Raw genomic sequence first — 72,089 nt, 5'->3', positions numbered from 1 at the left:
TTATTAAAAATGAAATAAAAGATGTGGAGTCATAAGATGTAGACAGGAAAAAGAGGTCTAACGTGAAATTAAATGTATTTCAGTACGAATTTCTGCCAATATTTGGAAGTGGCCATCCTGAAGAGTTGTCTTGAAACTCTGTATTTCAAAATTAGTCATTGAGTGTTAAAGGGATTAAAACATCGTGTAAAACTAAAAAGGAAGTTCATATAACAACCGGGAATAGTAAAGATCGCTTTTTTCATCAAAACATTGTTAGAGCACTGGGTTGTTATATTACGAATGCCTGACAATAAATAAGATGATGATTTTAAAAAAAGGGGTTTTAGCTTTCTCTGTGGACGACGTATTTGACCAGAATGAAGACGCTTTCAGTGTGCTATGTGTAAAAACAGCATAACTTTTTGAAACAGCTGTGTTTCGTATCACACTAACTAATGTAAACAGTATACAAATACATAAACTTATATTGTAACTGTCCCTTAGCATAAAATGACAAAATGATGTTTCTCTGAAAATTCATGAGATTTTTATAGTAGTTATTGCTTTTAAGTCAATTTGTTGATTTGAGTACAGCTGCCAGCGTAGCCTCTTCGCTTTGCTCGTATCCCTTGAGACATTAAGAGACAACGATCACATATCTAAATAGTTCAAAGTATTTATTGTAAATAAAATAAATTTGTTTGTTCCGTACCATTTTATGAATCCTCCAATATACACCGACCGACAAAAAAGTGAAACACCAAGAAGACGTGATCGGATGCTAGTATTACAACGTCGGCGAATATGTAAATGATTAGAGTTGCAAGTCTCTGTGACAGGTAGACCGACCACTAGATCACATTAGTGCTGTTCGTATTTAATGTTGTTCCCAGTCCTGATAGGGTATATAAGGGAAGAGAACACCGTCAGATACTGAGTGATCTCTATGAAGGACACGGAGATGCTGCGTACTCGTGAGAAACAAGATTATGAGTAGTTGGTGCAATGTGGCACGGGCTCATTGTCGCTCTATTTCGTCAGCCGGATGAATCGTGCAATATCCATGTTCTTGCCACGTTCAGATGTGGCAGTAGCCCGATGTTAAACTGCATGGAAACTTGAGAATAGGCATACATGTCGTCAAGGTGCCAGTACATCACGTTCATCGAAAGGAAGGATCGCCGTGTTGGGCACGAACCACATCGTAACCCCGTCTCACCTGCGCCTACCATCGCAGAACAAGGAATGGACGCTATGTAACGTTCTGCGTCATTCCGCATCATCAGAAACTAGCAGCAGCATACATAGGTAAATACCTCCCCATGCCTATACTGTTAACACCACGACACAAACGGCAGCGATTGGAATGGTACAAATAATCTTATACGTCTCGCAACCACAACTAAAGAACTTGTACGTAATGTGATGGACAGTCAAACAATTTAAAATCAAAGATGATAAAACAGTCTACATTAAACTGAGTGAAAGTCCAGATCCGCACTAGCTGTTTATTGTGGTTTTCTCTGTATGACGACCCGTTTCATACCCTGGAAGTACATCCTCGAGTCATATAAAACTAATATTACATGTGCCTAGACTCCAAGGTGCAAGTCCATTTAGAAACGTGTCACTCTTTGGTAAAACCACGGATGAACCGGCAGAGGGCATCCGATCCGTACAGTGCACAATCAGTAAAATAGCTCCAAAACACTGTCAAAAGACAATCCCGGGCAGCACATGACAATCCACGTCAGATAGGATAAAACCATCGTCAGAAACCGCGGACGAAACAAAGAATTAGAAGACACACAATCCTTAGGAGTCGTCAACATACTAAAACATATTGGCAGGCGTGAAATAGAACTGATGCTACAGGGCTGGCCTCACACTGAATATTAACTGAACACTAAAATATATATGGAAGGTGTCAAACAGAACTGCACTTTACAGAGCTGGCCTCACACTGAATACTTACTTAGTATTGAGTGTGTGGCCAGCGCTGTAATATGCAGTTCTATTTGACGCCTCCAATATATTTTAGTGTATTGACGGCTCCCAAGGATTGTGTGTCTTTTAAATCTTTGTTTCCCCCGTGGTTTTTGACTATGCTTTTACCCTATCAGAAGTGGATTGTCATGTGCTGTCTGGGATCGTCTTTTAATGGAATTTTGGAGTTGTTTTACTGATCATGCACATTTGAAATAGGATGCCCAGCTGCCGGTTCATCCATGGTTTTACCAAGGAATGACATGCTCGAACAGTCCACGGGTGTACTGCCGGTCCATAGTGCCCAACGGGCACAATATTTCGGCGATCAGACATGTCGTCATCGTCAGGTGCGCTGACGACCTGAGTTCCTGAGGGCACGCGGTCGTCTTAAATCCCCTCCCCTCGCGAGGCTTTCTCTCCACGGTCCACGCCCGGGCGCCAGTAGTCGCTGAGACGCTGACGTCGGCGTCTGTGGTGGCGTCGGTATAATTGCCTCGTCCGCCCTAGTCGCCTGTTCGTTTACTTTGCCCAGCGTCTTTTTAATTAGCCGCAAACTCGGTTGGTGAGTCCGTCCCTGGTACGAATTTCGGTAGGCTCTCTAACGAAACTGTCCCAGTATTTAGATGTCTGTGCCATGACCCTCCATTTGGTGATTTACAGGCAAACAGTGCTCTGCGACCGCCGACTTGTTGGGGTACCTAAGTCGAATGTGCCTCTGATGTTCTCGGCAACGATCTCCGATGGTGCGAACTGTCTGTCCAATATAAGTCTTCCCACATTGACAAGGAATATAGTATATGCTGGCCTTCCGCAAACCGAGATCGTCTTTGACACTTCCCAAAAATGCTCGCGTTTTATTCGGTGGGCAAAAGACAATTCCTACTCGGTGCTTCCTCAATATTCGTCCTATTTTCCCCGATAGTGCGCCAGTATACGGTATATAGGCAGTGGCTATCTCTTTCTCCGTGACTTCTTCCGTCTCCAATCGCTGTACTTTAGAGGTGAGGCGGGGAGCGCGTCTGATCTGCCATTCTGAATACCAGTTTTTCTGGAATACAGTTTTGAGGTGTTCCAGCTCTTGGGGCAGACTCTCTTCGTCATATATGGTGCGCGTCCTGTGCAACAGTGTTTTTAGCACCCCATACATCTGCACAGGGTGTTGGCAGCTATCCGCATGCAAATACAGGTCGGTGTACGTTTTCTTCTTCTATACCCAGGCCCAGGGTGCCATCCGCTCTTCTTTTGACCATGACGTCCAGAAATGGTAATCGTCCTTCTGCTTCGGTCTCCATAGTGAATTTGATGTTCGGATGTATGGAGTTCAGGTGTGTAAGGAAGTCTAGGACCTTGTCCCTAACATGGGGCCAGATCATGAACGTGTCATCCACATCACGTAGAAAACTAGTACGTTTCCATTTGGATGCCGCTAAAGCTTCCTCCTCGAAGTACTCCACACAGAAATTCGCTTCCACAGGCGAGAGTGGGCTCCCCATTGCGACTCCTCCTGTATTCTCCCTCAAAGACAAAATACGTGTCGGTCAGGACGTGCTTGAAAAGGTCGGTCGTCTTCTCGTCAAATTTCTGTGCAATAAGCTCAGCTGACTCTCAAAGAGGCACCCTGGTGGATAATGAACAACGTCAGAACTCACCAGGATATCTGAGTCTTTCAGCTTGAAGTTGTCGAGGCGTTTTACGAAATCCACAGAATTACGAACCTGATGAGGGGATTTACCCACGTAAGAGCTTAGTAATGCTGCCAGGTATTTCGCCAGCAAATATGTAGGTGCCATAATGTTGCTGACAATTGAGCGCAACGTCACCCCTTCTTTGTGGGCTTTAGGGAGTCCATAAAGTCTTGGCGGTACAGTTCCTTGAGGTGTCAATTTCTTGGCGACACCCTCTGCTAAATCTGCGTACTTGAGAACAGCTCTAGTCTCGTCCTCCGCCTTCTTTATGGTGTCAGAGTTGATCTTCCTGTAAGATTCGCCATTTAGCAGGCTATGCATCACCTCAATGTAGTCCTTATGAGAAAGAACAGCCGTAGCATTGCCTTTGTCAGCCGGTAAGACAACAATCTCAGGGCTCTGTTTCAGGTCTCGAAAGGCTGCTCTCTCCCTGCTGGTAATATTCGACTGGATGCTGGTAATATTCGACTGGATCGGTTTAGTTCTCGTCAGAGCACGGCAAGTTTGCAGGCGTACTTCTTCAGCTGCTTCAGGCGGTATTCGTGCAGTAAACCTGTTCAGCTGCACTCACAATGTCCGCTACCGGTGTCACTTCTGGCGTCTGGAGCCATCGGATACGACTTCGGGTCACAGCTGCTAATGACTGAGGGAACTCTGAAGGCACAACTCTTTGTAAGGGGTATCCTATGTCCTTATGAGTTACTTCTCTTGTGACAGTATCGTGGTGTTAGTTTTCAACGGGGAAATACTCTCTATGAACTGTCTACGTCATACTGAGATATTCCTGTGGCTAGCAAGATCGCCAGATCTGTCCCCAGTAGAATGCGTTGGATCGGCTCGGGCTACAACTCGTCCCACTGTCAGTATCATGCATCGGTTACGCTAGTTGTGGGCCAGAGTGTGTCAGGAGAGGATACAACGGCTTCACGACACCCTTCCCAACCGACTCAGCACATGTCCACTACTGGCCATTAAAATTGTTACACCACGAAAATGACGTGCTACGGACGTGAAATTTAACGGACAGGAAGAAGATGCTGTGATATACAAATGATTAGCTTTTCAGAGCATTCACACAAGGTTGGCGCCGGCGGCGACACCTACAACATGCTGACATGAGGAAAGTTTCCAACCGATTTCTCATACACAAACAGCAGTTGACCAGCATTGCCAGGTGAAACGTTGTGATGCCTCGTGTAAGGAGGAGATATGCGTACCATCACGTTTCCGACTTTGATAACCGCGATTGCGGTTTATCGTATCGTGACATTGCTGCTCGCGTTGGTCGAGACCCAATGACTGTTAGCAGATATGGAATCGGTGGGTTCAGGAGGATAATACGGAACGCCGTGCTGGATCCAACGGCCTCGTAACACTAGCAGTCGAGATGACAGACATCTTATTCGCATGGCTGTAACGGATGGTGCAGCCACGTCTCGATCCCTGAGTCAACAGATGGGGACATTTGCAAGACAACAACCATCTGCACGAACAGTTCCACGACGTTTGCAGCAGCATGGACTATCAGCTCGGAGACTGTGGCTGCGGCTACCCTTGACGCTGTATCACAGACAGGAGCGTCTGCGATGGTGTACTCAACGACGAATCTGGGTGCACGAATGGCAAAACGTCATTTTTTCGGTTGAATCCAGGTTCTGTTTACAGCATCATGATGGTCACATCCGTGTTTGGCAACATCGCGGTGAACGCACTTTGGAAGCGAGTATTCGTCATCGCCATACTGGCGTATCACCCGGCGTGATGGTAAGGGGTGCCATTGGTTACACGTCTGTCACCTCTTGTTGGCATTGACGCACTTTGAACAGTGGACGTTACTTTGGTAGACGTATTACGACCCGTGGGTCTACCCTTCATTCGATCCCTGCGTTGCCCTACATTTCAGCACGATAATGCACGACCGCATGTTGCAGGTCCTGTACGGGCATTTATGGATACAGAAAATGTTCGACTGCTGCCCTGGCCAGCACATTCTCCAGATCTCTCACTAACTGAAAATTTCTGGTCAATGGTGGCTGAGCAACTGGCTCGTCACAATATGCCAGTCACTACTCTTGATGAACTGTAGTATCGTGTTGGAGCTGCATGGGCAGATGTACCTGTTTACGCCGTCCGAGCTCTGTTTGACTCAATGCCCGCTATTAAGGCCAGGGGTGGTTCTTCTGGGTACTGATTTCTCAGGATCTATTGCGTGAAAATGTAATCACATGTCAGTTCTAGTATAATATATTTGTTCAAGGAATACCCGTTTATCATCTGCATTTCTTCTTGGTGTAGCAATTGTAATGGCCAGTAGTGTATTCAGCCCAGAGGGGTGCACCGTCATACTAATAAATAAGTTAATTTTTTCAGGCTATTTATAAACTTGACCCGATTTCGTAACCGCTCCATCAATATTATATACCCTGTTAATATATGAAGTTTCCTTTCGCTTCCTTCTCCCCTTTTGTGTAATGCACTTTTTCTTGTAACGCAGTGTACTTAGCATACGACGTTCGGTAGCACAGTGTTCAATTTTTGTACTCTGTTCTATGTTCTGATGAATGGACACTGTTTTCACAATTCCGAAGATGCTCACCGAGTGCTAATGTGCTGTTAAGCCATACATACTTCTTTTAACGTGTTGCAAAATTGCTGTAGGTTTGTCTCATATAGTACATGCCAGAACTGGCGCACTTACTCACGTACACTCCTGATGCTGGAAATAGTTTATTAACACTTATATTTCATGTTTCAATCTATGTTGTAACAGTCCCCCAAAATAAAATAATACAATGAGGTCTTAAACAAAACATCTCGCGATTTTTTTGTTATTGTTATTCTTTTTAAGTCGGCTTTCTTAATTAACCTCTCTACTTAAATTTCTGTAAGTCTTTGTACCCGTTAGCTATTGTCTCGTTATTTCAATTGTGTGCTTTTTTCTCATCACCTTCTATCGAAACTTTCAACAGCCGAGATAACACGGAGTAAAAACACATTTTCTTTTACTGTTGCGAACGGCGTTTAAGCCTAACTGCAGAACAATTCTGCTAACATGAATTTTCGCACAAGGTTCACGAGCATAACAGTAATCAGCGTTCGTTCGTAGGTATAATGCAGTTATTTCTCTGCCTTTATTTGCTGGTGGAACAGGAAAGCAAATGACTAGTAGTGGTGCAAGGTACCCTCGGCCACACAGCAGACGCTGGCTCGCGGAGTATACATGTGAATGTAGATGCAATCTTGCCTTCTAAGTGTGGGTTCCAGATTTCGAAGGTACACTTTATTTTTGGATGCTACTGATCGAGTAAAATGAGTGGTGATTTCTTATTTCCCTTCAGTGTCGTGGAATTATTGCAGCGTATCGTCTACAAAGTAATATTTTTCAACGTAACCCGTAACAAACACTAAAAATTATTTTCAGTTTCTTAAACAAAATATCAGGCAGACATTTTCCCATACATAGTCCATTTTACTGGTACGTCTCCCATTAAACGCAAAATAAGTAACGATGAGGCTAAATTCCTCTAGATCAATTAATTCAAATGTTTCACCTGCACTGATTATGCACATACATATTAAGCTCTTCCGAGTGATAACTAAAGCGCTAAATATATCATTTGCTTTGATGACCAACGAATTTCATTATAATGCCACCTTAAAAACGTTTCATACTATTTTGATCATCAAAGCCATCTACATATATACTCTGCTGGCCACTAAGCAGTGTGTGGCTGACGGCGCTATTCGCGCCAAGTCATATCCTCTCTCCCCCCCCCCCCCCCCTTTTCTGTTCCACTCGCGGATCGCGCGAAGGAAAAGCGATTGTCTGATTTCCCTTACCTTAGAATGCTGATCATTGCGCGATTTGAAAGTTGGTGGTAATAATATAAGCTCTACATCCTCGGCAAAGATCGTATTTGGGAATTTAGAGAGCAGCTTCTTCCGTTTAGTGCGCCATCTATCTGCAAGTGTGTCCCACTTCAAACTTTCTATGAGATTTGTAACGCTCTCGCGATGGATAAATGTACCAGTCACGAATTTTGCCGCTCTTCTTTGGACCTTCTCAGTCTCTTGAATCAGACCCAACTGGTAAGGGTCCACTACAGACGAACAATACTCTAATACTGGGCGAACTAACTACTGTAAGCAATTTCCTTTGTTGAAGGACTGCATAGCTTCAGGGTTATAGCAGTGAACTGCAATCTAGAGTTCGCCTTACTCGTTATTTGTGTAATCCGATTGTTCCATTCGAGATCATTTCGAGTAGTCACACCCAGATACTTGACGGATTTTATCGTTTCCAAAGACTGGGCATTTATTTTATGCTCGTGCATTAATGGGGATTTTCGCCTTGTTATACGCAGTAGGTTACATTTACTAATATTGAGAGATAATTACCACTCATTACCCCATCCATTTATTTTCTGCAAAGCCTCATTGATTTGTTCACAACTTTCGTGTGATGCTACTTTCCTGTAGACTACAGCATTATCGGCAAACAGTCTGATGCCGCTGTTAATACCATCAACCAGATCGTTTATGTTAATCGTAAAAAGCAGCGGACCTATTACGCTGCCCTGGGGCACACATGATGTTACGCTTGTTTCTGTTGTAGTCTCCCCATTCAGGACGACATACTGCTATCTGTCTGTCAGAAAACTTTCTATCCAACCGCATATATCATCGGATAGACCGTAAGCACGCACTTTTTGCAGCAAGCGACAGTGCGGGACTGAATAGAACGCCTTTCGGAAGTCGAGAATATGGCATCAACCTGGGAGCCGGTGTCTAGAGCCTGTTGTATATCATGCACAAAGAGGGCCAGCTGCGTCTCGCATGACCGCTGTTTCCTAAAACCGGGCTGGTATCTGCAGATGACCTTCTCAGAGACTAGAAAGGTAATTATGTCAACACAAAATATGCTCCATGATTCTACAACAAATCGATGTCAGTGAAACTGGCCGGTAATTATGTACATCCGATTTTCTACCCTTTTTATAGATTGCTATGACCTGGGCCTTCTTCCAATTCCGTGGAACTTTCCGCTGTTCCACTGATCTCTAATAGATGATGGATAAGAATGGTGCTATATTTGTAGCATAATCAACATAAAATCTTACGGAGATACCGTCTGGGCCAGATGCCTTCCTGGCGTCTAAGGATCTTAACTGTTTTACAATCCCAGATACACTAAACACTATGTCAGCCATCCTTGCGTTTGTTCGATAATTGAAACGGCGAATGGTGCTGCAGTCCTCTACCGTAAACGAGTTTTTTAAAGCTAGATTTAAAATTTAGGCCTGTTACGTTACCCGTCTGTCAGCAAGAGAAGGTATTGAATTATTTGTAGCGTTCATAGATTTTACGTTAGACAAGAATTTTTTCAGCTTATTTTTAGAAACTGCAGATGAAATATTGCTTTCAAATTCGTTATCCATGGTACAACAAAGTGTTGTTTAACGTAGGAGCGAGAGAAATTGCCTCCAGAATAGATACATAGGTATGTCGCAAGGTCAGTTTATGTCATCAACACTAGGTTCTTTCCCAAACGACAAGCTTTCTTCCACAATCTGTCTAAGTTCCTCATAAGTAGCTTCTAATTTATTATCTTAATTTTTGTAGAAACCAGTATTGTTATCCTTATATGTGAAAGACTTCTCGTCTGTTCTGTTTCCCGTGAGCGTCATTTCTACGCTGGCGACCGTCAGCTTTACCTAAGCGTCACACCTGAAGACACCATTACTGTCATCTTCCAAATAGATAACGACATGTCTTCAATGTTCAGATAGGCGCTAACCTGAACTTCAGTTAAGTGCAGTAAAGCACTAAGTAATTTTAGTACTCTTTCAGTAAGTAATTAGTTCCGAAGAATATAAACAGTTGGCTCCTATTCATCTCGACTGTATCTCAGTACCCTAAGAGAACACTGAATAACATGTTCAAAGTACTTACGGGCATTCAGCCAGGTTGAATTTTCGACAACTGCCGATATTTCGGCGGATGCACACTCCGCCATTTTCAAGGCTTGAAAATGGCGGAGTGTGCATCCGCCGAAATATCGGCAGTTGTCGAAAATTCAACCTGGCTGAATGCCCGTAAGTACTTTGAACATAGTTTACGCCAGGAGAAGCTCAGGTCTCACTGAATAACATGGCTGCAACTTTGTATGAATATCTCAAGTGAGCGGAAGAGACCGTCGTCACACGCAGAGAGACTTCTGCTTGTTTCTATGCCCTCCATAAATTTCGGAACATATTTCCACAGTGTGATAAACGTAAACTTTTTCAATCACTCGTTCTACCGAATCTCCACAATTACGATGTAAACCAACGACGGCTAGAACTACCCACGAATCCTTGTGTGCGTCACATCTTTAAGATCTGTATATTTGTCCATGTGATCCTACATGCAGTTAGAATGCCTGTTGCCAAGTAACCTACATGACTACCATACAATACGGCTACTTCCTCAAGTTCTCAGTGTTGCTGCACACCAGAAGCTCGCATAAGAGATCAAGCACCTGTCATCCCGTCACAACTGTAACACAAGATATCCCTTATCTGTTATCTTAGCTGCGCCCATCCACAAAACAAAAACAGTCGCAGACACCTTCTCTGTTGTCCGTTGCCTGTTTCCCGCATCTGGAACAAACCACTCTGCAATTTGAGTACAATTCGATGTACTGTTGCATTTTTAAAAATTATCCAAGCACTTCCTTGTATCAACTTCATAAGTTTCCCTGAAAAAACATAACGTATATGCCCATGTTCCTCTGTCATATTGAAAAGAAAATGCTCCAATCTTATCACAGTTACGGTTATTTCTGTATTCATTTCTCAATCAGTTACGCCATTTTCTTTTCCCATGTCTACCTTCTTTGAAGTACACTACGTTCGCCTTTTCTTCTCCCATCCAACCCTCCTTCCATACCCCTAGCTGCTAGCATTTCCCTTGTAGCATATTTAAATCTACTTGCCTGTAATTTATCTTTAGTGTTCTACTCTTCATGAACGAATAGAAATTGTTGGTTGTTTCCTCTAATTATTTAAGTTTTAACGACTTCTAAATGTTATGTGTTCTATATTAGATGTACCCTTTAACATGGTTGTCTAATGAAGGTAATGAAAATTCACAAATTATTTTTCAAACATCGCTGGAGACAGTCAGCGATCAAAATAGTATGTTTGAATTAATTATATAACAAGGGTGATTGGTTTCGATAATGAGATGATCACCTTCAGACCTTCAAAACCAAATTTGATGGACAATGGATGTACATGGAGCCGGAACCGTTCAATGACGATTGTCAACTGCTGAGCACCGAGCAGGTGAGCAGCTGATTATCCTTATTCACCGGTTGCTGCTCCATGTACAGCCATTGTCCATCAGTATGGTTTTTAAGGTCTTATGGCAATCTAGAATGTTTTATACTTAATTTGGAAAAATGCGCTGCCTGACAAAAAGCTGAAGCACCCGGAAGGGAAATGAAACTGGGCTGAAGGCACGTGAGATGTGTTTTCAGTATCTCGTCATATTTAAAAAGATCACGGCACTTTGAGCCCACTTATGGGTATGACGTTGCGTGCCGTGATTCTAGTGGAAAGGGTGGCATAAATCTGGTCTACAACTGTTGTCCTCTCTGTTGATCCATCATGAACAGAGGACATTAGCTGGTTAAATAATTATCAGTATCAAATTTTCCAACAGCCATGTAACTAATATGTTATTTTATTTTATTTTTACGACAACCAGTTTCGGCATTCCACTATGCCATCTTCAGGCCCCGTTTGCATCTCTCAAAATAAACAACAGATGCCATACAGTGCCATACGTCCTGGATTTTTTAAATGTAAACAGTTACACAAGTGCTTCGTTCGAAGACTTGATAGCAAACAAGTCTTCGAATGAAGCACTTGTGTAACGGTTTGAATTTAACAAACCCAGGAATGGCACTGTATGGCATTATCGTTAATTTTGAGGGATGCGTATGTGGTCTGAAGATGGCATAGTGGAATGCCGAAACCGGTTGTCGTCAAAACAAAATAAAATAATATCTTAGTTACACAGCTGTTCCGTCGGGGGCATCTGAGCATGGCATACCTCAGCATCACGCAGACAATTCACAGGAACTCATTCCATCTATAGATAGGCATTGTCCTGTTGAAAAATGGCACCACGATACTGTTGCATGGGAGGTAACATCTGAGAATGTAGAATGTCTGTGAAGTGACGTTGTGCCCTGAGAGTCTATAGCACTACTACTCGTTTGCTATGACACAAATTAGTTTACCCTCTCAGAGGATTTTTATGTTTTGACCACATGTTTGTCTAATGGATAAAGGGTATCTGACAGTAATTCTGTATGTGTATCCATTAATAGAAAACTAAACAGGCTTTACTTTGTGGTTAATGAAAGTAGAAAAGTTCATACAAATGAAAGAATAAAATGTCGCCAGCCTAATTGAGCATATTAACTTGAAACATTATGTTTAAGAAAATTGAATATGAGTTGTTGAAGATTCCCTTTGAATAGCACTTTGGATGCACACAAATACAGGGCATTTTAAGTTGTGGGTAGCAGTAGTTACCATTAATGCACCAACCAGTTGTCATTGAAAGCAAGATTGTATCCCACTCATAATAATAACAATTACAGTTACTATCATCACTTGATTCAGTACTGAGATGTTACTGCAGGCAATACTGAACTAAAGTTGCGCATGTTAAGATTTCTGACTTAACTGACATATAAATAACACAAATTACATTGAATAATACTACATATACACTTTTCATACTCCCGTTTACAGAAACGTATCAGATTTATTTAGTAGCGATTATATTCCAAATATCTTTCTAACATGAAAAGAATATGGTGGGGACCCATAAATTGATACTGTCTCAATAGGTAACTCTATGATTATTTCAGAAGCAAAGTTAAATTCAACCAAAATGCTTAGCCCCACTTACAATAATTTATGTTTTCATCCTTTAAAGCAATTTACTCAACACTGAGATCGATTAACCTCAAAAAATAATAGTTCATGATAGCAATAAAGACTAAACTACATTTCAAATAAGTTTAAGTGTGTTTTTCATCACCCATGAAGCAGCTATTGTAGACAGTAACATTTACACTTTCTGGCACTGAATTTTTGCACATTTAATACACAGAAACAAAGCACTAGTTAGTTAGAAACACGATACTGGGTTTTCTGCACACCTAGGAGGGGATCCTACTTCGGTTCATGATTACGATAAAGTTATGGTTCAAAGCATGGGTTTTCAGCACTATTGTTGAAAACACTCACACAAATTTACTGGTCCGTGCTATAATACGAGGACTATTCAGAAAGTAGGGAACGTTTTGACATTTAAAAAAAACTAAGTACAAGAAATACATTTTAATATATACATCTGAAAGAGCGACTGAAATACTTTTCCACATAGTCACGTAACACATTGAGGCACTAAAAATACCGGTGGACAAGCTTTGAAAGACCGTCGTAAAATTCTGCTGCCTGAGACTTCAGCCAGTGAGTCACGTCCGCTTGGAGTTCCGCGTCGTCACCAGACCGCTGCGCTGCAAGCCAGTTCTTCATCTCGGGAAACAGGTGTAAGTCGCTTGGTGCAAGATCAGGGCTGTAGAGCGGATGAGGGAAAATTTTCCATTTGAATGAATTAAGGAGTGCTTCAGCGCAGTTTGCAGTGTGAGGTTAGGCTTGTCGAGCAAAAACAAAATTTCTGCTAGCCTAGATTTTGAGTGACAATTTCAAACAGCTAAATCCATGAAACTTGTGGAAAAGAAGGCGAAAGCTCAATTATTGTGAAGCGACGGTTTTCACGAATCGTTTCATCAACTTTAGTGAGAAGATCGTCAGTGACAATGCTCGGGCGTCCACTCTTCTCTTCATCATGAACGTTGTTTCGACCATTTTTAAACCGAATGCACCATTTCCGGACGGAATATTCACTCATTACGTTGTTTCCGTACACTTCGCACACTTCACGATAAATTTCTATAGGTTTTTTGCCAACAATAAACGTATCACAGACCGCACCCCACCACTGGTGGGATTTTCGGTTGCAGCGCACATTCCAAATTGGAATATCGAAAAAACCAGACGCACAGAAACGTTCCCGCTGTCACGGATGACTGAGCTCCCGAGCACGCACATACCAAAATACACGCGATCGGCGCGAGCCTAGCGGCGTCAGACGGAAACATTTCGTACTTCCTGAATAGCGCTCGTACATATCTGTGTGCCTGAAGTTGGTAGAGCAGTGGCGAAGTAGTGGTGGCAAGCGACGTGGCGGATAACTGTACTCACGGCTCTTGATGTTGAATGCTCTTTGCAGTTTCTTCTTGTCGCCGGATTTTTATCGTATCAGAGCCATTCCGTATTGCCGAAAGTACTATGCATCAGCCAAATCCACATCCATGCAAAACGGCTTCCCGTGGCACCCTCGATGTTTACCGTGCAATGGCCAGCCAGCCACTGACTGCTACCGTCCCCTCCAAGTAGCCGCCCAGCTCGACCGCCAAAACCACCTTTTACCTCGCGCCAAGCCACTTCCGCTGAGGAGGGGCTTCCCTACAGCTTTTACATCTCACAATACAAGTTCCCTAAGCATGAACCAGTTTCCAATATACAAATTTTTCTTTATGAGCATACATATATTATAAAATTTCATTATTATATACAAGAGCGTACCCAGGATCTGAACTGGGGGGGGGGGAGGGGGGCGGGCAGGTCATACTAGTCTCAGGAAACAAGGACTCGAGACAACACACAGCACTTCTCATTAAATAAAACAGTAAACTAGTGAAAAGCTGCGAATATCTTCTGGGGGGGGGGGGGGGGGAGGAGGGGGCAGCTGCCCCTGCTGGGTACGCCCATGATTATATATATTGCAAACTTTAAATTTCTTGTCACAAATCAATGACCTTAACTAGCAAAGACCAAACACTTCATAATCACAGGTACACATTTACATAGCATACACCTACTTCTAATCGATATTGGTGTTACAAGTTCCCCCAATCACTGCCAGACGTGACCTGGATTCATGCACGATGGCTCCTCGTAAAATGACGCGAGGAGAAATACCGCTCTGCCTCTCCAAATCTTTGAACGAACGGGACCTCTCCCCAGGTCGGCGCCAAACTCGCCAATGTTTGTCACCCGGAATAGTGCAGAACCACGATTCACTGCAGAAAACAATGCGACGCCATTCATCAGCAGTTCACGCTTCCCGGTCATGTACCACTCCAAACGCCGCCGTCTGTCCTGTGTTACCGGGAGCCTACGCATGGGACGGGAATTCCCTATTCTAGAGGCTGCTATCCCAGACAAACAGTGTGGGATGACACAGAGTTTTACAGAGAGTCCGGTAGTGCAGAGAATTAAATCTGGCCTGCCGAATCACACTAAATCTCGGGCGCCACACGTCGCTAAGAGTATGTAGATTCCGGCAGCGGCAGTTTCGAGGCACGGACGAAAAGAACGTTTCAGACTTCACAAATAAATGACGAATTTTCGTGGATTACCACCATTCTATTATATTGGTCTCCGTCAGTAAATGTAGTTTTCTTTTCGTTGAGCTTCGTGCGGCCTTTACTTCTATACTTTACTTCTGATAAGAGAGTTTATCACTCTGAATAACTATTTTAGTCTAAGCAGACCTTAAGCCCGGTCAGCACGCAACGAAATGTCTGCGCAGACATCGGCGCAAATGTCTGTACAAGCAAAAGATCGCTGCAAATGTGGTGGGTTCACACGACACATACACCAATCTACTATTCGCCCGCCATCTGTCAGTGTAGAAAAGAAATCAGTGGCAAGCGCTCCCCGTAAACGTCAAAAATTTAATTCAGTTATTGTGAAATATGGAAATGGAGAAAGTTCTGTTATGTTCTGTGTTCGCAACTTGTGTTGCAAAAAACATTCAGACCAACCGCAGGAAACAGAGAAAGCGGTCAAAATGGTGTAGACAGTGGCTGCTTAAGCTAAAGCAGTTTTCTCACGTAAATTTACTGCGAGATTTGCAGGGCGAACCTTAGGAAAGCCAAGCAGATCAAAATACCATAACGTTGGCAGGTATACTTGATCTACTCCTACACAAGATTTTCTAGATTTCTGAACTTTGGATAACTCTTTTCGGTAAACAGTTCGTAACAATTTTTTTTAATTACTGTTTGTTTGTTTGCCGAGGCGTCAACTGCCCGCAATTTTTCAATTAGAGCATTGTATGTATGGTGCTGTCTTTTTGCCTCGGTTACTATGTTCTTTACTTTTAATCTTCCACAAACATGGGTGGTTTCTATGTATTTCAATGAATTCACTTACAAACTCTCGAGAACACTGACGAGTATCAGTCATTTTAATGCCCTATGCGCACAAATACAAACACTAGACTGAGCAAACAGCTGTTTCGCGCCAGATTTGCGGCGATCTCCTGTCCACACGTTCCAACTTGTCTGCGCAGATGTGATTTGAACCCACAGATTTGAGAGGTTTCGCTCAAACCTCCAACTCTAACTTCCAGGTTTGCACACACCTCAGGTTGGTGCAAATCTTCAGTCCACACGCAACGATCTGTCTGCTCAGATGTGATGTCCGCAGACATTTGCACAGGCAGATCGTTGCGAGTGGACGGGCCTTAAGATTACCTGCACTGCTTTTAGACCACTTAAGTTAACGCTCAAGATGGAAGAGGAATCTATGTTGAATACTTACGAAAGAGCTGGTGTTACTTCACACCAATTGAATGTAACCAGTATGAACATAACTTCGGCACCAGGAGGGGGAATCGGGCCACTGACAAAAATGGTTCAAATGGCTCTGAGCACTATGGGACTTAACATCTGTGGTCATCAGTCCCCTAGAACTTAGAACTACTTAAACCTAACTAACCTAAGGACATCACACACATCCATGCCCGAAGCAGAATCCGAACCTGCGGTCGGGCGGTCCCAGACTGAAGCGCCTAGAACCGCTCGGCCGCACAGGCCGGCTACTGTAAACCTCAATACATGTTATAATACACTTCACGTAGGCTGTGTATTCCTAAGTGTCATCTAGGCTCTAACCAGACAGAATGAATGGCACAAGGCAAGATCGTTTAAAGCGTACGTTAAATGGTAATAACTGCTTTTCTTAATTCTAACTGTACCGTAAAATTCAATACTTGTTGTAATGGACATGTAAGAAAGGAGCGGGCGAAATCGTACAGAAAAGTAAGGGGAGGAAAGTTATGATGCATCAAAGAATCTGAAACGTTGTTGGGAAAGGAAAGCAAGCTCTGTGATTGCCAAGTGAAGTGTCGGAATAGATACAGTATGTTAGTTTTTTCTGTAGCCAACTACAGCTCGGAAATCGACATGGAAGCTATTGCAAATAATGCTCGACAATCTGATTTGATCCATTATAAATGGTTTTTGAGAGCCTGCGACTGTGAAAAAATAGGTTTATTTATAAATAAACCTTCTGCTACCAGTCACGATTTTTCTTTATTTAATCCTCGCACGACGCGTTTAGGCAAACGATTTCCATTTTCAAGTGCGTTTTCTGTGCGTATTAAGCCATTTCTATTGATGTTGTCAATGTGTGAGACTCTGCTTGAGTTCGTTGACATAAGTTTTCTAATGGTCCATTTGTGCAGGGTCTCCGACACAGTAAACACCACACACAACTTGTACACATATTTTCGATTTGTAAAGTGTACAACAAAATCATATGCAGGTGGTTTTAAGTATCATTCTCGATTTTTTTCAAAAACTGTACCCTAACTAACGGGGTAAATACATGTTATATACTGGCGTGCTAATTTTTTTGACTCAACAAATCCTATGCAACTCTTTGGTTTGTAAAAGAGGCACAAAAATCCATTTACAACCTGCTGGGGCCGGCCGTTGTGGCCGGGCGGTTCTAGGCCCTTCAGTCTGGAACCGCGCGACCGCTACGGTCGCAGGTTCGAATCCTGCCTCGGACATGTATGTGTGTGATGTCCTTAGGTTAGTGAGGTTTAAGTAGTTCTAAGTTGTAGGGGACTGATGACCTCAGGTGTTAAGTCCCATAGTGTTCAGAGCCATTTGAACCATTTAACCTGCTGGACTTATATAGTAATTTATCGACCTTAATCTTGAATTGTGTAAGTGAAGTATTACCTAGCAGATGTGAGGCACTTTATCATTGGTACTCCAAACTGTACAAAGTCTTCCCGATAAGTGTTCTAAGGAACGTCTACTTGACCGACTGTATAAATAGACGCCGAAAAGCTAACTTGTCATTTCATTTCAAGATGAAACTTGTGCTTGCTTGTCTCCTACTCGCAGCGACGGCCGTCCAGGTGAGTCATCACGTGACGAACGTGTCTCTTGTTAACGAGATAGAAAACTGTACAGAATTCTAGGCTGTATGACTGTGCTATCAAAACCAGCTTAGATTACTCCTCGTTGTGACGTCACGAGCGTACCTGATGCCTCCTCGTCCTAAACAGCATACAAGTATCTACCATGCCAAAAAGCTTCAATCCATCCGCCTACATGAAGGGATATTGCGAAAGTGCTTGCTTTAGTTACTAAACCACAGAGTGGCGCAAGATTTAAAACATTTCGAAGGCCGAGAAGCACTGCTGGCATCTATCCACAGTTATCTGTAGGCTTCGGGTTATCTGTAGCCTTCGGTATCTCTTGAACGAAGAGACTGGTAAGAGTGTCAAGGTTGTTGAAAAAACATTGTTGTGAAATGTAAAAAGTTTGTAGTGTTATAGGCAGTAAGTCGCAACTGACCGTAAATGCCGGCCGCAGTAGCCGAGCCGTTCTAGACGCTTGAGTTTGGAACCGGGCGACCGCTAGGGTCGCAGGTTCGAATCCTGCCTCGGGCATGGATGTGTGTGATGTCCTTAGGTTAGTTAGGTTTAAGTAGTTCTAAGTTCTAGGAGACTGATGACCTCAACTGTTAAATCCCATAGTGCTCAGAGCCATTTGAACCATTTTTTGACCGTAAATTTAACTAAATGCGAAGAAAGAGAGTAAACATCATCGAATCATTTGAGTACAATAATGAACCGACAGAGCCAGTTAGAGTGAGCAATGCTCATTTAATGCTACAACACTAGTTAACAGTGCTAAGTTACAGCCGAGCGTACGGAAAAGGCATGCCACGACATCTGTCTGAACCTGCATGAATTCTGTCAGAGTAGACATCCGCCGTAAATGGTCTCAGTAGTTTAACATTAATTACGTTCATGAAGAAGAAAAATTCACATGAACAGCTTCAGTATTGGCAGATGTGACGAACAGTTTCCTTCTTCGAACAAAATTATTCCAATGCTCAAGATATAAATGTCAAATATAGCCTATGTTCGGTTGTGAAGAATACTTTCGTTTTCATTTCGCTTCCGTGTATCCGAATACCACATTAGAGAAATTCCAGACTACTGACAGGCCGAATTTGGGGATTACATCCCTCCAGTATTCTCCACACCTATAAAATCTTGATCCGAGCCATCCTCTGTTATGCCAGGGTTGCATGGATATCCGCCCCACCCAAGTTCTGTAAGTCCCTAGAGCTCCCCGAACGCCGTGCACTCCATCTCGCTTTCTGCATCCGTTTACTTTTCTCCAAGTGGATCCTCTACCATCTAATCAAATTCCCACCCCTCCTTACTCACATCGAGCACCTCTGCATCTCTTACACTATCTGCAAACTAGATTCCAATCATCACCAACCCTTGTATGCTTCCGTGCCTATCCTCACATTTACACACACACACACACACCATATCCTATGTCAACGCAACTTCAACCAACTCCCTCTCCCAGACAATGAGATCCGACAGGGCATTTATTTCTCCTACCAAGTTGAACAATTCGCCATCTATCCCACGCCATGTCAGGTCTCCTCTTTTCTTTTCCCCTCTACACCCACCTGTGTCCCTTCTTGGGCCACTACCTTCCCTACACACCATTGCTCCTCCTCATCCCCTGTCCTTCCACTGTCTGCTTCCCACTATCCGCTTTCCCTTTTGCATATCATCCCCATAGTTCCCCCCCCCCCCCCCCAACAGACCACTGTCTCCTTACCCCCCCCCCCCTTCCCGCCCCTGCCGCCCGACTTCTCTCTTGAACCTCTATGGAACATACTCTCTCCTCCCTGGATACTGTTTCACGTAGCCAAACTCCTTCAGACGTTAAGTGAAAGTGGAATGCTCCACTGTTTCTTTCGTAGAAGAATTTCACATCATCGCAACGGTGATCTTAAATTGTACATGTTTTTCGGCGTTTTAGCTGTTTCAATCTTTTTAACTAAAAACTTAAACAGTCCTCACACTTTTATTCTTCTGTCACCTTCATTATTTTTTTATGAATACTCTCGGTTGAAAAGCCGAGTATTGTATCTCTGACAGGCCACCTCCCGCCCGTAGGGGCATGGAGAATGAAATAACAGTAAATAAAAAAAGAAAGATAGTAATCTTATTAATATGAAACACTTAAAAACATTGGAAAGCATGCTTAAACATAAATGAAACGACTAAGTGCCCCAATGTTGCCAAAGGTCTGCTCGATTATAGTTAACTTCCAGTATTGTCGACAGCCTTTTGCACTCCAGGAATGAAAGCTGTAACCAGTGCTACCAGGTGTCATGGATCCTCTCTCGCCGGATGAAGTATACAGGTTCCTTTTGGAAGGAACCATTTCGAATTCGCCCTTTACCGCTTTAGGTAGCAGAAAACCTAAAAATGGATGGCCAAACTGTTTCAAATATCACTCCTGCCAAAAGCGAATCCAGTGTGCGAACCATAGGACATCGGTTTCTGTTAAATTTTGTTATGTTACATATCCAGCTTTAGTATCAAAATCAATGATTATATCAGTAATGGCATCAAACAACGACACGAAAGAGTTACAGTAAACGGAACGAAACTATGAAGAGATGGAAAAACTACTTCATAGTGGATACAACATGCTCTTTTTGTCGATTTCAAGTCATTGACTTACTACTGTACATCCCGTTGGTTGTATTGCGTTTGTCATTTTGTTTTTTTAGTTACGTCTGTCTGTATGTTACAGTTCTCACATTGTTATATGATATTTGCATTTCTGTTCTTTGACTATCGTTGTACTTATTGTATGATGTACGGTGTTTGCCCTTTAATGTTTTGTCATAATGTTGCTGTATAGTGCTGTTTATAATTCTGCTCAAATGTCAGTGTCATCATTGCCGTCGACTGACTGGTGTTTGTCTAATTGCGCTTTTATTTTACTGTAACAGTCTGTTTATGTGTTAACTTCGTAATTTTGTGTTATTCTCCTTTTTGGCAATTATGTTTCTTTGGCACTTTATAACCGTTTTAGCTGTATGCTCATTATAACCCAAAACCAAAGTAAAGAAATTTTAAAAAATCATTCACGTAAGGTACAAGTTCACTCGTTTAATCTTCTAAGGTTTGCAGTGTAGTGCTGTCCACTAATAAAAACTACTTTACATGCCAAAATAAAATATCTCCTACAGTAGTATTAGCAAAAATTATTCACCACCGTATTCAACCCATGCTCTTCTAACCTTGAACAGTTCATCTTGCACACGTGTTACAAAACTGTACATGTCACCGATACCACACGATTGACAATGTTTCACTAACGGCTAGAAGTAATATGTTATGTGTGTTCACTACAAATGGAGAAAAGATAAGTAAATAGTTATCTAAAACGTAACATTCATAAAACTATCTCATCGACTGTAGGAGTATGTAGTTTAACTTGGGGAATACTGTACGTTTCATATTCAAAAGAAATCTTCGAACATCCACAGTTATTTCAGTTAAACGAAGCAGTTATCCAGTACACGACTCCATTACCAATTATCACCTTATCACATTCTCTCACATTTAGTTTTTGGCGAGTTCAACTTCAAATACATGTCACTAAGAAAATTTGGTGGCATGTTGTCAAAACCTTAGAGTTGTGCTGTTCTTACGGTCAAAAATCGTGTTGAAGAAAAGCACTGTATGCAATAATGGAACTAAAACAACGATTCATGTTTGAAATAAAAAAAATGGATGTCAGTGTTGCATGGAAAATTCTGTATTGTTGTCGATAAGTCGAAGTTTGTTTTAGAACGATTGATACTATATCTAGTAACAGAGAAAACGATGAACAGCAACTCAAGCAACAACTGCAAAATTTACATAACAGTGTTGTATCCTCGATTAACATAACACAGATGAGCCAAAAGAACTCGACACAATCCCGAGGAGGAAAAACCAGAGATACTGCGACATGGACATAAACATTTCGATACGGAATGAAAATAATGCAGTAGTTAACTTACAAGGGTAAATAAATTACTTAACGCAATAATACCAAAATTATGTATATTTTCACTGCTCACTTCGCTCTGGTGACTCTGCTTTGAAATACTCTTTTAAGCAGATTCAGAAGGATGTAGGTTGCAGTAGGTACTGGGAGATGAAGAAGCTTGCACAGGATAGAGTAGCATGGAGAGCTGCATCAAACCAGTCTCAGGACTGAAGACCACAACAACAACATATGTGATAGACTACAATAAGGATTAAGATACGATGGCGTGTCAGACAGCCACGGCTTGAAAAGTTGCTAGCTTTGCCCAGAAAGAATGGAGTCTAAGTTTCGAAAGTACTCCTGAAACCTCCCTTTTCCTAGTGGCCTACTGGATTTCGATATGATCGCTTATGCCTAATGAAATCTTTCAATGAGTAAGGCTATCGTTCTCGAAGGAAAGTAATACCTGTACAACAGACACTTCTGAAGGAAGAATCTATTCTAAACCTATTCTAAATACTGAAGATAATTTTGAAATGGATAGAATATAGTGCAATCGCTCAAGAACCACACAGACTGCAAAAGGGTATCACGTAATGTTTAATACACAGAAAATACTGTTAATGCAAGAAAACTAATTAGCTAAAAAGGGGTAACTAAACGGTCGCCAGACCACTAGGGCAATGAATCTGCAGAATGTTAAGAAAGGTAATGGCAAAGAAATTTAAGCAAATAATTGCTAGCGTGGCAACAGAAGGTTCTTAGCTTTTCCACAACACAGCAGTTCATGAGAAAATAAATGAATCATAAAGTACTGAGTTTGCAGTTCCTTAATCTGAAATATCAAATCTTGAAAACACAGTTAGATGAAGTTACTGGTTAAACAAATGACTGCCTTAACTTGAACTTCGTTATGTAAAAAATTACCTTCAGTAGCCTCAGTGTAACGTTATGCAAAATTCAAAAAAAGGCAAGGTATTTACTTTCGATTACTGAAATATTAAGCTAAATACAGAATAAATGAAATTTAGTACCGTTAATTTGTGCTGTATCTTTAGTTATTAGTTTTGCCAGTGTAATTTTACGTTACTTCAAGTGAGTGAAGTTAATATTCGAAACTGTAAATTAGTTAAGGGCCTGTTATGCAATACAAGACTGAACAGTTACTCAGGCAGAAAATTTAGACTGAAATTGGTCATTAACAAACAAACAAAACTTGCAATAAACAGTTAACCAATTTTCATATTTTTACGACACACAGTGACTGCGTGGAAAGGAAGGAACTCCGGTCGATAATAATGTCTGAGGACAGTGACAAAACTGGAATCCTACAAGTTTTAACTATTGCAGATTACTATTCAAGTTAGGCACACTTTGTGAAAGAAATGCCACTGGGTAATGCTTCTAGAGTGTCAGTTACATTTTTCCACTTTACAGTCTTACAATGTAGATTTGCGTTGACGAAGAATCTACCTGACGACAATGCTGAGCTCCCACTGTTGCTGCTGTTGGTTGAGAACCACGCGTCGTCTCCAGAGCCACGGATAGTTATGGGACAGGCAATAGTTACAACTGGAGCTTCCTCCACCTGTCCACTGCTACCCAGCTAACAATAATCGCGGCTTAACGAATTAGGTGCGCCTACACTGTTGATTATAGCTGCACACCGCGTCCGCGGAAGCGCGCAGCAGAAACTTCCGCACTCTTTCATGACTCAAGCTAATGTGCTTTCTATCTGCTCGCAGCGAAAAGAAGTCCATACACAAAGATGAACAATGGCACAGCTACTGCCATTTCATCGTTGCTATGGATACATTGAAATAAAGTTCCCTTGGCTATTGCCCAGCAATTTACAATATATATATATATATATATATATATATATATATATATATATATATATATATATATATATATATATGCTATTACGTACATTACATATTAAATATAGTTTTGTAACAAAGCGTACAGTTGCATAATTAGAGGTACAAGTTATCGCCGGATATTACACGCTGAAAAATTTTGGATGTTGCAGAAGGTACTTTATCTGCATTTCCGGTGTTACACAGCTTTATTCGACGTATCCTCCCGCCTGCATTCACCAAATTGATGCATTTGTTACAGTGTTAATGCCGTCTGCTCAAAAATAAATGTGTTGCAAAATCATACCAATTCTCAGCAGCACGTCAGAATGACGACCCTTCGATATTTCTTCAGGTTAGGAAACAGATAGTAGTATGAAGGAGTCAGGTCAGGTGAATAGAGAAGGTGGTCGACCATTTAGGAACGCAGGATCCCGGTTTGTCACTCACAATTTCCGATGTGTGCGAGTGACCCTCTACTGCAAGAAAAAAATCAAACGAGGATTTCCTTGCCATTTCTTCTTAATTGCCTCCTTTATCTGGTCGAGGAGGCTGGCGTTATATTCCCTGGTTACTCTACTTTCTTGGAGCGAGTAGTCCGTTGTCCGAATTCCGATTTTTTCCCAGAAAACTGACGCCACGACCTTTTTGGCATGAATATATTTTTTGTATGCTGCTATGCAGCTATACATTGTATAAAATGCATATAATGATAGTCCATCCCACCTCCTTTTGCTGTATATGGTTTTTATTTATCGCTGTCCGCCTCCGTCGCTGAGTGGTTAGCGCGGCTGACTGGCACGCGGGGGCCTTGGTTTGATTCCCGGTCGGGTCGGAGATTTTACCCGCTCACGAACTGGATATTGTGTTGTCTACATCATTATTTCACTACCACTGACGCGAAAGTCGCCGAACTGCCGTCAAATAATAATATTTGTCTAGGTAGCCGATCAGCCCCATATGGGGTCTCCCGCCGTATTTAGCACAGGCAACGGCCTTGCCGCTGTGGATACATCGGTTCCCGTCAGATCACCGAGGTTAAGCGTTGTTGGGATTGGCCAGCACTTGGATGGGTACTCATCTGGGCCGCCATGCGCTGTTGCCATTTTTCGGGGTGCACTCAGCCAATTGAGGAGCTACTCGACCGAACAGTAGCGTCTCCGGTCAAAGAAAACAATCATAGCGACCGTGAGAGCAGTGTGCTGACCACACGCCCCTCCTATCAGCATCCTCAGTTAAGGATCACACGGCGGTCGGACGGTCCCGATGGCCCACTTGTGGCCTGCAGACGGAGTGCTTTATTTAACACTACCGGTCTCGAGCATGGCTCATTTTCAAGCGGTACGCAGCAAGACCGCAAATGCTATTTTTCAGATAGGATGTACTTTTGTTTTGTGATAAGGGGCGATCAACATGTATTCGTCTGAGGACGTTGCTGCAGCGTATATGAAGTGTAGCGGAATTAAGCACCGAAATGTAAGCAATGGGTTAGTGTGGTTTTAGTGTCTTTGAGTCGAGTGTGCGGTAAAAATGGAAACGTCAACTACGGCGACGTTATTACCAATTGTGACCAAACAGGACAAACATGGTGTTATTCTTTCCTTGGCTGACGAAGGATAAACACCAGTTGGTATCCATCGGAGAATGAACACGTATGGGGCAGCAAGTCTATCTAAAACCATCATTTTGGAACAGTGCGACAAATTCCGTGCTCACAGTGGTTCAACGCAACACGTCGGTCAATCCGGGATGGATCAGGAATTACGTCTACTCAAGTGGAGAACACTCCAGCACATGCCATGTAGTCCTGATCTCTCCCCATGCCATTATCACGCTGAAGGTCCCTAAAAAAGGCCTTTAAGGATCGACAAGTCCTGTCGGACGAGGACGTGCAGCAGACGTTCACAGACTTCCTCACGCAGCAGGACGCGGCGTTTTATCAAATAAGTATCTTCAACCTGGTACGACGGTGGGACGATTGCCCCAGTGTGTAGCGTTGCTCTTGGGAGGGGGGGGGGGGGGGGGGGGGGGCAAAAAGAAAAAGAATTGTTTTTTTATAAGGCCAAAAAGTGAATATTTTGGTGGGCCACTTGGCAACAGAATCAGGGACAGATTACACTATTATAATAACATACGTTGAGCATTAAATACCTGAATAAGAGAAACATTAGCATTTCTGTGCATTTTTATATTCGCGATGTAGTCATACCCGGAACAACACGACGGGACCAGAAGATTTATGGCCCTTAAAAGAAATGCAACACTACACAATTTTAAAAAATGGCTCAGAAATAATAGGAAAACGATAATGTTCCTTCTGCTTCATGTTGCGTTCGGCCCATCAGCGTGATCGTAATTTCTGGTGATGAACTAACACAAAACAATTATCAATTGAGTGAATGAGGAGATGGAAATCAGCAAGGTTAATTTACTAAAATAAGCACACTTATCTGTAACACTTTTTTTTAATGCTACGTACCTTTTCATATTAAATTACAATAGATGATCATTGTGGTTAAATAATTCACACATAACTGTCAAAATGTCCTCTTGATGCTGTCTGTTCGTAACAGTTACAAGACACTACATGTTTTCTGTTTGGAAAAAAAAGAACAATTAGCATATTCACTCAATATTTTCACATAAAATATAAAATACAATTGCGGAACGCAGCAAGTCAGCGTCCGACTTTCATAGAATACAAACAGTAAAAGGTGAGGCGCCAAAAGCCTCATTTGTCTTCAAACAACAGAATTCTTTTTATACCATTAATCGATACATGTACATAGAGATTTACAGGCACCGCGCAAGAACGGCTGCTGTGCGATGGTTCATTTCCTTTACTTTACAATTGTTCGATAACTTAGGCCATCAGGCGTTTACTATTGAGCGTATATTAATGTTTGTGCGGCGAAAATTACTAATATTACAAGTGCTCACCGCGATTTCGCCTGATTGGTTTACCGATTCTGCTCTGTTGGCCTACAAACGGAAACTTTCTAAAAGTCCCTTACATATTTGTACATGTTCCTTATATTACAGCGGCTATATACAAATATAACAAATAAGTACATCCTATTAGAAAAACAGTGTTTACGACTTACTGCGTATGGACCAGGACGATGACTTAGAATGGCAAGATAAGTAAAGTTAAATAAAAACGTTAAAAATTTTATTGAGCTCGTATCAGCATAAAATCTGCGTGAGCTAAGAAATGAGAACAAAACGAAAGTAAACACTCTCCAAGTTGAAGTGGAAAGCGGTGCAGAGACAGGTATGCGATCACGAGCATGTGTAATATTACAAGCCAATAGGCAGTGTAGCGAACCTACATAATCACCAGAGTAAGTAAATCGCCATGTAGGTACTCGAGAGATCTAATAATGCGCCGAGTGGCGGCGCTGGGAGCGGAATAGAAGTACATAGACATACGTTTAATAAAATAGAGGGGGAAACGGGTAAAATAAATACAAATAACATCATAAAGAATACACAGGTTGGATTTTGGATATCCAGTGGTAATGGTACACGTAAAACTAAAACTAATTACAATGCTTAAAGAGAAAGGGTAATATAGAAAAGTGGAATATATGAATGTACACTAAATCGCCAAAGAAACTGACATAGGCAAATGTATTCAAATACAGAGATCGTATGTAAACAGGCAGAATCGGCGCTGCGGTCGGCAACGCTTAAATAAGACAAGTATCTGGCGCAGTTGTTAGATCGCTTGTTGCTGCTACAGCGGCTGGTTATCAAGATGTGAGTGAGTTTCAACGTACGTTGTAGTAGGCGCACGAGCGATGCGATACAGCATCTCCGGGGTAGCAATGAAGTGGGGATTTTCCCGTACGATCACTTCACGAGCGTACCGTAAATATCAGGAATCCGGTAAAACATCAAATCTCCGACACCGCCGGTGCCGGAAAAAGATCTTGCAAGAACGGGACCAACGACCACTGAAGAGAATCGTTCAACTCATTCAACGTGACAGAAGTGTAACCCTTACGCAAATTGCTGCAGATGTCATTGCGGGGCAGTCAACAAGAGTCAGCGTGCGAACCATTCTCCGAAACATCGTCGATATCGGCGTTCGGAGCTGAAGGTCCACTCGCGTGCCCTTGTTGACCGGACAACACACTGCTTTACACCTCGCCTCGGCTCGTGGCTCTGAGCACTATGAACCGTAACATCTGAGGTCATCAGTCCCCTAGAATTTAGAACTACTTAAACCTAACTAACCTAAGGACATCACACACATCCATGCCCGAGGCAGGATTCGAACCTGCGACCGTAGCGGTTGCGCGGTTCCAGACTGAAGCGCCTAGAACCGCTCGCCCACCCCGGCCGCCCCATGGGCTCGTCAACACCGACATTGGACTATTGATGACTCGAAACATGTAGCCTGGGCGGACGAGTCTCATTTCAAACAGTGTAGAGCGCATGAACGTGTACGGCTAATGGAGACATCCACATGAATCCATGGACCCTGCATGTCAGTAGGGAACTGTTCAAGATGGTGGGCTCTGTAATGGTGTGGTGCGTGTGCAGTTGGAGTGATATGTGACCCCTGATACGTCTGGATACGACTCTGACAGGTGACACGTACGTAAGCATCCTATCTGATCACCTGCATCCATTCATGTCCAGTGTGCTTTCCGACGGACTTGAACAATTCCAGCAAGACATTGCGACAACTCACATTTCCAGAATTGCTTCAGCGTGTCTCCAGGAAGACTCTTCCGGTCTTAAACACTTCACTGGCCACCAAACTCCCCAGACATGAACATTATTGAGCGAATCTGGGATGCCTTGCAACGTGCTGTTCAGAAGAGATCTCCCCCCCCCCCCCTCGTACTGTTACGGGGTTGAGGCAGCCCTGCATGACTGGTGATGTCAATTCCTTCCAGCGCTACTTCAAATATTGGTCGAGTCCACGTCACGTCCTGTTGCGGCACTTCTCTGTGCTCACGAGGGCTACATGATATTGGGCAGGTGTACCAGTCATAAAGTAATCAAAATTAAATGCTCTGAGATTAGAGCTTAGGGCAGCATAAGAAAACCATTGAATAGTGAAGTTAAAATTTTGGAGACGAAAGGAAAGTGTTACAGGAAAAAAATGAAGACGGGAAGGAGGAGGGAGGGGGTGGAGGAGGGAAATAAGGAATGGAGGGAAGTGAGTAATTTGTTATTCAACGCCGAAATCGCAGTTCACCTGCAAAAAGTAGCAGACTTAGTTTTGTTACTATTAAAAACAGTCTTGATCACGATTTATTTATCAAGGTGACCGGTTTCGACCACTACTGTGGTCATCTTCAGACCATTGAGTAGGAACCTCTTTCCGTTGGAGAATCACTACAGAAAGAGGTTCCTACTCAATGGTTTAAAGATGACCACAGTAGTGGTCCAAAGCGGTCACCTTGATAAATAAATCATGATCAAAACTGTTTTTAATAGTAAATATTTGTAAGACATTGATCACTGCCTCTCTCATAATGTATTCAAAAGTAAGCAGACTTAGTATTTAAAATTAGAGAACGACCGTATTGTTTGTTGGAATATCGTATGAATTGAAACAAGTTCTCTATAATTAAGTATCTATATTGAACGGCATAGATACCTTCATTCATTCACTATAAGATGCAGCGATTTCCTCTTGTGTACGTATACCTCAACCGCAAGCTGTATAATTACGTGTCTGTGCAGGACGGCCACGGCAGATACGCTCGCCGCCTGCCCGCTTCCGTGGGCAGTGGAGCACGGGCGGTCAGGCCGATCCACTACGTGGAGATGGACAACGAGAAAGGTGAGTGTCCTGGCTGGCAGCAACGAATCCTCACCACTGCACAGGCGTGGGAGACTGTACTGTAACAGGAAAAAGTAACGTAAAGTCGCACGACATAGTTCGCTGAGAGACCCCAAGGGATAGGTTCAGCCGCAAAGTCGGAAAGGGTTGTCTTCCGACGCACGTGTGGTCCCTTTCCTTACGGATACACTATGTGGTCAAAAGTATCCGAACGCCTGGCTGAAAATGCTGGAACTCAGTGTGATGCTGGCCCACCATTAGCCTTGATGACAGCTTCCACTCTCGCAGGCATACGTTCGATCAGGCGCTGGAAGGTTTCTTGGTGAATGGCAGCCCATTCTTCACGGAGTGCTGCACTGAGGAGAGATATCTATGTCTGTTGATGAGGCCTGGCACGAAGTCGGCGTTCCAAACATCCCAAAGGTGTTCTGCAGAGTTCAAGTCAGGACTCTGTGCAGGTCGGTCCATTACAGGGATGTTATTCTCGTGTGAGCACTCCGCCACAGGCCGTGTATTATGAACAGGTGCTCGATCATGTTGGAAGATGCAGTCGCCATACCCGAATTGTTCAACAGTGGGCAGCACGAAGGTGCTTAAAACATCAGTGTAAGTGAGAAAAAGTTTAGGAAATATTACCAATTGCGTTCAAAGTTTAGTGGAAGTCGCTAACTGCTCTAATTATCAAACACTGGGTGGATGTAGTAGTCTAGGTAGTTTCCGTTCTGTTTTGAGCAAAAGCCAGTTTTTCACGCATTTCGATGACGTCATATCTCGTGAATTGTGTCGCACAATGATATAACTTGGTTGGTACGGTACATTCAGCGGTACATGTGGATACTACCTGCAAAATGCGTTGCGAGCAGAGTTAGTAGTAAAGTAATAAATTAAAAACTTCATACATGTTATGAAGTTTTACTATATGACCATCAAAAATGTATGATAAACTTTAAACGTTTCATCATTTCGGGGGGAAAAATAATCGTAAAGGTGTGGAATTATGTATAAAGTTTGTTCGAATTCGCTAAGTGTTCTCACTCTGGATTACTCTGCCAATAAAGTCCGTATATTTGCGCGTCATCAGTTACACTGCTTCGAGACATATACGCACTTTTTAGCTGTTACACTTGTCTCAGGTACTGTGTTAGATCTTTAACAAAAGATTCTACGTCTTAATGAGTAGTTTACGATAGCATTTTTCATTTTTAAAGTCGGTCAGCAATTATATAAAAAGGAACATTAACAGTCACAACCCCAAGATACTTATTTTTATGAGGTTACCCGTTTCGGTCTGTTTCAGACCATCTTCAGACCTGCCACCATGATAGTAGCCGGCGGCGGTGAAGAGAGCTAGAGTTATGTCTCCACGAACGTCAAGTGCATGCAGATAGCGTTCGTGGTGACATAGCGCTTGCTCCTTCCACCGCCACCTGCTACCATCATCGTGGCGAGACTGAAGATGGTGTGAAACGGACCGAAACCGGTAACCTCTCAAAAAAAGAAGTTACTTGCGGTTGTGACTGTTCATGTTCATTTTTAAGCAATAAAAAATCACTGTTCTCCAAGAGGATAGTTCTCAAAAATTGCCAATAATTATATGAAAATCATATTTCTTTGGCCCCTGGAAGCCATTAGATAGGCAACCTGCAAGAGGCACCCTGCGCCTTGAATCGGTTTAGCCGTTTAGTGCTACAGATTTCGGACTTACGTTTACAGTACTCTTGTTATAAATGTGTAAACTCTTGCTGAAGTTATGTCACAAAGTCGACACTAGAACCTTGGTTTGTTGGAAGAAATCAACTGATGTCTTAAGGCAGGACAAAAAAAATTTACGTTTTTGAGTCATAGACTGACGCAAACTAGGCGAGTCACTGCCGCGAAGAACAGCGCGTATGGAAATTAAGATCGACGCTTTGTCGACCGTCGAGAAACGTATTAGCGTGGTAAGGAGCGAACGTTACTTCTGTATGTAACGTCACATCAGATCAGTAACGACGAACAAAGACAAAATTGTCTCAAAAATAACAAACACAATCAGATTACCGTTTCAAAATCCAGGTTCAAGTTTTATTTGAGAATCGGAGTACGGACGTTCGAATGAGAAGCCACGAACCACTCATTTAGCTGCAGGAAGGCATATTTATTTCTTGCGCATCCCGTTGCGGTGCCCTCGTCCTTCTACGCCTCTCCCGGTCGCGAGTATCAGCCATAAATGCCACACATTCCCTAAGCCTACAATCAAAGGCTTCAAACGTTTCCCTGTCGAGGCACCTTCGTTCTGGAAATCTCCTCCGGCTGAGCGCGAGCGCTATTACCGTCAGCTAATCCATACATTAAATGGACATCTGCCATCCGAGCATTTGTCTGCACTGCCAGTGCACGAGCCGTGTCTGTGATTAACTCTGTGCAGGAACTCGTGCGCTTGCAACGGTCGTACTGTTCCCTGAAACAGTTGACGTTACCTGTCAACAAGCAATGACGTGCGTCGCATGGCAACACGGACATGCAAAACTAAACACTGGCGGTACACAACGTAACCAGACGTCACCAAGAGTGCATATTCCCCATGATTCTAACGTTCTGTTCCTCTGTGTTTCCGGTGATTAATGAGCTGGAGACAATGAGCTGCAACATGGAAACAAAGCGTTTCCAGACTCGTTTCCATATGACAATTTCTTCGCCTACGTGTGAGGAATGTGTCCTGCAATTTGTGCCGTACATCTTTGTTATACCCTGTATTTTACTAATCGTGTAATAGTGGTAGTGAGAACAACAATTATAACTGACTATAAAACAACTGGGAAACAAACCTCAGAATGTATATCCACAAATTAGACGTACATACAGCTGATTGTAATTGCGTCACATGTGTACAGCTAAGCACGGGAAATCGTCTTTGAGCATATAATGTGTAGATTTTAACTACGATTGGCATACAATTGCAAATTATATCATTCTTTGCTGTTCATTTATAATTGCATGTAAGAAAATAGTGCGTATCGTGTTGATATTTATAAAATAGTGTCACACATAAGTATCAATACGGAACTTCTTTACAAATCTCAGGGAATAAACCATAATCAAGACAAGAAAATGTCTGAGTAATATATTTTATACTGATTGCAGTGATAAAGACGTACATAGTGTCACGCCTCGAAAATAGTAACAAAGTAATTAGTATCAAAGTATAACTGACTCTATACAGCAAACCATAAAATTGTCCTGAAAACTTCAATTGAAAGGATTAGCAAAAGCATAACATATCATTTTGCAAAACTTAACATTTTGTAACGCAGCATTAACAACAGAATGTCAGCATAATTGAAACTGAAATAAAATTATAAAGCGTAAAAGTTTTGATGCTAACAAGCTCAGCATTAAGCACTGCTGTAAATGAATGCACCGTGTTTGTGGAGTAATGGCAGCCCATTCTTTATCTCAAGAGCCAAAACCAAAGAAGATAGTGATGTAGGACGCTCGGGTGTGGAGCTAAGTCGACATTCTGACTTTTCCCTGAGGTTTTCCACTAGGGTGAGGTCGGGACTCAGGGCAGGTTAGTCCGTTTCAGCAACGTTATCCTCCATAAACTATGGCCTCACAAGTGCTGATTTATGACAGGCTGACACAAATCATCATCGTTTCCGAACTCTTCGTCTGCTGAACGCAGTACACAGTGCTGCAAAATCAGTTGATATCCTTCAGTATTTAACTTTTTCTGAAGCGAAATTTAGGTACCACACCTACTACGAGAAGCATCCCCGTACCGCAACACGCTTCCTCCGTACTTCAACATTGGCACTACACTTCGACCTTTGGAAGGACAAGGTGTCAACTAACACTTAATTCGTTTGGTGTAAATTTATGTCAAAGTTTCATTAACTCATTATCTGTAAAGAGTATTTACAATAACATTGTAATAAAAGTTCAACATAACTGTATTAACCTTCCCCCTAGCTCATTCTTTGTAAAAATAATGTTGCAAACAATCTCTGAAAAGTACAAGAAATCGGTATCTGATCATGAAACTTTCTGACAGATTAAAACTGCGTGCCAGACCGAGACTCGAACTCGGTACCTTTGTCTTTCGCGGGCAAGAGCCCTACGGGGTTGTGAGTCGTGCTTGGGTAGCTCAGTCGGTAGAGCACTTTCCCGCGAAAGGCAAAGGTCCCGAGTTCGAGTCTCGGTCAGGCATACACTTTCAATCTGACAGGAATTTTCATATCAGCGCACACTCCGCTGCAGAGTGAAAATCTCATTCAGAAAGCATCCCCCAGGCTGTGGCTAAGTCATGTCTCCGCGATATCCTTTCTTCCGGGAGTGCTAGTTCTGCAAGATAAGCAGAAGAGCTTCTGTGAAGTTTGGAAGGTAGGAGACGAGGTACTGGCATAATAGAGCTGTGAGTGCGGGTCGTGAGTCGTGCTTGGGTATCTCAGTCGAAAGCCGGCACGGTAGCTCATCGTTTTCGGTCAGAGGGTTTAGCTGCCCTCTGTAGTACAAAAACTGAGTTGATGGATAAGACCCTTGGGACGTCCGCCCCGAACAAATAGAATGAACAAAAAACATGTCGGTAGAGTACTTGCCCGCGAAAGGCAAAGGACCCGAGTTCAGGTCTCTGTCCGGCACACAGTTTTAATCTGTCAGAAAGTTTCATATCGGCGGACACTCCGCTGCAGAGTGAAAAACTCATTCAGGTATCTGATCATGCTGCTCAAGATCTCAAGCACTTTCCCTCGTCACTTACCTCAACGCTTGTTTTTTCAGTCAATTTATACGAGGGTCGGTCAAAAAGTAATGCCTCCAATTTTTTTTCTACTTAAAAAAATTAAGTTAAGTGAAAAATTTGAATTTGGCGCCATTCCTCAAACCTTCTTCTGCAATCCACTGCAGTAGTAACTATCTGTGTCAACAGGTGGCAGCACAGCAGAAGTTTGTAAGATGGCCGACATCGATGTTCGTTTGAGACAGCGTTGTGTGATTGAATTCTTGAATGCAGAAGGTGAAACGCCCACACGCATTCATGAAAGACTGAAGAAGGTGTATGGTGTTGTGACAGTGGATGTCAGCACTGTTAGACGATGGGTTCGTCGTTGTAAGGAAGCTGAAGGGCAAACACCATTGACTGACGAAAAGCGGAGCGGCAGGCCGGTGAGTGCAGTGACTCCACACAACATTCAGCAAGTTGATGACATCATTCGTGGTGACCGTCGGGTGACTGCAGATGAAGTGTGTCGCATTATTTCTCTTAGTAAAGGCAGTGTCATCACGATTATTAAACAATTGGGGTACTCAAAAGTTTGTGCACGGTGGGTTCCAAGAATGTTAACCGATCAGAATAAAGAGGCAAGGAAAACAATAGCCTCCCAACACTTGCAGCGCTTCCGTTTGGAGGGAGATGAGTTTCTGAAAAAAATTGTGACCGGGGACGAAACATGGGTGCATTTTTTTGAACCCGAATCAAAGAGGCAGTCAATGGAGTGGCGTCACACAAGCTCGCCGAGGAAGAAAAAATTCAAAACTGTGCGATCGGCAGGGAAAGTTATGGCAACAGTTTTCTGGGATACAGAGGGTGTGATTCTGGTTGATTTTTTGGAGCAGGGATGCACAATAAATTCTGTTCAATACGTCACAACCCTCAAAAAACTTAAAGCACGTCTTCAGCGAGTTCGCCCAACAAAATCAATGGCAGATGTTCTTCTTTTGCATGACAATGCAAGACCACACACCAGTCGTCACACCTCTGACGAGATTGTCAAAATTGGATGGGAAGTTTTGCCTCATCCCCCAAACAGCCCTGACCTGGCACCATCAGACTTCCATCTGTTCGGGCCACTAAAAGAAGCTCATCGTGGGATTCATTTTGAAGATGAGGAGGCCGTCAAAACATCCGTGCGTCAATGGCTTAGGAAGCAGAGCTGTGAGTTTTACCTTGCTGGGATACATGCCCTTGTTCAAAGATGGACCAAAACTGTAGAGATGGGCGGAGATTACATTGAAAAATGACAAAATGATCCTCAATGTTGTGGTTTTCAACCTATGTAATTGCATTTAAATTTCCTGACAATTAAACGTAGAAAAAAAAATAGGAGGCATTACTTTTTGACTGACCCTCGTAAGACCAAAATTCCTTTTTCTTGCTTTTTCTTCCAATGAACAATTTACGTGGTAGATACTTCCTCTGTTTAAATCCTTATGTTTGTTACGATGATAAAATTTGGTTTATGAAAACTAGTAATTATACAAAGACTGAACTTTATCATTACTCATAAGAAAAAGAAAAATAATAAAATATTAAGTCCCATGTGTCAAACAGAAAACTGTCATCCCAACGAATCAAAGCGATATCAGCTGGAACTTTGGCGTTCTTCTCGCTCGGCTGTATCTCCGCAGAATGAAACGTGTGTACGTTCTGCCTGTAGTAGAACTCAGGCACAACATTGTCACTCTAACAGTTTATTCGATTGTGAGTTGGAACGGTGTCAATCCAAAGCTTCGATATGATCGCAGATAACGTTGTCAAGGCATTCGACGAACCCAAACCCTTCCATCGAACTGGCACAGGATATAAATAATTCATCAGTGCATACTACTAATTTCCAGTCACTCCCCGTCCAATGGCATCGTTATTTACACTACTTTAACTGTCGTTTAGTACTGACTACAGAAATTCGACTTGTGGGGAGCTTTTCCACTACTGTACTTTTTGTATCCCGCCTGGAAGGCGGCGCATGCGTCTGCTCCTGAAATCTGATTTTTTTTCCTTTATTGAATTTCCATTCCCCCCCAAGGGGGCGGGCTGGCAGCGGCCTAGTACGCTGCTCTTCAACCGACAGAATTTTTAAAACATAAGAAGATAAGAAACGATAAAAGCAGGTGATAAAACGGTGACGTAAATTGTAAAACGGCGGAAAATTATGGAAAGTTAAAACCCAAAACAAATGGTGGGCAATGATAATAAAATTCACAGCAAGAAGAGAGGGCAAACAGTAGATAGACAATTAAAAACACGGCGGCAGTCTGGTTTCCGTTCGCAAGAGATATAAAAATCACACCCAGCGACTGCATTATGTCCGTTCCCAACACTTCGGAAAAGACGCGCAACACTTAACAATCACTGGAAACACAGCACTAAAAAGTCGGCACGAAGATGACACACCAGAGCCAACGGCAGAAGGGGGGGGGGGAGGAAGGAGGGGGTGAAATCAGACAAAAAAGCGAATGAAAGGAAGCGAACAGGAGCAGGTGAGGCAAAATACGTCGGTACTGCAAGTAGAGCAAAAGTGGTTTTACTATAGTCCAACCCGACTTATAAGGTTGAATACGTAGCTTGGTACAGGTGAGCATGTATGTGTGCAGCAAAAGTACAGATAAGAAAGTCTCAATAGCAAGCTAAGCTAAAGCGATGGTTCTCGGCCGTCTGCTCTTCATGAACTGGGCGAAAAAGAGCGGCGCTCGTTGAGCTGCACAGCGTCGGCTAGGGGGCGCTGTCGCCAGCGAAGATCTTCCGCTCTCGTAGTGCCAACCTACGCTGTGGCATCGGAACTATCGATACCACAGTACCCCATTTGCCCTATGCACAGTCACTGTGCTAAGTGGACTAATGGTAACACTTTGTAAATCACGAATGACTCCTTCCGCAAATTTCATGTGATTTTTTTTACAACTACCCTCTGCAATGCTCCACGGCCCTTCTTCTTTAGCACATGAGATCTGCATAGTCTTGGTTCTGCTGTGGTTGTTCCTTGACATTTCCACCTGACAGTCACATCACCAGCAGATGACCTTCTGCAGCTGCAGGAGGAGGAGGAGATTAGTGTTCAACGGACTAGGGAAGGGTGGAGAAGGAATGCGGCCGTGCCCTTCCGAAGGAACCATTCAGAAATTTCCCTTAATAAATCAGGATGCCCGGACGTGGGTTTGAACGTCGTCCTCCCGAATGCAAGTCCAGTGTGGCAACTACTGCACTATCCCGCTCGGTGACTTTATTAGCTTTAAAAGCGCTGACATTTTCGTAACTCAGGTGGCATCAAATGAGTAGTTCACGTTCGAAGTCTGTGAGCTCTTCAGAGCGACCCATTCTGCTGTAACTGTTTCTCTGTTGGCTGCTCTATACTCCCCGCCTCCTATTGCACTGGTGGCTCCATCACTCGTGACACCTAGTGTTCAGTTCCACACTACCTAGGGGTGCCCTGAGACGGTTGTGCACAGCGAAGTGAAAGACTCGTGCAACAGTGGCCTCTCCCTGTCCGTTGCAGACGAGGACACGCGCATCATCAGCGGCAGCGACGCCAGCCTGGGCCAGTTCCCGTGGCAGGCGGCGGTGCGGCTGGACGGGCGCAGCTTCTGCGGCGGCTCGCTCATCACGCACCACTGCGTGCTCACCGCGGCACACTGCGCCGACGGGTACGTCTACACTTCGCTGTTCCTAATCAACTATCTCTTCCTCTAAAGTAAGTCTGAGATTTATTTTTCTTTTCTGAGCTCCGTTTCACAAGCTATACTTTTTATTTATTTTTTATTTTCTTAGGATTTTTTAGTCAGCATTTTTTCAGACCAACATAGTTCTCTGTCTTGTGCTAGGTTCCTCATCCCTATGTAACTAACAGGCCCAACATTTTCCATAATACGTTTTGAATTTTCGAGTCTCCGTCTGCCCCTTCTGTTTTCCCGTCTATTGGTCCTTACAGGTCCAGATTAATTAGCGTTGGACTTAAGGGTCTTCTTCATTTGCCCCGTACCACTTCCCGATTCCATATTTTATCTGTTAATTTCAGTGCTTCAATTTCTGTCCAACAGCTAAAAATCTTTTTTCTCAGGAACGGGAAGACCGAGTCAAAATTTATGCCACATACTGAGGTCCACAATCCCTTGGCGGTGTAAGAAATTGAAACTTCTAACTCAATGCAATCAAAAGATACGGCTATTTATGCCAAATACACTACTGGCCATTAAAATTGATACACCAAGAAGAAGTGCAGATGATAAACGGGTATACATTGGACAAATATATCATACTAGAACTGACATGTGATTGCATATTCAAGCAATTTGGGTGCATAGCTCCTGAGAAATCAGTACCCACAACAACCGTAATAACGGCCTTGATACCCCTGGGCATTGAGTCAAACAGAGCTTGGATGGCGTGTACAGGTACAGCTGCCCATGCAGCTTCAACACCATACCACAGTTCATCAAGAGTAGTGACTGGCGTATTGTGACGAGCCAGTTGCTCGGCCGCCGTCGACCAGACGTTTTCAATTGGTGAGAGATTTGGAGAATGTGTTGGCCAGGGCAGCAGTCGAATATTTTCTGTATCCAGAAAGGCCCGTAAAGGACCTGCAACATGCCGTCGTGCATTATCCTGCTGAAATATGGGGTTTCGCAGGGATCGAATGAAGGGTAGAGCCACGGGTCGTAACACATCTGAAATGTAACGTCCACTGTTCAAAGTGCCGTCAATGCGAACAAGAGCTGACTGAAACGTGTAACCAATGGCACCCCCTACCATCACGCCAGTATGGCGATGACGAATACACGCTTCCAATGTGCGTTCACCGCGATGTCGCCAAACACGGATGCGACCATCATGATGCTGTAAACAGAACCTGGATTCAACCGAAAAAATGACGTTTTGCTATTCGTGCACCCAGGTTCGTCGTTCAGTACTCCATCGCAGGCGCTCCTGTCTGAAGCAGCGTCAAGGGTAACCGCAGCTGATAGTCCATGCTGTTGCAAACGTCGTCGAACTGTTCGTGCAGATGGTTGTTGTCTTGCAAACGTCCCCATCTGTTGACTCAGGGATCAAGACGTGGCTGGACGATCCGTTACAGCCATGCGGATAAGATGCCTGTCATCTCGACTGCTAGTGATACGAGGCCATTGGGATCCAGCACGGCGTTCCGTACTACCCTCCTGAACTCACCGGTTCCATATTCTTGTAACAGTCAATGGATCTCGACCAACGCGAGCAGCAATGTCGCGATACGATAAACCGCAATCGCGATAGGATACAATCCGACCTTTATCAAAGTCGGAAACGTGATGGTACGCATTTCTCCTCCTTACACGAGGCATCACAACAACGTTTCACCAGGAGACGCCAGTCATCTGCTGTTTGTGTATGAGAAATCGGTTGGAAACGTGCCTCATGATACCACGTTGTACGTGTCGCCACCGGCGCCAACCTTGTGTGAATGCTCTGAAAAGCTAATCATTTACATACCACAGCATCGGCGCCAACCTTGTGTGAATGCTCTGAAAAGCTAATCATTTACATACCACAGCATCTTCTTCCTGTCGGTTAAATTTTGCGTTTGTAGCGCGTAATCTTCGTGGTGTAGCAATTTTAATGGCCAGTAGTGTATTTTGATATTTGATAACTCATTCATCAAAACCTAGCTACTTCTCATTGACCTAGAATCTTGAAATTCGGCAAGCAGCGGTTTTTCACCGTACAGTTACAGGAACAAACCGAAAGGGTGGATTTGTATTTATATTACCCAAACAAAAAAGTTTTTCACATTTATTATCTAACTGTCCGTCTCTCCATCCGTCCGTTAAGACACCTTTTCCTCAGAAATGGGTAGCGTATCGAGTGAAAATGTATGTCACATAGTAGGGTACATAGTGCCTTGTCGTCGTAATAAACACAAGTTTCTAAGTCAACCCAATCAAAAGATACGGCCATGTATGTTACGTGTTTTAATACTCGCAAACTCATTCATCAAAACCAATAAAGTACTTCCCCTTGGCCCAGAATTATGAAATTTGGCAGGAAGCAAGGTATCACGGCAAAAGTGAAGATTGGTTCAAATGGCTTCTAGCACTATGGGGCTTAATATCTTAGGTCATCAGTCCCCTAGACTTAGAACTTTTTAAACCTAAGGACACCACACACATCCATGCCGAGGCAGGATTCGAACCTGCGACCGTAGTAGCAGTGCGGTTCCGGACTGGAACGCCTAGAACCACTCGGCCACCGCGGTCGGTCAAAAGTGAAGAAAAGAATCGAAAATCTTGAATTGGTAACTATACCACAAGGAAAAACTATTTGTTTATTATTTGCCGTCCGGATGTGTGTCCATCCATCGTAACAGACGGAGCCCTTCCTCTCAGGAACGTCTAGACGTATCAAGTTGATATTTATGCCACACGCTGAGATCTATAGTCCTTGGCGGTGTAAAAACTTTAAGCTTTAAATCAATGAAATCAATACATTAGCCATTAATGTTGTATATTCTCACTCGCAAACACATTAATAAAAATATAGGGTAGTTATCGTTGGCCTAGAATCGTAACATTTTGCAAGAAGAAAGGCTTCATAGTAGGAGTAACGGGAAAAAACGGAAATTGTTAATTTATAATTACATACACGAAAAAAGTCAATTGTTATCCGACTGTCTTCGTCCGTCCGTCTGTTAAGATCTTTCTTTCTCAGGAACGGGTAGACGTGTCAAGGTGACATTTATATCACATACAAAACAAACTCACTCTTTAAAACCTATAAGGTTCATTTACTGAAGAAAACTTTCTTGGTCTGTGATAGTCTCCTTCCGATAGCTTTCTTACTCCGACCTCTTTGACGCCACAGTTACCAGTGAGGTGTACCTTCAGAAGCTTCAGACATCCATTTTACCTGCCATCCGAGACTTGTATGGAGAAGGAAGAGTTTACTTCCAACAACATGGTGCCCCAGCCCACTACCAAAATCGTGTTAGGGAGTATGTCGACGAAAATCTACCAGGAAGATGGGTAGGCTGTAGAGGTGCCGTGGAGTATCCACAGCGTTCCCCAGACCTAACTCCTCTGGACTTTTACCTGTGAGGACCACTAAAGGACGTCGTTTATCGACAAAAGCCACGCACATTCGATGAAATTCGAGAATCCATCCTACATTCATGTGCAAATATCCAACTGAACACGTTGCAGTCAGTAGTTCGTTCTGCAGTTCGGCGGAATCGTTTGTGTCTGGATGTTAATGGTGACCATTTCGAACACCTACAGTGATTTCTTTAAGTTGGACTTTAAGCTACACTTTCACCAAAAATGAGACAAATCCGTCAATTAGTTTGCAAGTTATGTACTTTTAAACAGTGTATACATTTTTGGACCCCTCTGTACATAAAAGGCAACGTCCAGATGACTGCCTCATCCTCGCCCATCCCAAACCACTAAGGACAGAAACATGAAATTTGTAGGTGTTGATCTAATACTGTAGGCGTCGTTCAAAAAGGGATCTTTCGAAATTCCACCCCTAAGGGGGTAAAGGAGGATACGTCGCTACGAAGACAGTTTTGAAGCTAGACCAACAAAAATTGGTATCTGATTTCTCAGTCAGAGATAAAAAAATACGTGATTCAGTATTTTCGGAAATTTAATCCCTGTGGGGGTGCATTAGTGGACGAAGATTTCTTAAATTAAATCATTATTAAAGAACTACTAAAGCATTTTAAGATACATATATGGTATCTCGGTTACGAATAAAAATACGTGGTTTATAGGTTTTGGAAATTCAATCCCTAAACTGATGAAACAGAGGATGAAACGTTTTATGAGATATTTCATTGTTAAAGCATTTTTAAAGCTAAATCATGAAAATTGGTATTTGGCTTCTTTTTTAGAAATAAAAAGATAGGTTTTTCACTCTCTTTGGAAATTCAGTTCCGAAGGGGGTCAAAATAGGGGATAAAAGTTTTATGAAATTATTTCATTATGAAAGAGCTTTCAGAGCTAAATTTATGAAAATTTATATTTAGCTTCTCTGTTCGAAATAAATAAATATGCGTTTCACCCCTTTTTGGTAACTCGACTCCGAAGGGGATGCAATTTTTAAAGAAAGCATTTCGTTATATTAAAAAAATTAAGAGTAAATGAACTATAATGGTATTTCACTTTTCAGTTAGATATAAAGAAATACGTATTAGAGGTGAAAAAATTTTCTATGGGAATATCAGCACGAGAACGCAAAAGGGTTGATTAACAAAAACCATTCCGAAACAATCATGTTTTTATGGCCTTAATTAGCGAGAAAAATTTTGGAAGGTGTTGCAATGTGTGAACACAATAAAAATTCGATAAACAATACAAAAATCTGTGCAAACAACGGAGTCTACGTGAGTGAAGCAGAGGGGGCTAACCTAGTAGTGCATAAAGTCAGAATGTGTCACTGGCCCATCGCTCTGTAATACAAGTTGGTCCATATACGTACATTACGTAAACGTGATTTTCTCGTAACTTCTTTTATCTTTGTTTTCTGCTACCATAAAACTAACGTTCTGGCTATCTCCACCTCTCCCCTTGCACACCACATCCAGGAAAGTCGTTGGTCGCAAAAATGTGCGCCTTTCACGATCTATGACAATTTAACCCATTACGCGGTGACTCCGCGTTACTAGAAGTCGCTCTAACAGTTTCGTATTCCATTTATATTCTCTCCAGAAGATCCGGAGATGACATTCAGTTCCATTCATTACATTTCATCGGTGGGTAAAATAAAAGACAAATGATCACGACAACTTCGCAGTGCTTTCTTTCGTTCTTTACTCACGTACTTATTCAAGACCATTTGGTGTAACGTGACGTTTGTCCACAGGGTCACGGACTTCGCCATATCCCTGGGCACGCTGTCGTCCGCTCAAAACGCAGAAGGAGCCGTGACGGTGACGTCAAACCACGCCGTCGTCCACCCGGACTACTGGTCGGACGGCAGCACCACCGACAACGACGTCGCGGTCGTCCATCTTTCCGAGATGGTCATGCCAAACGGTAAGGCTCACTACTTGCCTTACAGCCGTCAACTATTTGTTTCTTTTGAACTACTCGCACAGCGCTTATTTTTTCGTTTGCCCAGACTCGGATAAAAATTGCGGGTTGTTTTATTGATTTAATAAGCTGTTTGAGCTACTAGGGTTACTGAAAATCATGATACAGCTGCTTATCGCTTGAAAGTGTTGTTAATAAAATTCTCTATTTAATCTAGACTGAACTGCATGTGACTGCTTTAGTCTTCGATAAAAATTGCATCTGACTGCGTATTGAACTGAAATGAACTTTATCTGACTGCATGAAAATATTGTTGGAAAATTAATAGTCATAATACATATCTGACTGCATGAAAGTTTAGTGGTAAAAATAAATGAAAGCCACCAACCTGCATCTGACTGCGCCTGCGGACTTAGCTCGTGCACTCCTTCCCGTTTAGCCGACAATAAAACGTATATTCAACTCAAGCCGTAGTGGAATGGCATAAAATTGTCATTATAGATAACTTTGCTCATTTTGGCCCTGTTTGTTAATTAATAAAAAGTCTCTCCTGATCTGAATAATTTGCCAACTGTGCAATGGCATATAGATTATTTTGCTCTCATAAATGAAATTATTAGCTTCACTCATGGGAACTTTACTTTAATGTACCTTTTGGTTCAATGCAAGCACAGGATGCGGAGAACGACATACGGTGTGAGATGAAACTCTAATTTTATCTAAAAAATATTTATTGCACATACTTTTAAGGCACATGTGAAAAACTAAAAAAAACTTCTATAGCATGGATTTACGAGAAAGTTTCACAAAACGCTTAATGCATCAACAATGGGATTTCTATCTAGCTTTTAGACATTATTTAACCACAGAAAACCTATTTCATTAATTATTATGTCTAGTTTCCCCAGGTATATGCCGAGTTTCGCTCAATATATAGCTTATTATGTGCGTACCGCCAGTTCTTACTTTGATGCTATCACGACCCGGCTGCCTCCTGCAGGCCTCTAGCTCCGACTCGAAACACGTCAGCTGTCTCTGCGCATCTCCTCACCACTATTCAAACTTTTACCGCGTGCATCTATTTCTGTTAGCTGTCAAAGATCTTACTACTCGAAGATGCACTACTCGTCCAACCTTACGGTTGGGAACTATCGACATTTTTCACTTGCTCTATCCTGATCGAATCTCAGCACATACCTTTCAAGCTTTAAGAGTACTTCTTTTGCCAGCGTCTTCTAATGACTGTATGACAAACGATAATGCAGCAGGCCTAAGCTGTGTCAGTGCTGTGCTCGAAAAGTAAGTCTTAAGCGGACGCGTCGGCTCAGCATCCGGTACCTCTTTTCAAGTCATACTGTGGAAACCCGTCAGGTCTTTTAGCTGGTTTTACGAGGTATAGTGTTTGTTCATTTCCTGCCCACCAAAAGGGGACGAATTCGAAGATTTCTATGTAGCGATATGAGTCAAATGGCTCTAAGCTCTACGGTTCAAATTCAAATGGCTCTGAGCACTATGGGATTTAACATCTGTGGTCATCAGTCCCCTAGAACTTAGAACTACTTAAACCTAACTAACCTAAGGACATCACACACATCCATGCCCGAGGCAGGATTCGAACCTGCGAGCGTAGCAGTCGCGCGGTTCCGGACTGAGCGCCTAGAACCGCGAGACCACCGCGGCCGGTAAGCTCTACCGGACTTAACATCTGAGTTCAGCAGTCCCCTAGACTTAGAACTACTTAAACCTAACTAACCTAAGGACATCACACACATCCATGCCCGAGGCAGGATTCGAACCTGCGAGCGTAGCAGTCGCGCGGTTCCGGACTGAGCGCCTAGAACCGCGAGACCACCGCGGCCGGTAAGCTCTACCGGACTTAACATCTGAGTTCAGCAGTCCCCTAGACTTAGAACTACTTAAACCTAACTAACCTAAGGACGTCACACACGTCCATGCCCGAGGCAGGATTCGAACCTGCGAGCGTAGCAGTCGCGCGGTTCCGGACTGAGCGCCTAGAACCGCAAGACCACCGCGGCCGGTAAGCTCTACGGGACTTAACATCTGAGTTCAGCAGTCCCCTAGACTTAGAACTACTTAAACCTAACTAACCTAAGGACATCACACACATCCATGCCCGAGGCAAGATTCGAACCTGCGACCGTAGCAGCCGCGTGGTTCCGGACTGAAGCGCCTAGAACGGCTCGTCCACTGCGGCCGGCTCTATATAACAAATAGTACATGAATACCTTATTTCCTTCCATTGAACAATATCCGATCCTCTACTTCGCTTTCAAATAAACTAAGATACATTCATTATCCAAACTATTCGTCAATGAACAAATGAATGAAGCCGAAAATTTTATTTCCGACGAAGTTACACACTGTGAAGAAACTGTCTAACTTTGGTGCTATCGGAATAGCTACATTTCACATCGATAGGTTAAATTTCATTCGAGTGGGTAGAGCATTTCGCTTGAATTAGCTTGTTGTGTTGTTAAAAGTTCAAGTTTTGTAATAGCTATCATCAAAGTGATTGATTAACATTCACAGTCAGGGATACCCTTAAGACACCCAGCCACTAAATCTGTTATATGAAAAATATACACGGGTTCATATACGATAATGTAACTTTGACTGTTTGAGAGAAAATTGAACTAAATTTTGCACATGTTGTCATTATGTTATTGGTTTTTTCCAATTTTTTTGTCAAACAATTTGTTCAGGACGTTGCTGGACCTTTTGGAACACACGCTATCTTATGAGGAACACTTTCTCAAATGTTAATTTACTTCTGAGTAATTAGAGAAACAAATCTGTGTACCCGTTCTTTAATATCAGTCTTAGAACTCTCTCAAAAAAAATTTTAAGTTTGTGATGTACAACAACATTTATTTCACAATAATTTGAATAAATTAGACAGTAATGTACTTTGAAAAATTCTAAACTCTGCAGATTTGTTCTCTGATGTCAGGAATTAACACAATATCGCAAACAAGACAGACTCGATTAGAAAAGGGGGTGTGGCACTACGCTTTGGTTCAAACCAGAAGGTTTTTACATCATACGTAGCACGAAATAAAATCTGAAAATTGGAGACAATATTTCTAATGTACTACAGAAATAGATGCTTCCAAAAAAAGAAAAAATCTGCGTTCTTGACGAATTTTAGATACACCCCCCCCCCTCCCCCCCCGCAACGAATACGGATAGCTGTGGGTGCTATAGCATCATCTCCCGGTGACAACCGTAACTGAACAGGCTAAGTGTTGTGGAAGTAAACAAGCATTAGTGTGGAAAGAACTTCGCACTACCTCTCACACTTATCAAATTGTCAAGATTTCTTTTCTTTTTCCTTCACCATTGCAACTATGTGACACTCTTCTTCCAAACAAAAACGAAATACAGTTGTATGTTTGTTTACTTGCAGACGTAATAAACGTCATTCGGCTGCCGTCTGCATCTCAGGTGAACGACACGTTCGCCGGCCTGACGGCGGTGCTCAGCGGCTGGGGAAAGCTGTCTGACGGTGAGTGATCGACCGACTGCACGTTTCCGTGCTAAACAGCTGGCCTTACCTTAGCCGAAGCAAACTGACCTTTGGCGACACCAAATCATACGTAAACGCAGCAGCCCCCTAACAACTGTAACTACTAAAATGTGTCTTACTTTCGTCTCCCTGTTGTGCAGAAAGCAACTCAGTGAGCCCCACGCTGCAGTTCACTGAACTGACCATCATCGAAAACTCCGAGTGCGAGGCTGCTTTTCCGGGCGCCATAAGCAACGACCACATCTGCACCAAGGGAGCTACCAACGAGAGTCCTTGCAATGTAAGTTAAGTTCATTTTTGCTTCTTGTTTTTACAGAATTCGAAAATCTGGGAGGCATTTACCTGATCGTTTAGAGCAAAGCGAGATCGCTAGCTTGCGAGACGAAGAGAGGAGCCTCAATCGAATCAAATCCGCACGCCGGATCAACGGTTGCCGTAAACATTTTAACCTCACAGTGTAAACAGGACAAAGTGATGTGACGACCTGAAACAGAGGGATTCAAGTGTGAAGCATTCTGGGAGTCGTCCACCTTGCACATTTCTATACGTGTGCCAGTTTACAAATCAGCGACTAGTCCGGTCTTTCCTGTGGTTCAAAACTTGTAACGCTTACTGATGAAATAAGACTGTCAAACAAGGATCCAGACACAACCTTAGCAAGTACTCTTCAGACGACAGCTGAAAACGCCTACAAGTTATTCACAGCTAACAGTTTGTCTTAATCTCTAAAAGACTCATATTATGCAATTACAGACAAGCAAGAATGACCCTCTGGCATCAGAAGCAGACTTTAATGGTAATACACAAAGTGAAAAACTAAGCAAACATCCTCGAGATTCAGCCTTGGCGTAAACTAATCAAAACCTCAATTCAGCATGCTTTGCCCTTAGAAGCATCTGTCATTGTGTTTTCCTAAAGACAAGAGGGTTGGCTTGTAATGAATTTTATCACGATTTGTTGTTCTATAAAATTATCTTCCGACGCAGTGCACCTAAAGCAAGTAAAGTGTGTATTCACCAGAAACGAGCCGTAAGACTGCAGTGTACAGCTGACCGCACTTCCTACAGAAACATTTTTAAGGTTCTTTCTGTTCTTTTTCACTTCAAAAAATACCTACACATTAACGGTTTTTGTTCCTAACACCAACAAAAAATGTTTGAACTTAACTGCGAGCTTCTATTTACTGTCATCTACACAATCATCAGACACAAAAACGATTGTCTATAGTCTCTGTTTCGACTTTTTTTGTGGTTTAAAGTGGGATTATGTTCTCTAGCATGAAGCTATTCAACAAGCTCTAATTCAGTATATATAAAAATCTGGGAATCCCAATCAATTCGAAAGAAAATCAGAGACATACCCCATTAGCTATTCTTTCTACAAATTATCTGAGTATCTAGAGTCAAGGAGTGAAACGATCTTCTACCTACGTGGCAAGTAAGTGTTCCTTACATAGTTGCCACAGTAACATCTAAACAGGACTAGAACTTGTAGGTGTAAGTAAAAAAAATTCAGATGTAACCAAGTAAATATTAAGCTATCCTCAGGACATAAATAGTAGCTATGTAATACAACTGAAGAAGCAGCATCTCTTTCCAAAATAGAAACTGTCTCTAGTTCACTCTCTCTAATTTATTTGATGAAGCTCCAATGGCGTAAGCATGAATAGTAATAGTTCATTACTAATACAGTTAACAGATTCTACTTTCTGTGTCTTGATTGTCTTTTGTTAACCCTCGCAATACCAAGGGCGGGGGGAGGATATTTTATCCCCACCTATTGTCATCTATTCAGTTCCGTTATATTTTAAAATTCTGAAAAAAATATTTATTGTTTTTAATTAATTCTGCTACCAGATTTTTGAGTCAACTTAATCCAGTAGTAGTAGATGTCACTTTTCCCAATGACTGTCACATTCAACATTTTCAGTTTCAGGACCACATTTACATATTTACATCGCTTTAAAATTATGTTTTGAGTAAGAGTCAACAATAATTAACGAAATTTGCACTTTTATAATTTTTATAATGGGCGTTAAGTAACCCCTCTTCGGTAACACACATTATTGAAAGTGCTTTCATATTGGTAGTATGTGCTGAAATATATTTCAGGTTATGGGCCCTACTTATACACCATCATCTCTTTAAAAATGTGTTGTTAATGTAAGTCAACAACAATCACCGAATTCTGCTATAGAAAAAGCGTTGGTATTGTTAGGTTTAATGCAGACCTTGACTCCTTTTACATACGTGAAGGTTTTCCTTTCAGATAGGCAATCCAGAACACGATGAATGAATCAATCTTCTTCACTGACTATTCTGGTTGTGGTCTGAAAGTGGTTTCCTACACAGTTTATGTGAATGCTTGGCGACTTTCCAAAGTCCGGCTCAGGAATGCAACACGCAAACAGTTAAAATAATAATTTTTCGTGATTTGCAGGCAAATTGCATGCAGGAATCCATCCCATTGCATTAAAGTGATGAAGTACAAGCCTCCAGTCTGGAGTGTAAATGTCAGAATCACAATGAGAAATCTCTCATCAGGTTTAACTCTGTAATGAATGCGGAAACTAAAGGCAGCCTAGAAGACGTTGGAAATCACGTCCGCATTTGTGGAACTGCATCGAATCACAGCGAGGAACAATTGAATCACTTGAAGCTACGGAATCTGCTCCTTTACTTAACTTGTGCCGAACTATTGATCATTGTATTTAAAGTGAAACGACTGCTCTAATTTGGACTTTTCTAAGCAACACCAACGCCTTGTGAGATTTGTCGAAAAGCTAAAAGCGTCATGTTATGTTAAAAAATGTCAGAGGAAAGAAGGTTTAGCTGCTGCATTGTGGTGGTGGGGGGTAGGTGGGGGGGGGGGGGGAGGGGCTATTAGGAAACTAAGGAACGACCGGTCGTGAAATCGAAATCACTCTGAAAATCGGATGAAGATTTGCATAGATGTTTTGGGCAGTGTCTCTAGTTGGAGATCATAGAAGCAATTCAGAGGCGGGCTGCTAGATTTGTTAGTGGTAGGTTTGATCATCAGGCGACTGTTACGGAAATGCTTCAGGAATTCGGGTGGGAGTCTATAGAGGAAGGGAGGCGTTCTTTTCGTGTATCGCTACTGAGGAAATTTATAGAACCAGCATTTGAGGCTGACTACAGTACAATTTTACTGCCGCCAACTTATATTTCGCCGAAAGCCCACAAAGATAAGAGAGATTAGGGCTCGTACAGAGGCATACAGGCAGTCATTTTTCCCTCGTTCTCTTTGGGAGTGGAACAGGGGGATGCTACTTGTGGTACGAGGTACCCTCCGCCACGCACCGTATGGTGAATTGCAGAGTATGTATGTAGATGTAGATTTAGTATGCCTGCACTTAGCGTTACATCGCTGTTATCAGTTCTGAGCGCACAGCAAGCGCAAAAAAAACCTAGAAAACATTGAAACTTCCTGGCAGATTAAAACTGTGTGCCCGACCGAGACTCGAACTCGGGACCTTTGCCTTCCGCGGGCAAGTGCTCTACCATCTGAGCTACCGAAGCACGACTCACGCCCGGTACTCACAGCTTTACTTCTTTCTGCCAGTATCCGTCTCCTACCTTCCAAACTTTACAGAAGCTCTCCTGCGAAAGGCAAAGGTCCCGAGTTTGAGTCTCGGTCGGGCACACAGTTTTAATCTGCCAGGAAGTTTCATATCAGCGCACACTCCGCTGCAGAGTGAAAATCTCATTCTAGAAAACATTGTCTTCCGCCAAGTATGGATGCCTAGCAGGAGATATCGCCTGATTTCGTGCAACCCCACCTATTGTAACTGTCATGCAATTTCTTCTTCACGACATTTGTTGGCCGCACACTGCAACAGCAATGAGGATCCTTCCGCAGCATTTTCGATGGTTAGTGTTTGATCACCCACCATACAGCCCGTACGCGGCTCCCTCTTACTTTCATCTCTAGACAATGGGCTGCGGTTCCAGCATAGAAAATTGCCGAAAAGCAAGGGAGGCTGCGTTCTATGACAACGGTACTGGGAAGTTGGTACAACGCTACGACAGATATGTAAGTCGGAGCGACGACTACGTAGACCGGTAACTGGAAGACGTGGCTACCTGTTGCAAACAAAACACTTTCGATATTCATTGTGGTTTCCATTCCGCGACCAATCAGACTTACTTTCCCAATAGCCCCCGTATTGCTGGAGTGTGCCCAGTTTTTGCCACTTGGCTGACGCTGAGCGCGTTCCGTGCGCAGGGCGACAGCGGCGGCCCGCTGGTGATCCAGGAGGCGGACGGCCAGTGGACGGAGGTGGGCGTCGTGTCGTTCGTGTCGGACGACGGCTGCTCGCTGGGCTTCCCGGCGGGCTACGCGCGCGTCACCACCTACCTCGACTGGATCAACGAGAACGCCATCCACGACGGCCTCCGGCAGTGAGTCCGTCTGCGGGTGAGAGGGGGCGCAGCGAACTCTGGGTCACTATTTCTCATTCCTAGAACGCCGCGACGCTCCCTGTTAACCGTAGCTTAATTATGATGTGGCAATGTATACAGATGATTTAACCAGCAATCAATAAAGACGCATAAAGCAATGTGTTCAATGCCATTACCAACATCCACAGTATGCATTACACCACAAACTATAACCAGACCTTCGCATGTGAAGAAATACACAGTACTAAAATTCTACAATAACATTTATGTTTTTCTGTAAACCGACTTTCGGCTTTGTAGACTACTGTCACACAAATTAAGACAGTCCTCACAACAGAGTTTCTAACTGTACAAACACCGTTACTACCAAAGATAGGTGACATGTACACTCCTGGAAATGGAAAAAAGAACACATTGACACCGGTGTGTCAGACCCACCATACTTGCTCCGGACACTGCGAGAGGGCTGTACAAGCAATGATCACACGCACGGCACAGCGGACACACCAGGAACCGCGGTGTTGGCCGTCGAATGGCGCTAGCTGCGCAGCATTTGTGCACCGCCGCCGTCAGTGTCAGCCAGTTTGCCGTGGCATACGGAGCTCCATCGCAGTCTTTAACACTGGTAGCATGCCGCGACAGCGTGGACGTGAACCGTATGTGCAATTGACGGACTTTGAGCGAGGGCGTATAGTAAGCATGCGGGAGGCCGGGTGGACGTACCGCCGAATTGCTCAACACGTGGGGCGTGAGATCTCCACAGTATATCGATGTTGTCGCCAGTGGTCGGCGGAAGGTGCACGTGCCCGTCGGCCTGGGATCGGACCGCAGCGACGCACGGATGCACGCCAAGACCGTAGAATCCTACGCAGTGCCGTAGGGGACCGCACCGCCACTTGCCAGCAAATTAGGGACACTGTTGCTCCTGGGGTATCGGCGAGGACCGTTCGCAACCGTCTCCATGAAGCTGGGCTACGGTCCCGCACACCGTTAGGCCGTCTTCCGCTCACGCCCCAACATCGTGCAGCCCGCCTCCAGTGGTGTCGCGACAGGCGTGAATGGAGGGACGAATGGAGACGTGTCGTCTTCAGCAATGAGAGTCGCTTCTGCCTTGGTGCCAATGATGGTCGTATGCGTGTTTGGCGCCGTGCAGGTGAGCGCCACAATCAGGACTGCATACAACCGAGGCACACAGGGCCAACACCCGGCATCATGGTGTGGGGAGCGATCTCCTACACTGGCCGTACACCTCTGGTGCTCGTCGAGGGGACACTGAATAGTGCATGGTACATACAAACCGTCATCGAACCCATCGTTCTACCATTCCTAGACCGGCAAGGGAACTTGCTGTTCCAACAGGACAATGCACGTCCGCATGTATCCCGTGCCACCCAACGTGCTCTAGAAGGTGTAAGTCAACTACCCTGACCAGCAAGATCTTCGGATCTGTCCCCTATTGAGCATGTTTGGGACTGGATGAAGCGTCGTCTCACGCGGTCTGCACGTCCAGCACGAACGCTGGTCCAACTGAGGCGCCAGGTGGAAATGGCATGGCAAGCCGTTCCACAGGACTACATCCAGCATTTCTACGATCGTCTCCATGGGAGAATAGCAGCCAGCATTGCTGTACTAGTGCCGACATTGTGCATGCTCTGTTGCCTGTGTCTATGTGCCTGTGGTTCTGTCAGTGTGATCGTGTGATGTATCTGACCCCAGGAATGTGTCCCCTTCCTGGGACAATGAATTCACGGTGTTCTTATTTCAATTTCCAGGAATGTAAATATTGTAGGTCTGTACCCAAAAACTCAAAATGCGAATGTTCCAGTTTCAAATTAGTGCAAAACAATAAATATTATGTCATGATATACCGTATTTTTTAGACTAGAGATGGGTCGCTCGCGAACTAACGGGTCCAAAGAAACGGTTCACCAAGATGAACGGAACGAGCGAGGAACGAATTCTAGGGAACTGTCTTTCATAGTTCACTTCAGTCGCGGGTTTCTACTTGTAGTTCCCGGGAACGGTAAACGGTCGGTCTCGTTCCCGCAACGGCACGTCGCCCGGCCTCGTTCCAGCCTCGGTCCCGTTCCCGTCGGTCTCGGTCCCGGTCTCGCTCGGCCGGACTCGCCCTTCCTCGCGTGGCCAGTCTTTGCAGTTCCACTGCCGACTGCTCATAGTTAGTTCGTTATCGAGTTCTTCGTTTCGTTCGCTGCTCAAGCCCATTCTAGATCTGTTTCAAATCTTTTTTGAACACTGAACTTCTGGTTCTTTTCGTATTCTTTTCAGCATCCACGACCGGTAATTAAAACGTATTTTATAATTACGTAAATTACATAAAAACTACATGATATGTAAGACATACTTTTTTCAGGTAACAAAACGGCATATCAGCTTACTTCACTATTTCGATAAACAGCAGAAGAAATACTTGTAAAAAGGCAAGACCTTTCTTGTTATTACACATGGAAGCGAAGTCGGCACGGCACACACGACTGGCCATTTTCCGTCCTTTTTTGATCCAATGTAAAAGGGCATGTTCATTGTTGTGGAAGGCAGACCGACGTACAGCCGAATGAAGCACGCGCTCCATAATCGAGTGTCTGGTGTCAAGTTTTGTAAAGATAACGTGATAACTTCAACAATATCATTTCAGCGGTACAGGGTGGCGCCCGAAAAATCGGCCCCGAGTACTTGACTGCTCATTGTCGCCCATCAATTGTCATCTATTATTTTGAAATTGTTGTTTGCATTAGCTTATTTGTTATTTCCTCACTGCCTAATTATTACATGTTTATCTAGTCTGCTAGTAGCGGTCAACAAATGTGCGTAATTGGCGAGCAGTCTGTACTCGGAGCCGGTTTTTCGTCTTATATAGTTTCACTGCGATCAGCCACATAAAGCTACAGTTGACTAAACGAAAGGTTTTGCAGAATCACAACTTTGTACTCCATGGAGGAGGGAAGTGACCCCTCTTAGCGCCTTCCATCTTCAGTCACCTTGCGACTTATTTTCGATTTTTCATAAGGACCATATACCAAGCACAACTGAATGACGAACGAGTAGAAATGAACGGTTCCCAAGAAAGAGCTATCACCAGTGAACTAGTTCCCAAGGATGAACGAGTTTGTCCACCCCTATTTCAGAATATATGAGTATAAATCCCTAAACCCAATGTCTGACAGACCTAAACGTATTGAACTACACAAGTTACACAGATATTTGTTAAAACGTCCAATACCTAAACGAACTGAAATTGAAATATACAAAAGAACGTATGTACTCATTAACTTTACATTATATCTACTCGAAGATAAAAGAATGTAAGTATAAAGGGGCAAACAGAGTGTCAAGTGAGTACAGGTACAGCCTATTATGTATCTGGAAGAAATCCAGCGGATGGGGAATGTAATAACCTGTGAAAGAAGAGTCGAAGGTAATGTACAATGCAGTGTGAGGAGAGAGACGACCACCTGGCTGCTGCTACTCTTGGAGTGGTAAATAAAAACAACCTATTTCATCATTAAGAATTAAGTCACGACGCTGTAGCAGGACGGATAAGTACGTTGTAGCAGTCTTTGTTTACCTTTGCGATGTCACGTGATCTAGATCGTTGTCATCCCATAACATCAAAGGGCACTACCCCTTATCAATGACATCACCACTGTGACATCATGAGCAACGCCCTCTTTCTCCATGACATCACTTATATGACAGATGGCGGAACATTTAAAAATTAAAGATGGCAGTTGGCAGGAAATTTAAAAATTAAAATGACGTGAATTTAAAAAATAATTAAAATTTAGAATATTAAAAGCTGACAGATGGTGGTAAATTCAAAAATTAAGATTCAAACAATGACAGAGCAAGACAGCAGTAATCGATTACTTATCAAAACCTCCCACTCTCCCTTTCCCCCCCCCCCCTCTCTCTCTCTCTCTCTCTCTCTCTCTCTCTCTCTCTCTCTCTCTCTCTCTTCCCCTCTCACTGACACACACACACACACACACACACACACACACACACACACACACACACACACACACTAAAACACACACACTCACACTATAACAGAAGTATTGGAACAAGTCCACCGTCACCCCACTTTCCGTTGTTGCCTTATTTATTCAATATGGCAGAACCTAGATGTGAGTGATAGATGCAACATCGCAATGACGTCACAGCGAGAAGTTCAAATTTTGGAGGGTAAATAGGTCAAATGAGCTACCTCCAATAACCTGAACCCCTTCCCTCCCCATTCCTCCCCCCTCCCCTCCCCTCCCTCAGGAAATGGTAGGAAGTTCAAATTTTGGTGGAAGAAAGGTCACTTGGGCTACCTCCATTAACCTAAGTCATCCGACCGCCACCTCTTCCTTGAAATTGGTGGGAAAAGGGGCAATGTTTGCTGGGCTGCTGGAAATGATGAATCTAAGTCTTTATTTTGCATGCAGTGTTTATTATTTAGACAATCTGTGGCAGTAGCTCAAAAAAATGGTTCAAATGGCTCTGAGCACTATGGGACTTAACATCTGTGGTCATCAGTCCCTAGAACTTAGAACTAATTAAACCTAACTAACCTAAGAACATCACACACATCCATGCTCGAGGCAGGATTCGAATCTGCGACCGTAGCGGTCGCTCGGCTCCAGACTGTAGCGCCTAGAACCGCACGGCCACTCCAGCCGGCTGCAATGTATACCCAAAGGCGTAAGGGATGCAGGTCGCCACAGGAAGCGGCAGAGTTAAGACAATGAAGCCGAAACATGTTTTTCGAACCTAATACATGACTAAAGATGATGATGATATTGTTATGATGATGATGATGATGATTTAGGTAATGATGAGAAAAGCAGTTTTCATCTGAAATAATCGATGTCGAACAGACTGATTTGTCTCACTCTATCTCGAATTTCTGGCAAGTGCGATGAGTTGGACAGAATTAGTTCGCATTGTGTTGATGAGCAGTACGTCAGTTTAGTTTATGTTGAGGCTCAACCGCCAGTCCTTGCAACAGGTGTCGAACCACTACAGATCTTCCTGCATTACGGTGCAATGTTCTGCCGTTGCGTCATCCCGGTAAACAACAGAAACATCCGGAACAGCTTCACGTAACGTCGTGACCCAGCAGATACTTACACGTATCATGACCATTAAGGCGCTACAGCCCACTCTTAGGATTACGTTACAACTTACTTCGACATTTCAAGATTTCGAGCCGTTAAGAACAACTTGCAGGAGTAACGTACTATGAAGTCTCAATTCATACGCTGCCCAGTCTGAAACCTTATCACGACTCTTCAAAATTGCTCCCGTTCTGCCTCAAGACTGTGGCAACGTCCGCCTGTGATAAAGTATAGTTTTCTATGTGTGATAGCTTCACAGTGGATGCGTAAGGTAAGTGACACGAAAATGATGGTTATCTAAAGCAAAGCTGTCGGCAGCAAAGTCATAAACACAGTAACGATTGTGCCACATCCATCGGCGTTCTCCACTGGGTCAAAAGGTTCTGCTAATTCCTTCGAGGTGTGGTGTGCGTACTGTAAGACCTTCGGTACACACACCATCAGATTATTTGACTTATTGCTCTAACGAAGTAGGCGAGTGTCAGCAATATGTCTCGTGGTCTTATCGTGGCGTGTTTATCTTCTGCCGTTAGGTCAGACGATAGAAATGCCATTTGCGCGCTTAGAGTAGCAGATGGACGGTGACCAAATTTAAACAGAACTTGATTAATTTTCACACACATTTATTAAAATAATAACGATCATAAACCTTACTTAACTAGGATTCTGGATGCTATTTACAATTGACAATCTGAAGTTCCTTTGGTCTTGGTACGTTAATCTTATTCTCGCAAATCTCTGATATGTCTATACATATATCTTCATGGCTATGTACAGGAAGATGATAATCTTATTAGGCGCAGACTAAAACATGACTACAAACTAATGATGACTAATGCAGACTGACTAATCGGAGGTCTGTACATTCGTTTTAATACCTCGGCGTTCAGGTATCACTGCACGAGTGTGATCCGCCAGGAGAAAAGGTTTTACGTTAGCAGGGATCTCATTGGCTGCGATACATATTAATGCGCGGATCGGCGGAAGCAGAATTTGGTCCGCCTCTAAGGCAGCGCCATCTCGTAGCGCGGAGGCGGACTAGCGCTGCGCCTGCGCTGTTGTGCTTAGCGGGGCGCGCTCTAGTGGTAAAGTTGTGTACGCGCTGACTACGAGGAACTACGTACACAACTCGAGGTTTTTTAAATTTCGCCGGCGAAGGATGTACACGTTTTTTATAAGATAGGGCCTGTGGAGTAATAAAAGGCATTAAATAACCTTTAATAGTTTAAATACGGAGATTTACGATGAATTGAGAAAAGAGCTGTGCACGCAGGGGACACTTGTAATGTACTCCGTATCAAAGCCCTGCTTGTAGGTAAGTCGAAAGTGATAGCTTCCTAACTGAACTTCAGTTTATAGCAAATTACAAAATATTTTTCTGTAAAAGCAAACCCTGTGTGGTTTATTGCCCCGAACTAAGATTTCCAAATTTGCCGAAGGAATTAATGAAGAGAAAACTATACTAGAATGAGATTTTCACCCTGCGGCAGAGTGTGCGCTGATATGAAACTTCCTGGCAGATTAAAACTGTGTGCCGGACGGAGCCTCGAACTCGGGACCTTCGCCTTTTTCGGGCGAGTGCTCTACTAACTGAGCTACCCAAGCACGACTGACTCCTCATCCTCACAGTTTTAGTTCTGCCAGTACCTCGTCTCCCGCCTTCCAAACTTTACAGAAGCTCTCCTGTGAAGCTTGCAGAACTAGCACTCGTGAAAGAAAGGATATTGGGGAGACATGGTGTAGCCACAGCCCGAGTTCGAGTCTCAGTCCGGCACACAGTTTTAATCTGCCAGGAGGATTCAAAACTATACTACTTTCTAAGAACAGATGAAATTTAGTCTCTGATGAGGACTCATGCTTTGATTAAAAAAAGCAAGTGGCATAACTGGAGTATATGTAATAACTCTTTAATTATATCCCACAACATGCGTTTCTCTGTATCGTCTGGCATGAACGATTATCTTCAGACACTTAATAAACCTGAATACATTTTTCCTACTATATCCGACATATCATTTAATGTCATAACCACGACGGTAGCTGGTGCGTTGCCAAACAGTCTTCGTAATTAGCTACTGTTAAAAGCAGAGGCCGCTCTACCCAACACTATGAGTATTCTTCTGTGGCAAGTACACTTTAATCACCACATTCAGGAAGTTTAGTCGTCCGCTAGGTTGTAGTACATCGCCACATCAGCACATTGTCGATACTAGATGTCTTCATGTAGTTAACTACTGAAAACTAGGGTTTTTTCTTCGAGTCCGAGAAGGTGTACAGAGAAAGAAGAAATTATGAACAAATAAGATGTAGCACGGTGTATCTAGTTTCCTTATGTCAATCAGACTGTCAGTCGTCGTTCTGTCCCAGCTGAGAGATATTCCACGTTACTGCCGAGTCACAGAACAGGTCAGGCAGGAAAGAGCTTCTTAATATCTCTTATCAGTCACGTACCCTTGTCAAGGCATGAGCAAATATGGTACAATGTTGCACAAGTGACAGATAACGATTGCTTGTAGCGTTATCAAACTCGAGAGGACACATCAAGAACCCTGACACACGTCGCACAACTCCTCGAAAGCGTTATCAGTAATATAGGCCACCTCTGCATGTTAACCGTTCCGTGGAAAGAGCGAGAGAGAATTAGAACGGAATACGTAGGTTAGATTTGACGACTGAGGATCGTTCATGCAAAACTCACTTTATGTAGGAAACACACTCATTTAATTAACAAGTAAGTTGAGAGGGAAAATTCTTTTACAGTTATCAAATTTCGTGTAGTTCTGCATATGTTCTAAGATAGTCCCTGCATATACAGGATAGTTTATCAGCTGCTGAGAGTAGAAAAACAATTTTCTTTTTCAAAACTCGCTTTATGCTCAAGTTAGATCAGTGATACCTAAATATTAAATGCCTGTTTTATTACGTTAAAGTTCTACAATAGTATTTCTTTTTTCTCTTCTACACAAGTTCCGGGGACTGAAGTGCAAAAGAAACTGATATAGGCATGCGTTTTCAAATACAGAGATATGTAAACAGGTAGAATACGGATCTGCTGTCGGCAACGCCTTTCTAAGACACCAAGCGTCTGGCGTAGTTGATAGGTCGGTTACTGCTGCTGCAATGGCAGGTTATCAAGATTTATGTGAGTTTCAACGTAGTGTTATAGTCGGCGCTCTAGCGACGGGACACAGCATCTCCGAGGTAGCGATGAAGAGGGAATTTTCCCGTACGACCATTTCACAAGTGTACTGTGAATAACAGCAGTCCGGTAAAACACCAAATCTCCGACATCTCTGCGGCCGGAAAAAGATCCTGCAAGAACGGGACCAACGATGGCTGAAGAGAATCGTTCAATGTGACAGAAGTGCAACCCTTCCGCAGTTTGCTGCAGATTTCAATGCGGGACCATCAACAAGTGTCACCGTGCGAACCATTCAACGAAATATCATCGATATGGACTTTCGAAGTCCACGTGGGCACGTCAACATTGGACTGTTGATGCCTGGAACCATGTTTACGGGTCGGACGAGTCTCGTTTCAAATTGTATCGGGCGGATGGACGTGTACGGGTATGAAGACAATCTCTTGAATCCGTCGACCCTGCATGTCAGCAGGTGACTGTTCAATCTGGTGGAGGCTCTGTAATGGTGTGGGTACCCCTCAGACATTAGATATGACACACACGTACGTAAGAGTCCTGTCTGATCACCTGCATCCAGTCACGTCCAATGTGCATTCCGACGGACTTGGGCAATTCCAGCTGGACAATGCGACACCCCACCCGTCCAGAATTACTGCAGAGTGGCCCCAGGAACACTCTTCTGAGTTTAAACACTTCCGCTGGCCACAAACTCCCCGGACATGAACGTCATTGAGCAAATGTGGGATGCCTTGCAACGTGCTATCGAGAAGAGATCTCTACCCCCTCGTACGATTACGGATTTATGGACAGCCATGCAGAATTCATGGTGTGAATTTCCTCCAGTACTACTTCAGACACCAGTCGACTCCATGCCACGTCGTGTTGAGGCACTTCTGCATGCTCGTGGGGTCCCTACACGATATGAGGCAGGTGTACCAGTTTCTTTGACTCTTCAGTGTATATCCTCCATGAACTGTCATGATCTTCATACTCCTCACCAGCTGCAGAGAGTATGTCGTTGTAGAAACATACTGCATCCTTAGGAATGGTAAGGAAACGTATTAGCTTCTTTACATCTTTTATCTTTTCTACAGTCACATGATTTATCTAGGAAATAATCGCACTACGTTTCGTGGCTTTAAACGAAGAGATGTTCTTCTTCAAAACGTCGCGACATACATCTGATCCATAAAATAGCCCGTTTTAACAGCACATTGAATCTTACCATTGATTAGTCTGTAAGTTATTGCTCGTACATCCATCATTTGGAAAGGCAAGGCAGACTTCAGTATTTCTTTATCCTCTTCAGTCAGTAGGAAAACCAGTCTTTTCCCTACACTAACACCTTCCTAAACTTCGCTAGAACATTCCTGTACTCACAAGAAGATATGAATTATTCTTTCTTCCGATAATCCTTCTCAATTCTACCGAACGCACGATCGGTGGCGTGAAACTATGTCCGTGAATAGTCTGACGTTTTATTTGTGTCGGCTCGATGGTGACGGTTGCCGCAGTCTGGTTGACATGGAACAGCGACTCCGGTCTGTAACTGTTAAAAACAAACTCCTGACTTGATTGATTAGTTTCGGACACCATCTCCCTTAGACTGATACCAGCGTATCGATGTAGCAGCACGTCGGAATGTGTAAGCAGCCCTTGTTTAAAATCGAAGCACTGGTGTTCGATGTCTGTCAGTCTTCTTTACTTCGAACTCACAGTGGCTGCACCACTTGGTATTGGTACCGCAACAACCTCCTTGTTCAGAACCAATTAACTAAATATGCTTCGCGTGTTCGCGACAGGTTGATAAGCTTACACGAACCTGATAACTGCATTCCTTATGCCCGGTTTGCGAATGAGTGTTCAAACGCAGATAATAGGATAGCTTGAATTATAAAGTTCATCGCTCAAGCCGATACCGTACCATAGTTTTGCGAGGATGTTGATTTATTAATTAATATAGCGTCGTCAAGGCGTCGTCTAGGTGTTAATTCCAGAGATAAAATACTCTTCTGACAACGTACAGAAAGCGTCGTATTTCGGTGTGAACTTGCTGTTCAGTGTTAATAAAATCACTAAATTACCTTTAACTTCTGCGTTCTCTCAAGAAATAGTTAATTTCACAGTTACACAGTAAATTTCCATTAAATGACGTAGCCGACACGAATTATTAAGGTTATATTGGAGTTTACTGAACTTCGTAATTATTTAAACCTGCACTGAACACACACCGATGTGTCATTCAGGGTCTTGAATCTATTTGCTTCTGCAATTCTGACATTGACTACAGCTTCCGACAACACGGGGTAACTATAAGTTCTTCGTGATCGGTGTAGCTGTTTCCTACACAAGGCTAATGATTCAAGCGGCTCTGAGCACTATGGGACTTAACATCTATGGTCACCAGTCCCCTGGAACGTAGAACTACTTAAACCTAACTAACCTAAGGAAATCACACAACATCCAGTCATCACAAGGCAGAGAAAATCCCTGACCCGGCCGGGAATTCAAGGTTAATAATAGAGTTTATGTCAGCGGTTGGTATATTGCTGTGTCCTTTGATATTCGTGACAATCACAGAACACGAAGGCTAAGTCCCAGCCTTAATCAGGTATCACACGATTTACTTTTCTTTCACAAATAATAAGTGCTCCGTTTTGTGCTAAACCGTAAAAGTTATTGTACTTCAGTTCGAAATTCTGACTAGTACCTCAAGTCGATACTAGAAAACTTTAAAAACTTAAGATCGTTTTGGAACAGTCTAGTAGCGTTCAATAGGCTTACTAGTACTGTGACGTCTATAAGAGCGACTGAATTAACATCTCCATTGCAGTGTTACACTGTAGTCGTAGCGAACTTACAGCTCGATGCGGCTACAACGCTCTTCTTGGATAAATGTTATCTCTGATCTGTTTATGGTCTGGACTTTAACCTTCGTATAGAATATATTTTGAATTATTTATTTAAAGTTTCAGGCTTCGTATCATCTGATAGTCTTTCATTTAGTCCTTTGTTTATAATAAGCGTTATTAGTTACATAGCATTCCTGTTAGTCAAACTTGCCATTGTGTCAACTTTGTTGTCAATAGCTCACGTCAATGTCAGGATAACTAATTTTGCTATTTCTTTTGCTACCAAATGGCTTTCATTAGGGCTTCCATATTTGGGGTGTTACAATAGAAAAATAGTGGGTAAGTCCAGAGAACATTATAGCGCGTTTTACAAAATGTGCCAGCACACAGAGAATTATAATATTCTTGTTCTGGCTGGTGCACGAGTCTGAAAAAAACTAAAGTTTTAATTGTCTCTCACCAATATGTCTAGTCCTCTCTTCCAAATAATGTAGGAGATAATGTGTTACAGATGCGATTTTATTTGCATCTCTTCCAGTTTCTATTTCACACCAAGTATATTGAGAAATGTTATATCTTGTTTTGGTTCATGTATCACCACAGTCAGATTACAGAACCATACTTGTTGTGCGTAAAAGACTTCAGCAATAGAGAGCTTTGGCAGATTTTGATTTTGCTGCATGTCGAAGACAAGTTTTATAGGTTGTTCGGTGATGCTGTGGAACTTCTTTGCACGGGCTTCATGCAAGCATAGGTTAGTTTTGCACACTTCCTGGCATTCTTCAATTTCTAGGAGCATTATTTTCCGGTCGAGGCCCTTAAACGTTTGAACCGTGAATTTACTTTCAAAACCTTTTCTTAAGAATTTACTTCATTTACTAGCGATTCATCAAGAACATTAACACTTTTAATCACACTATGTGAGCGTGGAAGTAGTTGCCAGTGGGTAACTGATGAAAACAAATTAAATTTCTTTCAACAAATGGAAATTTTATTCCTAAAAGCCCTTTTTTTCAAACAGATTTAAAATTATAATCAGAAAGCATCCTCTAAATATCAAGTTACAATTTATTCAGAGACAGAAAGAACAAATTTTGACAGTATGAGCTTTCGGGCTGAGAACTTTGCCGCTCCCTTTTGACACGGCCGTAGTCACGACCGCTCACAACAACCTCTGAAAGACTACACTGGTGCAAATCTGAAACACACCAGATTACTTTAAACTAAAAATTTTAACAACTCACACAAGCACATAAATTATGCACCCCGTAGGAGGGATGTTTATGGTACAAAACACTAACATTAAAAAAATTAACTTGCCACCGAAGGTGCCACTTGATTTAAAAAAAAAAAAAAAGACTCTTACGGTGGAAGGGTGGCAACTTTATATACTAAAATGACCATTTAAATAAAAACCCATGAAATGCACTCCTACATAAAATATACAAACGTGCTCTTCATTACAAATGTTCAAATGTATGTGAATGGAACTTAACTGCTAAGGCAATCAACCCCTGAGCTTACACATTACTTAACCTAATCTAAGGACAAACACACGCACCCATGCCCATAGAGGACTCGAACCTACGCCGGGACCAGCCGCACAGTCCATGGCTACAGTGCCTTAGACCACTCGGCTAATCCCGCGCGGCGCTCTGCATTACACATATACCGCCTCTAAAGATGATAGGTAAGATAAAACCATATTTCAGGTATTCGGCCGTTACACTCCGAGCAATAAATTCGTTAACACCAAATCCGACAAACATGACAGGCAGCTATTAACGTACAGCAGACCGACAGACATTCACTGCCTAACAAATGCGGACGGGAGACAGACGAGCAAGCTGGGGACGAGAGACTAACCAAGAAAACAAGCAGAATTTAACAAGTAAATGAAACAACATATCTCCAGTCACTAAACTTCTAATAAACTGCGATATCTGGCGCAGACCTGGCGCAACACCCCCAAAACGCTCTCCCGAACCGTCCGCTGCCAGCCGCTTCAATGGACGCAGGAAGGCGCACCGATCTCCCGTCTCACGGTCTTCGCAGCTTGACCCGGCCAGACCGGTGTCGTAGGTTGACTCCTGCTGCTGTCGTATCGGCCGCGAAACCACAACCCCTCGCTATGCGGCGCGTCCCACTGGACTGACGTGGCGATTCACATGCGCCGACGCTCAAGACGGACAAGTCATCTTGTATCCCAGTGCGCGACCGACTAACTGATCGATCCAACCGTCAATGACCACTGCCTGAACAAACTCGAGCAGACTGGCCTAACACATATTAGCCCTCCGGACGACAGACAGACACTGATTGCGCCACACTGACCCGGCTAACCAACTGACCAGACTCACACCGTGAGTTTTTTTTCTTTATTGTTATTTTTAAACCTGTTTACAGACAAGCCAGCAGAAGCATACTACACCGCTCTTTGGCCATAGAGGAACACAAAACAGACAAATGAAGACAATAAGAGAAAAACATGGTGGACATATAAACGGAGACAAACACTTTTTAAAATACATGGAGCCGCTCACGGGCGTAGAGTCCAAGATAAAATTTGTTCAGACGCTTGGACACATATATAGACGAAAACTGTCGCACGCGAACGTAGGTGCACTAAACGAATAACAATGAACCACTAAAGCACAAACGACAGCACATACAGAAACACGAGGCGTTGATTTCCGGCGCGCGAATGTTCACTAAGCGTGTACGAGTCCGGAGACCTGTCAAGAGAGGAGGAGGGGGGGGGGAGAGTGAGCAAGGAGAGCAAAGATGCCACGGCTAGGGGAGATAGGGGGGAGGAAGGGGAAGGGAAAGCCTGGGGGAAGAGGGGTGGAGGAAGGGGGATGGGGGGAAAGGAGAAAGAAGGGAGAGAGGGTGCCCAAAGGAAAAGCCGCAGGATGTGGGAGGGTAGGATCAAAGTTGGTGGGAGGGGTATAGGGAGGGGAGGAGAACATCATCAGGGAAGGGGAGCTGGTGGAAGCCATCTTGGGAGAGGGTAAGGAGGGCGGAGAAATGGAGACCGGGTGGGACGTGGGAATACAGGCGCAGCAGTGGGCGGGGGTGGGAGAGGATGAGTGAGACAAGCAGGTGAGGAGGATCGAGTGTTCGGGAGGTGTACATGATTCGTATCCTTTCAAGGAAAAGGAGGAGGTGGGGGAATGGAATGAGATCATACAGGATCCACGAGGGGGAGCGGAGAGGAGAGGTGGAGAGGGTGGAGATCAAGGATTTGAAGGGATTTATAAAAGGTAGGGGGTGTGGAGATCCAGGCCACATCGGCATATCACAGGATAGGGCGGATGAGGGATTTATAGGTATGGAGTATGGTGGAGGGGTCCGGACCCTACATACGGCCGGAAAGGAGATTGAGAAGGAGTCGGGAGCGTGCCTTGGCTTGGATTGTCAGGAGATGGGGGGTCCAGGAGAGGCGTCAGTCGAAGGTGACGCCAAGGTCAGTAAGGGTGGGGATGAGGGTGATAGGACGGCCATAGATGGTGAGATAGAAATCAAAGAGGTGGAAGGAAGGGGTGGTTTTGCCCATAATGATCGCCTGGGTTTTGGAGGGATTGACCTTGAGCAACCACTGGTTGCACCAAGCGGTGAACTGGTCAAGATGGGATTGGAGAAGGTGTTGGGAGCGCTGCAGGGTAGGCGCAATGGCAAGGAAGGCGGTGTCATAGGCAAACTGGAGAAGGTGGACGGGGGGGGGGGGGGGGGTGACAGTTGCGGCATGTCTGCCGTATATAAAAGGTACAGAAGGGGGGAGAGGACGGAGCCTTGGGGCACAGCGGCGGAGGGAAAAAAGGTGTAGGAATCCGTGTTATGGATGGTGACATAGGAAGGACGGTGGGAGAGAAAGAATCAGACGTAGTTAATGGGAAGGGCGAAGGTTTGGAGCTTGAAGAGGAGAATTCCATATGCGGTCATAAGCACATTTGAGGTCCAGGGAGAAGAAGACTGCGGAGCAACAGGAATTAAGCTGTTCAGAAAGGAGATGAGTGAGGTGAAGTCACACTGGGTAACGGGAAGGAGGCAGTGCTGGCAGAGATTCTGGTGGATACGGCGGGTGAGGACAGATTCCAGGATCTTGCTGAAGACCGAGGTAAGGCTGATGGGATGGTAGGAGGAGACGGCGGACTGTGGTTTACCAGGTTTAAGGAACATCAGGATTTGGGAGGTTTTCCACAGGTCGGGGTAGTAACCGGTGGACAGAACTACATTGTAGAGCCTGGCCAGGGTGGAGAGGAATGAGACAGGAGCTTCACGAAGGTGACCGTAGGTGACACGATCATGACCAGGAGTGGTGTTGCATTTCATGCGGAGTGTAGCAATGAGATCCCGTGTAGTGATAGGGGCATTGAGTTCTGTGTGTGCAATGTTGTCCAAGTACTGGAAACCAGGTGTGAGGGGAGGTACAGAGGTGTCAGTTCGATTGCGGGCATTTGTGAAGAGGGAGTAATATAACTGGGGATCATTGGGGATGGAAAAGACATCAGAGAGGGAGGAGGCAAAGTGATTGGCCTTACTAAGGGTGTCAGGGAAGGGGTGATCATCATGGAGAAGAGGATAGTAGGGGGAGGGTTTAGTTCCAGTAAGGCGACAGAAGGCTGACCAGAACTTGGACGAGTTTAAAGGTAGGGTAGCATTTAAACGGGTGCATGTCTGTCGCCAGTCCCGGCATTTCTTAGCCGCGAGCAAATTTCGAATGTGTCGCTGAAGTTGCCGGTGGCATTCTAGTGTGTCTGGGTCATGAGTATTGAGGAAGGGATGATAGAGACGGCGGGATTCACAGAGGAGGAGGACGGCATGTGGGGGTAAGGTAGGATGGTGGGGGTGGATGGTGACAGTAGGGACGTGAGCCTCCACGACCTCAATTGAGTGTGGGCCGTGGCCCTCCGGGCCACTACCCTAGGTGGAAACGGAAGGAGCAGAGGGGAGGAGTGGAGGGAAGGGATCAGATGAGACGTGGCAGGGAGGAGCTGGGGATGGAGCAACAAAAAGTGAGGGAGATGGGAGAGTAAGGAGTGGGAGGATGGACTGAGGGAGGGGGATGGAGCACACGACGTGATAGTGGTGGCGGCGGCGGAGGGAGGTGTGTATACTATGGCAGTGGTGGTGCCTGTAGTGGTTGTGGTGGGGTTTGACATGGTGATAAGGGGAAAAACACAGGACAGGACAAAGAAGCAAGCGAGGAATGGGCAAAGTGGCGAGAAACACAGAGGAAAAAGGGACGGAGAACGATGAAGGAGACTGGGGCCGAAGCATCACTCTGCTACTGTTGGCGGGGGGGGGGGGGGGGAGGGGGGGACCTGGTGAGCTGGCCGGTGGGGACGCTGCTTCTGCTGCTACTGCTGCTGGCTGCTGGCTGGGACCGCTGCTGGACACTGGCTGGGACCGCTGCTGGACACTGGCTGGGACCACTGCTGAACACTGGCTGCTGGCTGCTGGCAGGAACCGCTGCTGGCTGCTGGCTGGGACTGCTGCTCGGTGCTGGCTGCTGGCAGGAACCACTGCTGGCTGCTGGCTGCTGGCTGCTGGGTGCTGGCAGGAACCACTGCTGGCTGCTGGCTGCTGGCTGGGAGCACTGCTGGCTGCTGGGTGTTGGCTGCTGGCTGGAACCACTGATCGGTGCTGGCTGCTGGGTGCTGGCAGGAACCGCTGCTGGCTGCTGGCTGGGACCGCTGCTCGGGGCTGGGTGCTGGCTGCTGGCTGGAACCGCTGCTGGCTGCTGGCAGGGACCGCTGCTGGCTGCTGGCTGGACTGCTGGAGGGTGGCTGGCACCTGCAATAGACCTATTGCTTCGATTAGAACCGGAAAGGCACAATCGAAGGGCGGTATCCTTCCATATTACCCCCGGAGATCACCGTGAGCTCATAGCGCCCCTTAAATGCACATGAACAGGCTACCTTTCCCCTTTCACACCAGAGGGAGACACCAAAGCTGCGATTGCCACAGCGGCGCCACCGCCAGAAACGAAGGGCGACTGCTTCACATTACACGCTGTGGCGCGCTCTTTAAAACAGCAAACTTTGCCACGGCTCAGTGTTGAACAGCTGTAACTGTAAGAACAGGGTCTTAAATTTTGACATAGATAGCCTTTTACTGCCTGCCTGTCTTCGTTCTTTGCAAAAATTTTCCCACATCATATTTACATTTAACGTTGGGGGCAGATATGACATACTCATTTTCCCTCTGGTACATTGACACTCTCTATACTTGTACTTCAAAATGTGCTCTTTCACTTGTTGGGTCATAACTATGGCGCCTTGAGCTGCTGTTGAGCCGTCTCTGCTTCCCTGTGGTGCAGTCCCATGTACCTAATAGTACCGAGCAATCCGGGTTGAGCGATTCCTCGGTACACCTGCCATTTTTTGAAATGTACCAGTACAAATTGGTGTTTTGAATCCATCTTGAAGTTTTATTTTATACTTGATAGATACAGATTTAGAAGCCTTAACCTCAGAGGAATCTACAACATATGTAGATGGTGTGAGACATCCATGTATGACAGAAGGAAAACAGCTTATTTACTTTTTTTCTGAAGAATGTAATAGATTATTGAAATATGATAAGTTAGCATAAGAGAGTTTGAGACCTTCCCGTCGAATAAATAAAAGAAATAACAATTTAACTTAATGCTTTTAGACGACAACCTTCCCGTCTAGAATAAAATAATTTAACTTACTTTCCGTCTAATGAAAGAAATAAAGAGAATTGAACTTTTTGTGTCTTGCAGCTTTCCTGCCTGGACTTGCTTTTGACAACGTGTCTGATCTGATAGTCTTAGCGTACACAGTGTTGTGCGCTTTGTGCCTTTATTGGTAACAATATTAATGTGACTGATCAAAAGAAGATTATTTCAACGTGAACACATAAGCTAACGCCGTGGCCCTAAGTACATGTTGTCTATGCAGTGAACCTGAAAATATACGTATATATTTTCCTTACCTTTTATTTTACTGGGTCGCCTCTGGATAGCTTCATCCGACTGCATGTCTGAATATACTCACTCAGATATATTGCTGATAATTATTTGGGTTGGCATTCATTTACTAGGATTGCAAATATGTGAGCTAAAACTGTACTTATTATACATTTGTTTTTTTCATTGAAGTTGCTGGTGCAAAATTCAATGTCAATAATAAGTTTTAAAAAATTGAGAAAACTCAACATAAGTTAAATCTAATGAAAAATAATATGATATTGACTGAGATAAACTGATCTATTCTTAAAATTATTGAATATAAATTTTTAACTCATTATAATGATTCAATTTATATTTGGGGATCGTTTACATAAAACAGATTAAAAATGTGACAACGAACTTACAATATGCAGGTAGCGCTTAAGTACCTTTAATGTCTTCACGACACGATTTTTAATAATTCATAAATAATTATTACTTATAGCATTCTTGAAGTAATATATAGCTGGTGGCAAACAGGCACACCGCTCTGTCTCTGCACACAACTTCACTGCACAAAGGTTGACTCAAGAGTGTTCTATCGAGAATGCTGCGCGCTTCTCGCCGCGCTCCCTATGTAGGAGTATCAATGCGCAGGCTCTCCCGCCAACCAAGAGCTTGGTGCGGACACTTCACTGTCACCATCGATATGCAAAGAACTTAAATAAATTTTACAAAACATTTTTATTAATATTTATCTTACACTCTATAATTGTTATTTACATATTTCTTAGCTTCTAAATGTTTTTCATCAGTTTATTACTTTGATTTATTTATGTTTAGGCCTGTTTGATTTTCTATTGGCATATTTCAAGTTTGCCTGCATGACAGCCTTACCCTCCACGGTTGCTTGCCTTATTTCTTTCAGCATGCTGGCAGTCAATATCAGGCGCAGCATTTTGCTTTGAATACCGAGATGATTTTGCTTTGGAGATGTTTGACACGCCCACCAAGAGATTCACTCACAGGAATATTCTGTTCACCATCACCTTCCATATTCACTATGTAATACAAGACTAGTTTTCTACGCTCAACTTCCACGAAATGGCGGTTACTGGCAACCACCTCTCATCAACTAAAAGAAGTTTAAAACTGTCCGCGCAAATCAGACTCCCGGCGTGATGCCTAACGGGAGCTCCCGTCAGCCGCCACGCAGATTGTCAGTGCAGTTGGCGAACACAGTAATACGCCCTGCCATCCACTGCCGCTAAGCAAAACAATGATTCCAGAGTGCCATAACAGATTCAGAAAGTACTTCTTCTGACATCTGTCTCACAACAAACAAATTATAAGAAAACGCACCAGTACCTCTAAAATCATTCGCAAATTAAGTAGCGTAAAGCGAGTTTTGAAAAGACCCCTGTATTCACATGTGGCGAGTTTTGCAAAAACGGGCTGTATTCTCTGTGATATAAGTGAGTATCCGGCTGTGTAGGTTTGTGGAGGAATTTCAGCAGTACGTGTTAAGAAAAAATCATTAAAGAAATACATAAAGCGAGTTTTGCAAAAGCGGTCCTCATTTGGCAGAGTACATCCGTCTCGGAGCATGTAGAATTGTAGAAATGGTTTTGTGTTCTACTTCGTCACTAACGAAACGTGAGTGACGCTAACTAAGGAGCTAGACTCTCACTTTTTTTTTTTTTTTTTTTTTTTTTTTTTTTTTTTTTTTTTTTTTTTGCTACACAAACCACAGTTTTCGTTTGCATGTCCGCGGGAATGTGGTAATTGCTTCTTGGTCGGGCCGTTTCATTCACACCTCGATTGGATGATTTAGGGTCGGTGTCACGTGTTTCTGTGGTTCGGAGTCTGGGCAGGCACCGCCCTTGCTACATCTTCTGGTTTTGGGTAACTCGGGGAGGTGGAGGCTTGTAATGGAAGTTTTGGGGCTGGTCTGCTGTGGCCCTGTAGACAACCAATAACTATTCCGCCCATTGTGATTTGGGCTCCTTTACACGTGTCACTCCCTCACCGAGCTAAAGAAAATTTTTTTGGGAACTGCCTTTAATGTAAAGGTTTGTGTGCTGGCTTATTTACATTTATCTTGTAACAACTGACAGGTGTACTATAAGTTATTTAACTGGCGAGAGAAAACTATTTTAGCTTTAGTGCAAACTAGCTCCTTGAAGGTGTTTTTTAAGGAATCGTTCTCTTGTAGATATAATAAGTTTAAAATATTATCATGGGGACGTTGTTAACGTCAAATTTACCAGCTGCCAGCTATTTAAAAGACTTTTTTTAAGAAAACAATTAAAAACCTCTTATATATCAAATTTTCTCTATCTAAAGGATATTGCAAGGCATGACGTTAACAACTTCCGAATAATAAGATTTTATACTTATCTATAAGAAAAGGTACGGCCAAACTTTCAGGAAACATCCCTCACACACAAATAAAGAAAAGATGTTATGTGGACATGTGTCCGGAAACGCTTACTTTCCATGTTAGAGCTCATTTTAGTTCCGTCAGTATGTACTGTACTTCCTCGATTCACCGCCAGTTGGCCCTATTGAAGGAAGGTAATGTTGACTTCGGTGCTTGTGTTGACATGCGACTCATTGCTCTACAGTACTAGCATCAAGCACATTAGTATGTAGTTCATCACGAACGTGGTTTTGCAGTCAATGCTACGTTTAGAAATGCC

At 43.5% G+C, this 72,089-nt stretch overlaps 1 protein-coding gene across 1 annotated transcript; it reads left to right on the top strand.

Moving 5' to 3' along the window:
* Positions 1 to 17,951: 17,951 nt before the first annotated feature.
* LOC126326296 (brachyurin-like) lies at positions 17,952 to 51,512 on the top strand. Its single transcript, XM_049995629.1, has 7 exons — positions 17,952 to 18,008; positions 29,532 to 29,631; positions 37,881 to 38,028; positions 43,217 to 43,389; positions 46,814 to 46,912; positions 47,074 to 47,213; positions 51,179 to 51,512. The coding sequence occupies exons 1-7, from the start codon at positions 17,961 to 17,963 to the stop codon at positions 51,356 to 51,358; spliced, it is 888 nt and encodes a 295-aa protein (XP_049851586.1). The 5' UTR covers positions 17,952 to 17,960; the 3' UTR covers positions 51,359 to 51,512.
* The last annotated feature ends 20,577 nt before the right edge of the window (positions 51,513 to 72,089 follow it).

Source organism: Schistocerca gregaria, chromosome 2 (assembly GCF_023897955.1).
Source record: "Schistocerca gregaria isolate iqSchGreg1 chromosome 2, iqSchGreg1.2, whole genome shotgun sequence".
Classification (NCBI taxonomy): domain Eukaryota; kingdom Metazoa; phylum Arthropoda; class Insecta; order Orthoptera; family Acrididae; genus Schistocerca; species Schistocerca gregaria.
Note: the sequence above shows the minus strand (reverse complement) of the source record. Positions and strands in the feature narration are given on the sequence as shown.

Excerpts from the sequence above, each read along its gene's own strand:
- LOC126326296 (XM_049995629.1), top strand. The coding sequence starts at position 17,961 with ATGAAACTTGTGCTTGCTTGTCTCCTACTCGCAGCGACGGCCGTCCAG. Across the intron at positions 46,913-47,073 it reads CTGGGGAAAGCTGTCTGACG|AAAGCAACTCAGTGAGCCCC; the intron begins GTGAGTGATCGA and ends CCTGTTGTGCAG. Across the intron at positions 47,214-51,178 it reads CCAACGAGAGTCCTTGCAAT|GGCGACAGCGGCGGCCCGCT; the intron begins GTAAGTTAAGTT and ends TTCCGTGCGCAG.